This window comes from Neophocaena asiaeorientalis, unplaced genomic scaffold, assembly GCF_003031525.2.
Source record: "Neophocaena asiaeorientalis asiaeorientalis breed wild unplaced genomic scaffold, Neophocaena_asiaeorientalis_V1.1 scaffold192, whole genome shotgun sequence".
In the NCBI taxonomy this organism is placed as follows: domain Eukaryota; kingdom Metazoa; phylum Chordata; class Mammalia; order Artiodactyla; family Phocoenidae; genus Neophocaena; species Neophocaena asiaeorientalis.
Window position 1 is genome coordinate 5,286,350 of NW_020185326.1, and position 66,358 is coordinate 5,352,707.

The window sequence follows — 66,358 nt, forward strand, 5'->3', positions numbered from 1 at the left end:
TACTCATGTTTCTCTTGCAATGCTTTCACACCCTCTGGACTCTACTGTCCCTATATGTCTGTGTCTGTTGGCTCCAGTCCACCGTGAGCACATCACAGGCAGATTGTGTGGGGTATCTCTTTATCCTCAGTGCCCGTGTTGCTTCCTCCATGAGTGAACAGCTTTGAATGAATGAACTAGAAAGGATTACCCATGGGACAGGCACTATTGTTCTAAGTTCATATTTTAATACATTTCAGCCTCAGAACACCTCTCTGATGTATGCACAATTATTTGTAAAATGAGGAAGTGGAGGTTCATAGATGTTTAGTAAGGGCACACAAGGTCACAGAGCTCATAAGGGGCAGAGCCAAGATTTGGCCTCAGGCAATTAGGCCCCAGTTCTGAACCACTGCCCCTCACCCTCTCAGAGAGTGTAGAGTCCACCCAGGAACCTGCCAAGGGTGAAGAGGAAGGAACGAGACTGCTGAGGCCAAAGCCCTACAATGCCCCGCTCCCTTCTCTGCCCTCACCTGTTGTTGAGAGCCAAGGGCTTCTGCTTGTCAGCTGTTCCCATCTTTGGTTGCAGGAAGAAGCTGGCGGCAATCCATACCTGCAGGACCATGAGGCCCAGGACGATGGATATGGTGAGGCTGAAACACAAGGTGAGACCATCCTGAGGTGGCCTTGTCCACTCTTCCCAAGCCCATCTCGAATGCCCCTTGATAGAGAGAAGAGAGATGCTGACTGCCTGCCAGACCAACAGTAGCTTGAGCTCTGCCCTTTATGCCTACAGAGCCTTCTCCTGCCCACTGTGCAGAGGAGAAAACTGAGGCTCACAAAGGGCAGATGACTTTCTTAAAGCTGCATCATCAGGTCTTCTGGCTCCAGACCAGAACTCCAGGATTTAATTATGTCTTTTTGTTGAGGGGTGGCAGCTGGGCTGAGTGGTTTAACAGCATAGGAATCAAAGAAAGGATGGGGTTTTTAGAAGAGCTCATGAAGGCCACGGGAGAGTGGACAGGGCAGGTTCTGCCCCAGACTCACAGGAGGCTCTAGGTGAGTTTGGAACAAAGGAGCTCAGAGCACGGAGGTCCCCAGAGGGCATTACGCCCTGTGTTTGCATTCTCTGAGTGGCAATGTGGGGTGGTAGTATAAAGAGGCTTTGGTTTCAGATTGCCCAGCTCCCAGTCCTGCCTCCTCCCCTGGGACAAACTGCTCAGCCTCTCTGTGCCTCTGTTTCCTCATCTGAAAAAAGGGAGCTAATGTAAGTCCCAACCTCAAAGAGTTCTTAAGAGAAAAGATGGGTAGTGAATTCTCAATAATGTCAGCATTCACTTTTACTTTCCATATGGGTAAACTGAGGCTCAGAGAGGCACTTACAAGCCACACATCTGATCTAAAACCCAAGCTCAGGTTTCCTCTCTCCTTCCACTATACTGTCCTTTCTCTCACTTCACCTCCCTGAACCTCAATCTTTCCACCTATAAAATGGACACATATATATCTCCCACAGACACAATTGTGAGGGCACCACTGAACGGTGAGAGTGGAAACATTTTGTAAACTGTGAGGTTCCCATCACAATGAGTTGGTATTTTAGCCCATCCTTGGGTCAGAGCTGGGAGCATGGGTCCAGGGATTGGTGAGAGCCCAGCAGGGAAGGGGTATTTCAAACAGCAGCTGTGAGGGCCCACCAGCTCCCAGGCCCTGGGCAGTGACAGGAAGCCCACCCAGCACTTACATCCCGATGCCCAGTCCTTGGAGCATCTCCAGGGCCTGATTGTGGATGACAGGTAGCACCAGGCTGTACATGATCACTAGGCCACACAGGCTCTGCATCACATGGATGATGAGGTAGCCTGTGGGTCAAGGGAGCCGGTGGTCACTCAAGGCCCTTCAGGATCCAGTCACACAGGTCCCTCCCTGCAGTCTCCCCTCTAGCCTCCTCCCAAGCGAAGGTCCTGGCACTCTTACTTGCACTGTGTCTTCTGCCTGGCATGACCGCTGACCTTCTGCTCACCCTGCCAGGTACAGTTCAAACATCAACTCCACTAGAAAGGCTTCTTGCCCTGTCCTGGGTGTGGACAGTCACTTCCTCCTCTGGGTCACCACCACCCTTAGCATATACACCCCGTGGGCACAGGACAGGTGGTGATGATGACCTACACGAATGTGTGCTTCTCACTCCTTCCGGAAGGTCCCTCAAGGAAGAGCTGGGGCCACTTCTGCCCTACGTCTCTCCTCCCTACCCACAGCCAGGACTCTGCAGGTGCCCAGGGAATGTGTATTGAATTGAATGGGTCATGTGAGGGCACTTACCCCACAGAATATAAGCTATCTGCCAGCCAGAGTACCTTGCAATGGCCACCTGAGATTTAGAAAGAAAAAAGGGTCTGAGAGGGGAGACATGCTGATTACCTCTAACACGTGGGCAGCATCCTTGTCTCATGTGAGGGTCACCCACCAACCCACCAAGGCAGGTGTCACGATTGTCCTCATTTTACAGATGAGGAAACTGAGGGCTGGATGGGGACAGTGGCTGTCCCGAGTCACCCAGCAGCAGAACATACTAGAATTGAGGACTCTGGACCCCCAGCCCAGAGCTCTTCCTCCCCCTTCTCCCTCCGTCTGAGGTGCAGGAGAGCAGGTTTTGGCCTCGGAGCAGAGAGAGGCCTCTGTAGACTTACCACACTCTCTGACGAGGAAGGATTATGGAACTTCAAAGGGAGAAAGTGTTTATCTCCTGCCCACAACCTCTTCATTTGCTTTCTAAAGAAAAAGTGGGCGTTAGTAATGCTCATGACCAGGGCTTAAAAATCATTTTTTAATACTTTTTTTGAAAATTGAGATATAATTGACATATAACATGATATTATTTCAGGTGTACAATATAGTAATTCGATATTTGTATATATTGTGAAATGATCACAGTAAGTCTTGTTAATATCTGTCACTGCACACGGTTACAAAATTTTTTTTCTTGTGATGAGAACTTTTAATCTACTCTCTTAGAAACTTTCAAATATTCACTATTTTTTAACTATAGTCGCCATGCTGTACATTACATCCCTATGACTTATTTATTTTATAACTGAAAGTTTGTGCTTTTTGATGCCATTCACCCATTTCACTCCCCCCACCCCACCTCTGGTAACCACCAATCTGTTCTATGAGTTTAGTTTTTGTTTTGTTTTGTTTAGAGTCCATATATGAGTGAAATCATATGGTATTTGTCTTTCTCCATCTGACTTATTTCACTTAGCATAATGTCCTCAGGGTCATAAATGCTGTCACAAATGACAAGATTTCATTCTTTTTTATGGCTGAGTAGTATATCTTCTTTACCCATTCACCCATCCGTGGACACTTAGGTTGCTTCCATATCTTGGCTATTGTAAATAATGCTGCAAAGAACACTGGGGTGCATGTATCTTTTTAAATCACTGTTTCCACTTTTTTGGATATATGCCCAGGAGTGAGATTGCTGGATCATATGGTAGCTCTATTTTTAATTTTTTGAGGAGCCCCCATACTATTTTCATAGTGGCTGTACCAATTTACCTTCCCACCAATAGTGTAGGAGGGGTCCCTTTTCTCCACATCTTTGTCAACACTTATCTCTTGTCTTTCTGGTAATAGCCATTCTGAAAGATGTGAGGTGACATCTCATTGTGGTTTTGATTTGCATTTTCCTGATGACTTAGAAATCTTAAACTTAATATATTTCGTAAAAATAGCATATAGCTACCTAATCTCAATGGTGACTGAATGTGAGAGTTGAGACTGTGTGTGTGTCTTTTAGTTTCTTTAGCTTGCTCTATTTTCTTACTTTCTCTACAATGAATATACATTACCTATATAATATTATTTCAAAACAGGTAAAAAAATTTTAACGATAGCCCCCCACTTATAACAACATAAAATGAAATGAAAAAGAAGCCACAATTCCTCACAATCCCAGCACCCAAAGAAATCACTGTGTGCTTTCCCCATGTGCCCGTCTCAGCCTGGCCTTTTGCCTAAAGATTAGGTTGGCATAGTTTTGTTCACAGTCCACATTCACATCTATATCCTCCTTTTTTCTTAACATCCCATTCCAGCAATTTCCAGGTTATTTTGCAATTTCATCACCACTGAATTGGGAAAACTTAGTATGAAATAAAGAATGTAAGTATCTCATTAATAGTCTGCATATTTATTACATAATGAAATGATGATATTTCAGTTATGCTGGGTTAAATAACATATTATTAAATTATTTTCACCTCTCCTTTAACTTTTTTAAATAGTGTCTATTAGAAAATGTAAAATTGTATCTGTGGCTTTCATTGTGTTTCTGTTTGGCAGTACCAGAGGTGTGTAACCAGGAATACAAACATGCACAGATATATTTGCAGAGAAAATTTCTGGAAGGATGCACAGAAAATGAATAATAGTGCTTAGCTCTTGGGCAACAATCTGGGCCCTGATGGGAAGAAGACTTACTTTACACTAAATATTTTTGTAACTTTGTTTTTAAAACACAAGCCTGTAGATAGGTTGGCATAACTATAAGAAAAATAACAATACTGGCACAGTGCTAGTGCTGTCCAAAGGGTGCTTTCTCATCCATTATTTCCTCTGCCCCATGGTCCTGTAAAGGAGGCAGGGCAAGGATTGTCACTCCTGGGTGACAGGTGTGGGAGGGAAGGGCCAGCCTGGACGGGAAGGAGGCCTCCCCACCACAGGGGCCTTCTTGTCCCTGTGCCCTCAGCTACCCTCCACCCACATCCATGCAGCCAGCTCTGCATTGTGGTTGTTCCTGGTTGCGGTCAAATGCCTCAGTGAATATCTCCCAGCCACTTGTAGGCTAGTGAAGGAAGGAGCAGACATATCCCTACAACAGGCAGGGAAAGGGTAAGCAGCAGTGTCCAGTCCACCCACAGAGCCCAGGGAGAAGAAAGCAGAGACAGGGAGCAAGCCAGGGCTGGGATGGAGAACTGGGGCTCTTTGTGCCAGGAGAGTCTTCACTTAGATGTCATCTGCAAGAGACCCAACCTTTGAGTAGCCAGATGGGGAGGATACAAAAGCAGGATGCTCTGCAGGGGTGGGAATTGGCCCTGGGCTTCCTGTGAGTGAGTGGGTGACTGTGAACTAGAGACTGAGACAGAGGCAGAGACAAAGGCAGAGAAATGGAGAGAAAAGGGAGCAATAGATACCTAAATTCAACTTCCGTCTGCATGCAAATGCCAGCTACATACTGAAGGCCATCCCCTCCTCCTGTGCTGCTGTTCTAGAGACGGATGCCCCTGGTTCCCTTGTCCCAACCTCCTGTGAGGTCCCCTTGAGCCATATTCACCTGCTGGGAGCGCAGTGTGATTAGTCCTGGAGAGCAGGGCGGGTCTAACACCTAGTAGCAATGCAGAAGTGTACAAGAAATGACAAGGTCAGAAGGCGCCAGAAGACGAGATCAGCCGCTAACAGCCTGTGGCTAAAGTTATTGTGTTGAGTCTCGCCTGCCCAGCAGGTGAACATGGAGATGAAAGTACCGCTTGGGGTTTTGCTGAAAACCAAAAGAAGACTCTAATCACAATGTCAAGCTTATAGTGGGAGCTCAAATCAATAGTTTTTTGTCTGTTTGTTTTTGTCTTTTACTACCAATAGGTATGGTTGTCCCTAGACCCTATATATACTGCTGTTCCCAGTTTGGGCACTGCTGGCACTGCCTGGGAATTCTGAGAAGTCTGTCAGCTGCTTTCCCGGCTGAAGACACACAAATGACTCCTAGAACCCTCTTACCTGTAACAAGCCAAGATGTGAAACAGGTAGCTCACACACGTGAGGGAGGCAGGCAAGATGGTCACCACCCAGACTCCTGAAACAGAAAAGGTGATGAGAGGCCTCGGAAGATGAACCAGAAACTATTTTTAAAATGCAGAGGGAATTCCCTGATGGTCCAGTGGTTAGGACTCTGCACTTTCACTGCTGAGGGCCTGGGTTCAATCCCTGGTCGGAGAACTAAAATGCAGAAACTCACAACAGAAAGGTTTGGGCAAAATATACTGCACTTCCTTTAACACACCTCTTGTGCAAATAACGTTTTGCTTATTTTCTGTTTCATTTTAGCCATACACCCTCGATATCTTTTATTTCCTGTGTATTTATAATCTTTGCCTTTGGTATTAATATTTTCAATCTACAGTGAGTAATAGAAAAAGAAAATTATGGAGCGTACACATTGTAGGTAGCCTCCAGCCTAGTAAAACATCATTAATTCTTGAACTTCCAATCTCCGCTTTTGGGGGGGTGGTTACCCAATAAACAGTCACCTTGTGCAACGGTAACTGGAATCAGGGTCTTGACTATTCATTCATCCATCTTTCAGTATGTTTTTACTATTTTGTACCTAATTTGCTTTCAGAATGATTCTGTGTGCTTGTGAGAGAGGGACGGAGACAGAGGGAAGGAAGTAAAAGCTTCTGTATAAGCCAACTCTCAATAGGTACAGAAAAGGCATTCGAAAGAATCCAACACCTCTTTATAACTCAAATCACTCCATAAACTAGAAATAGAAGGGAATTTCCTCAATTGGATAAAAAGCATCTGCAAAAAACCCACAGCTAACATCATACTTAATTGGTGAAAAACAGACTGCTTTCCCCATCAGTTCAAGAATAAGAAAATCTGGGCTTCCCTGGTGGCGCAGTGGTTGAGAATCTGCCTGCCAATGCAGGGGACACGGGTTCGAGCCCTGGTCTGGGAAGATCCCACATGCCGCCGAGCAACTGGGCCCGTGAGCCACAACTACTGAGACTGCACGTCTGGAGCTTGTGCTCCACAACAAGAGAGGCCGCGACAGTGAGAGGCCCGCGCACTGCGATGAGGAGTGGGCCCCCGCTTGACGCAACTAGAGAAAGCCCACGCACAGAAACGAAGACCCAACACAGTCAAAATAAATAAATAATTAAAAAAAAAAAAAAAAGAATAAGAAAATCAATGTCTGCTCTTGCCAATTCTATCCAACATTGTACTGGAGGGTCTAGCCAGGGCAGTTAGGCAAGAAAATGCATCCAGACTGCAAGGGAAGAAATAAAACTATCTCTATTCACCAACAACATGTTCCTATATATAGAAAATCCTAAGGAATAAATAAACAAAGTAAAATGAATTAATAAATGAGTTCAGCAAGGTTGTAAGACACAAGACCAATATATAAAAGTCAATTGTATTGCTATACACTACCAACAAGTAATATGAAAGTGAAGTAAGAAACAACTGCATTTGCAACAGTATCATAAAGAATAAAATACTTAAGGATAGGGCTTCTCTGGTGGCGCAGTGGTTGAGAGTCCGCCTGCTGATGCAGGGGACGCAGGTTCGTGCCCCGGTCCGGGAAGATCCCACATGCCGCAGAGGGGCTGGGCCCGTAAGCCATGGCCGTTTGGCCGGCGGGTCTGGAGCCTGGGCCCCCCAACGGGAGAGGCCACAACAGTGAGAGGCCCGCGTACCGAAAAAAAAAAAAAAAAAACTACAAAAGCTTGTTTTAAGAAATTAAAGAAGACCTAAATTAATGGAAAAACGTATCACTTTTACGTATTGGTTGTTCTTTGTGAACATGGCAATACTCCCTAAATTGATCTACAGATTCAAATCCCTGTCAAAATTCCAATGTCATTTTTGGATAAATTGACAAGCTAATCCTAAAATTCATATAAAAATGAAGCGACCCTGAATAGGCTATACAACCTTGAAAAAGAAGAACAAAATTACAGGACTCACATTTCTTGAGCTACAGTAATAAGACAGTGTGATATTGCCATAAAGATAGACAAATAGACCAATGGAATAAATTGAGAATCCGGAAGTAAACCCCCATTGTCAATGTATTTTCAACAAGGATGACAAGACAATTCAATGGGGAAGAAATATGCCTATTAACAAATAGTGCAGGGGAAACTGATATTCCCATGTAAAACAATGAAGTTAGAACCTTACCTCATACCGTATACAAAAATTAAATCAAAATGGATCATACACTCAATGTAACAGCTAAAATGATAAAAGTCTCAGAAGAAAATATGAGAGTAAATCTTTGTGACCTTGGGTTAGACAATGGTTTCTTAGACATGCACAAGTGATAAAAGAAAACAAGATATATTAGACCGCATTAGAATTAAAAGCATTTGTGTTTCAAAGGACACCATCAAAAAAGTGAAAAAGCAACCCACAGAATGGAAGAAATTATGTGTAAATTATATATCTCTTGTAAGGGATGTGTATATAGAATATACAAAGAACTCTTACAGCTCAATAACAGACAAATAATCCAATTTTAAAGTGGGCAAAGAATCTCAGTAGTCATTACTCAAAGAAGATGTACAAATGGTCAATAAGTACATGAAAAGATGCTCAACATCATCAGCCATCAGGGAAATGAAAATCAAAACCGCAACGCACCCCCGATGTTCATAGCAGCACTATTTACAATAGCCAAGACATGGAAGCAACCTAAGTGTCCAATAACAGATGAATGGATAAAGATGTGGTATATACATACAATGGAATATTACTTAGCCATAAAAAATAATGCCATTTGCAGCAACATGGATGGACCTAGAGATTATCATACTAAGTGAAGTAAGTCAGAGAAAAACAAATATAACATGATATCACTTATATGTGGAATCTAAAAAAATGATACAAATGAACTTATTTACAAAACAGGAACAGAATCATAGACATAGAAAACAAACTTACGATTACCAAAGGTGGGGGGGAGGAAGAGGGATAAATTATGAATTTGGGATTAACAGATACACACTACTATATATAAGATAGATTAAAAAAAACAAGAGCCTACAGTATAGCACAGGGAACCATAGTCAATATCTTGTAATAACTTATAATGGAAAAGAATCTGGAAAATAATATATATGTGTGTGTATATATATATATATATATATATATATCTGAATCACTTTGCTGTATACCTGAAACATTATAAATAAATTATACTTCAATTTAAAAAAAATACAGTGCGATACCACTTCATACTTACTAGATGGCTATAATAAAAAATAAAGATATTAACAAATGTTGATGAAGATATAGAAGCTGGACCCCTCATACATTGGTGATGGCAATACATAATGAGGAAGCTGCTTTTGAAAACGGTCTGGCAATTCCCCCAAAAGCTTAAACATAATTACCACATGATCCAGAATTCCACTCCTAAGTATATACCCAAGATATATAAAAATATATGAAGAACTTGTAGATGAATGTTCACAGCAGTATTATTCATAAAAACCAAAAGTTGAAACAACCCAAATTTGCATCAACAGACAAATACATAAATACAATATTGTATATTCATACAACAGAATAAAATTCAGCAATAAAAAAGAATGAAGCTGAGACACATGCTATGATATAGATGAACCTTATAAATATCTTGCTATGTGAAAGAAGCCAATCAAAAAAGACCACATATTGTATGATTCTATTTATATAAGATGTCCAGAATAGGCAAATCTATAGAGCCAGAAAATAGTGGCCTGGGAGAGTTGAGAAATGGGGAGTGACTGAAAGTGGTCATGATTTCTTTTAGGGTGATGAAAATGTTCTAAATTTGACTGTGGTGATGGGTGCGTAAATTTCAAAATACTAAAAGCCACTGAATGGTACACGTTAAATGAGTGAATTGTATGGTATATGAGTTATATCTTCATAAAGCTGTTTTTAAAAAGAAGGAAAAAGAAAGCTGATTTCCATTCCTTTCAAGTTTCAGATGTGTCCTTATCAGCATCACCAGGACTAGGCAATTGCTCTATCCCAAACCTCCACCAACACAAAGGATGTGGGTACATCACCATAAATCTCACCCCAGGGGATGCAGGGGACACATCCTTGGAAGGAGAGGATGGAAGGAGTCTGGCCACAAGAAGAGTGAGTGCAGACTTTTTCCAGCCAGCAGCAAGAACATGACCACACACCTTTAATTTAATGCCTTTATCATCCCAAAGATGAAGCATGTTCAGCCTAAGAGTCTCTCTTGGAAAGAGGGTAGCTGTTTAAAGCTGGAAGAGATTGAGACAGAGTGAAAATGTTATATACTGATTCTTAAAGTGTCTAAACGTGAGAAATATATCAAAGAGGAGATAAAACATGAGTGAATATGGTGATATACTCACTACAATTCACCCAGACCAAGTAACTGAGGTTAGCATTAAGAAGTTGCCCAAAACAGGGGTAGAAATGTGAATTATCTGAAGTATGACTTAAAACAAGTATTATTAAATCAAACATTAGAATATGCTCGCTGAGTGTATAGGAAGGGACTCATCAGGCAGAACACTAAAGATGAATAGAAGTGTTCAAGAAGGGCAACAGAAAAGTATGGTAATATGGAAGAAGTAGTACCCACCTTAGTGTAACCTTCTATGTCATGTATGTATAAGAGAATTTTCCTCAAATAATTCACAGTAGATCTATTCCCCTCTGGTTTTGATATTCTGCTAGCTTGTGAGTCTTAAGTGAAAATATTATTTGCATCACCTGTTTCATGGCTTAAGGAATATATGGTAATTTACAGCCATTAAATGTAACAGAGCTACAAAGGCTTTTGGAAACCATTTGGTATCCTCATCCCAGTCCCATTTTAAAGATGAGGAAACTGAGGCCAAGAGAAGGGACCTGACTTGTCCAATGACGGAGTTTATCCTGACATCTTGTCCAGGTCCTTTCTCAACAAGGAATAGTGAAGAACTTTCCTTCCTTCATGGGCAATGGACATATAATTAGAGTATGTCATTTTCAAAGAAAGCTACTATTTTAAGGTAAAGTGACTGTTATGGACAGAATGTGTGTGTCTCCCACCCCCCACAAAATTCATGTGTTGAAACCCCAATCCCCAATGTGATGGTATTTGGATATGGAGCCTTTGGGAGGTGATTAGATCATGAGGGTGGAGCCCTCATGATGGAATTAGTGCCCTATAAGAAGATACATGAGCGAGTTTGCTTCCTCTCCCTGTTCTCCATGCAGTATGTGAGGACACAAAGAGAGGGTGGCCTTCTGCAAGTCAGGAAACAGACCCTCCCCAGACACCAGGTCTGCTAGCACCTTCAACTTCCCAGTCTCCAGAACTGTGAGAAATAAATGTCTGTTTTTATACCACACAGTCTATGGTAATTTGTTATAGCAACCTGAACTAAACAGAAATTAAATTTGAATGATATAAGTAAACTTTCCATATAATAATAAAGTCATGGACCACTATTTTATCTTTTCCAAAGTGAAAAAAATATGATGATTTTAGTTGTTTCCACTGGCATCAAACAAAAGAGGCTATTTGAGATTAGAAAATTATCAGGGCATGTTCAATTCAGCCCCAAATAGGTTCTAACAAAATGGCCTGTGTCCTGACCCCTTTTTCCTTTGAGTCAACCGAGGGAGGCATAGAGCAATTGTAACACAGGTAATATCAAGACCAGCAGCAATAATCATTATAGGTGTGCACCTGCCACAGGTCACAAGTCCCTCTCTGTTTCCTACACAGGCAGCAGGAACAAAGGTGGAGGATGGTTTTACCTTTGGTGACGTTAATCAGCTCTTTCACCTGCAGGAGGACTGGGGTCAGGGTACCCGTCTGGTTCATGGAGGCGACGTAGCTCTCCAATTCGCCTTCAAACACATCTAGCTCATCTCTCACATACACGAACATGCAGAACTCAATGACAATGAACTGGGGACACAGAGCAAATGTTTCAAGGTCTCACCTGAGTCCAGCTCAGTATATGAATAACATATGGGTCTCTCTTTGGTTTTGAGGTCAAAACTCTCTGAAGCTCAAAACTCATCTGCAATAGACTCTAGACACTTGCTCTACTGAGATGAATGGGACTGTGACTTCTTTGGAGACAGGAGTCACCCCAAACTCTGTTCTTCACACAACAGCATGTAAGAGTAGGCACCACAAGGGCTCAAAGAACTCTTCAAACATTAATTAAATCAGAGTGAAATAATTAAAACAGAGTGGACTTTGAATAAGGGGTGACCCTGGGGACAATTCCAAACACTTCTCACTGTTCCCCTTCCTGTATCTTGGCAATGACCAAATTGGAGGAGGTGTTGCTTCCTGTATGCATGTCATGCTTGCTCCCCTCCTATCATCCTGTCATCCTGCCCTCATGCCCCCATCATCATGCCATTGCTTCTAGAGTCCCTGACGCCATTTTACTTCATCAACCGAACTGAATGTGGAGCTCAAATGCTACTATTTTCAGGCAGGTTCTCAATCCAGAGTAATTCACTAAATTTCCAAAGCACTTTTACCTTTTCTTTTTCTCTAGTTAGACGGCAGTACTTCATACCGTATTTTATCTTCTTGTCTTAAACCATGGGCTACTCCCAGGCCAAGACTCTGCTGAATCAGCTCTCTTCTCTCTTCCAGGTCTTAGTATAGTGTTTGGCATAGAGTAGACAACCAATAATGATTTAATAAACACAATAACCCCTAGTGATTTACCCACTGCTGCAGAGAACTCTAGCTAGTTGTCCATTAAAATCTCTTCTCCCCTTTTTTGGGCACAGGCTGGACTACATTTGCCAGCCTCCCTTGAGTTAGATGTGGGTAAATAACAAGGTTCTTGTCAATGGAAGAAGAGTGGAAGGAATGTGTGCTGGGTCCACATAGCCTTTGAAAAACTCTCACAGGCATTTCACCGCCTGCTTTCTCCTTCTGCTGACTGGATGCAGGTGGTGAGGGTGCTCAGGGATGATGAAGGCACACGATGGAGAAACCAGTTATGGAACAAACACGTGGAAGACTGCTACCTCCCAAACCTCAACACTCACTCAACACTGTTAGGTGGGCAAAAATATATTCAGTGTTGTCACTGAAATTTGTGGGTTTATGTGGTACTTCATCATAACCTAATACATCCACTTAAAACTTAATCATAGGATTAGTTTATATAGGTAGTACATTTAAAATGAGCGGAAGACAATTTTTATCCCGCCATTTGACCCTGCTTTTGACTCAGACATTTTATCTCAGATAACAATGACCACGTGAAATGCTTTGATTCTGTACTTTATTGACTTCCTGTTTTCAATTTCATAGGTTTCTGCTCTAATTTTTATTACATCTATTCTTCTGCTTACTTTGCATTTTAATTTGCTCTTTTTTGTTTGTTTGTTTCCTAAGGTGAAAGTTTAGACGATTGATTTAAGATCTTTCTTCAGGTCTAATATGTACATTCAATGCTATAAATTTCCCTCTAAGCACTGCTTTTGCTGCCTCCCACAAATTTTGATAAGTTGTGTTTTCATTTTCATCTGTTCAAAATATTTTTAATTTCCCTTGATGTTTTTCTTTGGCTCATATGTTACTTTAAAGTGTGTTGTTTTCATACTTACTACTTGCAGGTTCTCCGTTATCTTTCTGTTACTGATTTTTAGTTTAATTCCACTTTGATCTGAAAGCAGACATTGTATGATTTCTGTTCTTTTAAATTTATTAAGACGTGTTTTATGGTCCAGGATATGGTCTATCTTGTTGAATTTTCCATTTACTCTTGAGAAGAATGTGTATTCTGCTGTTGTTGATGAAGTAGTCTTTGGATTTCCAAAATATCCAATTGATTGATGGCATCAATTACAGTTCAGATTTTCCTACCTTGGCACTGGTTGCCATGGGGTTTCTGCTCCGTTCTGTGATGATCGTGTCTCTTCAGTTTCAGGGGTAAAGGTTTGCTCCATGACCTCACTGCTCTTAGGGATCTAAGAAGAGTTGTTGATTCTTCAATTCGTTCAGATTTGTATTTGTTGTTAAGATGGATTGGCATCTTGCAAGCTCTTTACATGTGGAATTGTTAACTGGAAGTCTCTGTAAATAACTCGATTATATTTATTAGTAATATTCACCACATGAGTATAAGTGTCCTTGGAGTCAAAATGGTGGGGTCAAAGAATTGTACTTCTTTGATTTACAGATACTCAGTTTTGACCCAGCTTTTGAAGAACAACCCCTACCCTAGACCCACCCCATTTATAAAATAATAAAGGATTTGCTTAGATCTACTTACAAGGTACAGGCAGATGAAAGCCAACACAGTGGTTCCAATCATCCTGCTTGGGAACTGAAAGTAAGGGTCCCACTCATATATCCTGGTTTGGAACCAAGACTTTTCTCTCTCTCTGTGAATGAATAAACATCAAGAGAAGACAGGTTGTGGCTGGTAAACAAATGCCTGATTCTTCTGAAAATAATATCATCTCCTCTTCTTCACCTTAGAGTATAGTGAAGACAAAGAGCACTGGTAGATTCCACAGTTTTCATTCTCCCCTTATTCTTAAGAACAAAGACTCAGTTTTATTCAGTACAGCAATCTACCAAATTAAAGGCTATAGTTCCCGACCTCTCTTACAGCTAAGAGTGACCAAGACTAAACAAGCCAATTAGACGTGACCAGAGATGTGGTGTGGGACTTTGGGGAGGCTGGTCAGGTGGAACTGACACAGCTGGGAGGATTCTCTTTGACTTCATTCTTTTCTCCTGCCTGCCATCTGAAGGGCAGACATGGTAGCTGGCCCAGGCTGGAGCCCCAGCATCTATCTTGGGCCACAGACAGCCTTCATGATGGAAACCACTACATTACTGGAACAGAAAGACAGACACTGGGTAAACTGCATGGTGGGCAGTCCAGGGTTAGTACGGACTGCCTGCCTCCAGAATTCTTTTACATGAGAAAGAAAGAAATCTTTTATTTGTGCCATGATTATTTTGCATTTTCTGCTATATGTAGCCAAATGTAACTCTAACCAAAGAACTAGTTTTGCCACTATGACCTTGGATTAGACATATCCCTTCTCTGGGAATATACCCTTGTGCACAGTGGCAGGGGTAGGGTGACTTGAATGGTCACTGAAGACCAGGTGTTCTTGCCTGGCCAAGAGTTATGTCCTCTTTTATTGGTAACAACATCTCAGTTTTTGTCTGGGAATCTACTCTTCCCCACCATCAGTCCTGGTGGTTAAGTGAAGCTGAACCACTTCCTAGTTCCCATGGTGAACATGTGACCCTGGTTTAACAATCAGTTTGCTCCAATCACCTACTCACAGTAATTGGTTCTGGGATGCCAAGTGGTCCAACTTGATCCAATGAAACACATTCATGGGAATTTTGTTTGAATTATTTGAAAGAAAACATTCTCTTCTCTATGAGCTTAAGACAGGAGGGTATAAGCTTAGAGATTCTGGGGGCCACCACAGGGAGGAAGCCTACCTAAGAGTTTAACATAGGTAAAAGCAGAGCTGAGAGATGAGGGAAAGAGACCTAGTTCTGATTATATCAATCAAACCCCTGGATCCATCTGTGTCTGAAAACTGGCGACCTCTAGGCTTTTTAATTATGTAAGGCCATAACTTTCCTGTTTCTCTTCAATCCCATTTGAGTCGAGCTGCTGTTATTAGCAAACAAGTGTCCTAAAACAGCGCTCTTCCAGTCATCTCCAGGGCTCTGACACGGTCAGGGCTCATCAATATTGGTGCAAACACCAAGGGGCATGAACAAATATAACTGTGCTTACTGCAGGGGGCACTTCCTCAGGAGCTGTTTGACGTGCTCTGCCTGGTGAACTTCCAGGAAAGGCTTTTCTTCCTGTGAGAAAAGAGAGAGGTTGATGTTTTGGCTCACAAAGTCTTGTTAGGGCTTTGGTCTCTTTGAGGGGCTATTCCCATAGAGGCCAGGATTTTCGGTAAAACTTGCCATTCCCAGACACCCGTCATTTATTGAAGAGACTGTAGGGTGCCGTCTCCTGTTTCCCAAGCACTTCTTTCATGAAATGCCAGAGGCCTGACCTTCCTTGACTCTTCTGCTTACTGCTTTACACCAGCCTTTGTTTTGTGAAGTCGATCTTTCCCTTTGAGATTTGGTGATTTCTCATCATAGTTCAAAACACTGTTCCAGAAATGAAACACCCAAAATCCCAGTGTTTTTATTTTTTATGAAAAGGAATTTCTCTTGCTCATTTCTTATTTTGAAATGAACTTTAATAGTATGTTTGGAAATGTTTTCTCCAAGTGTAATGAGCTTTCCACAACAGTCATCTGTTTTGCCAATATATTGAACATGTAACTTTTACACACTGTGAGATGAAATCTTATATATTGCAGATGTTGTGCAGAGTAAAAAAGACCTGGTTATAATTCTGACTTGTAAGTGACATCAGCAGGCTGGAGGAACAGGAGGTTCCAGTTCCCATATGCCCTCAGATACACCAACTTTGACAATCCCCCACAGGTGAGAGTACCTTGGTGGGGGCCCAAGTATCTACCTTGGAGGTTATAGCACTCTAGTTAAGCAAAAACTCCAAGAATAGATGCATGAAAGAGAACAAGGAGAACAGTTTCATTTTATCAACATCACTCCTCCTCCAAAGTAGTATAGCTCAGGGCATAGAGAGAAGGCCCTCTTAGCTTGTAATTTCTCCTATGAGGGGAAAATAAAAGTGAAGTGAGAGCCCAGCTTCCCCAGCCTTGGGGGACACTGCCCAACAGATCCATTCCTGTCTCACACCACCCAGAACACTGAGGGGATCAGCATGGTGGAATAGTCTGGGGAAAGCTAAGAGCAGGGAAATGGGGCAGGGGGTCAATGGGGTGGGGGAGTCCTTCCGGAGTCCTCGAAGGAACAGAGAAAGAGAAAAGGGCAGAGAGCTATATAAAGAAATAATGGGGGGACTTCCCTGGTAGTCCAGTGGTAAAGAATCCACCTTCCAATGCAGGGAATGTGGGTTCGATCCCTGGTCGGGGAACTAAGATCCCACATGCTGCGGCACAACTAAGCCCACATGCCACAACTATTGAGCTTGCGTGCCTCAATGAGAGAGCCCACATGCCACAAACTACAGAGCCCACATGCTCTGGAGCCCACACACTACAACTACTGAGCCCATGTGTCCTGGAGCCTGCACACCACAACTAGAGAGAGAAAACCTGCACGTCACAACTAGAGAGATGCCTGCATGCCGCAACTAGAGAGAAACCCGAGCAGACCACACGCCATAATGAAAAGATCCTGCATGCCTCAACAGAGATCCCATGTGCTGCAACTAAGACCTGACACAGCAAAAAAAATAAATAAGGAAAACAAATAAATAAATATTTTTTAAAAAAAGAAATAGTGGGGACTTTCCTGGTGGTCCAGTGGCTAAGGCTCTGCGCTCCCAATGCAAGGGGTCTGGGTTCCATCCCTGGTCAGGGAACTAGATCCCATATGCCGCAACTAAGAGTTCACATGCCACAACTAAAGATTCTGCATGCTGCAACTAAAAGATCCCACACGCCACAACTAAAGACCCCGTAGGCTGCAACAGAGATCTCACATGCCACAACTAAGATCCGGTGCAGCCAAAGAATAAATAAATAAATAAATTTGGGGGGGGAAAGAAATAATGGCAGAAAGTTTCCCTAATCTGGGGAGGAAAATGAACATCCAGATCCACAAAGCCTCAAACAGACTAAATATATAGAGGTCTTCACCAAGACACATTGTAATCAAAATGTCAAAAGTCAATGACAAAGAGAGAATTTTGAAAGTACACATACAAGGGAACCCGTTTAAAGATATCACGGGATTTCTTGGCAGAATTCTTGCAGGCCAGGAGAAAGTGGGATGATATATTCAAAATGCAGAAAGAAAAAACCTGCCAGTCAAGAATACGACTCTTGCCAAAACTGTCCTTTTCCAGGCAAACAAAAACTGAGGGAATTTATTACCACTAGGCCTGCCTACAAAAAATGTTAAAGTGAGCTCTTCAAGTTGAAATAACATGATGCTAATTAGCAACACAAAAACATATGGAAGTATAAAAATCACTAGTAATGGTAAATATGTAGTCAAACTCAGAATACTCTAATACTGTAATGGTGCTGCATAAATCACTTTCAATCCTAGTATAAAAGTTAAAAGACAAAAGTATTAAAAATAACTATAGCTACAATAATTTGTTAATGGTTGAACAGTATAAAAAGTAGTAAACTGTGACACAAATCACATAAAATGTTGAGGAGGAGAAGTAAAAGTATAGAGTTCTATGCAATTGAAGTTTAACTGTTATCAACTTAAAATAGACTATTATAACTATAAAATGTTTTATTTAAGCCTCATGGTAATCACAAAGAAAAACACCTGTATTCTACACACAAAAGGTAAAGGAATCAAAGCGTACCTCTACAAAAAAATCATCACATCACAAAGGAAGAAAGGAAGAAGGAATTACAAAACAGAAAACAATTAACAAAATGGCAATTTTAAGTCATTATCTATCAATAATCACTTTAAATGTAAATATATTAAATTCTCCAATCAAAAGACACTGAGTGGCTAAGTGAATTAAAAAAAAAATTCCACATATAGATTATCTGCAAGGGACTCACTTTAGCCTTAAGGACACACATGGGCTGAAAGCAAAAGGATGGAAAAAGATATTTCATAAAAATGGTAACCAAAATAGAGCAGGGGCGGGGAGTGATACTTATGAGACAAAGTGGACTTTAAGTCAAAAACTATCACAAGAGACAAAGAACGTCATTATATAATGATAAAGAGGTCAGTTCGTCAAAATGATATAAAAATTGTAAACACATATACATACCTAATATCAGAGCACCTAAATATATAAAATAAATTTTAACAGAACTGAAGGAAGAAATAAACAGCAACATGGTAATAGTAGAGGACTTCAACACCACACTTTCAACAATGGATAGATAATCCAGTCAGAAAATCAATAAGGAAACAGCTGACTAGAACAACACTATAATCCAAATGGACCAAACAGACATTTATAGAACATTCCATATAACAGCAGCAGAATACATATTCTTCTCAAGAACATTTTCCAGGATAGAGCATATGTTTGGCCACAAAACAAGTCTTAAACATAAGAAGATTGAAATCATATCAGACATAATTTCTGACCACAAAAAGCTAGACGTTGATAACAGGAGGAAAATTGGAAAATTCACAAACAATACACTCCTGAACAACCAATGGGTCAAAGAAAAAATCAAAAGGGAAATCAGCAATATCTTGAAGCAGATGAAAATAGAAATACAACATACAGAAATTTATGGGATACAGGAAAAGCAGTTCAGTTCTAAGAGGGCAGTGTATAGCAGTAAATGCCTATATTAAGAAAAAAAGAAAGATCTCATGCAGACAACCTAACTCTTTACTTTGAGGAACTAGAAAAAGAAGCACAATGGGTAAGAGAGAGCCTCAACAACCAAATTCTCTGGGTTCCAGGTCTGGCTCTGCTATAGACTAGCTATGTGAGCTTGGGCGATGCAACTGACACCTCTGGGTCCAAGTTTCCTAATACAGAGTGGGAGAAGTAATAATAGTACCTACCTCACAAGGCTGTTGGGAAAACTTAACCTGTCAGGACACACACGGTGTTTTTACTTAGTACTCACCGTCTGGAGCTCCCAGCCCAGGTGGACCCTCAGAGACTTGACAAACATGTACAGGAAGCGGCCCAGAAGGAAGGCCAGGCAGAGCAGTGAGGGCCAGTAGAACACGACAGTCTCATACTTCCCCACAAACTGCAACAGAAGCAGACCATGGGGCGTGGGCTCTAGGTAGGGAAGGGCTAGGCCACTGGTGAGGCTGTGCACAGGAACCTGCCTGCCCCAGCCTGCTCCCACCAGGGCCCACCCTCTCAGAGCTTGGAGGTCAGCAGCCAATCCCCGCTCCCCCAGCCCCACATCATCAGAACAAGCAGTGGACTTGGAGTCCAGCAGCCCTGGACTTGAGTCTTAGCACCCCTATTTAATTTTATACAAAGGGCTTTCATGGCTTTTTTCTCATTAGGTATTAAATATTACTTTTGGAAAATACTCACAAGAGAGAGGAGGGTGAAAGAGAGAGAGAAGAGGGGAGAGAGAGAAGAGGAAGGGGGAGGGGGTGGGCGAGAGGGAGAAGGAGAAGAAGAAAAGGAAGGAAGGAAGGAAGGAAGTTAGGAGGGAGGGAGGGAGGGAGCGGGGGAAGGAGGAAGGAGGGAGGGAGAGCCCATAAGTGTCATTTTGGGAGCAACACAAGCTCCCAAGAGTAACAGGTCTCTCAAGATGGTGCTCATAGTTTTTCTATTTTTAGCTTCATTTTGATAAACAATGTTTTTCACTGTTTTAAGACAAATCATATTGTTATGTATCTTTCACAATTTACTGGTTAGTTTCATTTTTTTTTATGTTTCCAGAGTATTTCTCCCTAAGGAGAAATCAGAGTTTTGATGCAGTGATGTTAGGCTGGGGGACGGACACATTCTGAGACGTGCGGGCCCGTGTCTTCATCCTCCTCTCCAGCATATGCTTATATGTGAGACATAACCACCGTCAGTATTTCAGTGTCTTTCATCTTTATCTATACCCATATAGCTATATATATTATAAGTAGAGATAGTACCAAATATGTAGGTCTGTGTCTAGCATAATCACTTCTCCACATGGTTACAAATTATTTGTGAACATTATTTTTAATGCTGCATAATAGGGCATTATTTAGATGAACCAAACTTTATCTAAACTTTCCCCTAATATTTGACATTTGAGACCCTTTCTAATGTCTCATTTTTATAAATAAAGTTTTCATAAATACATTTGAAAACATGAGGACAAATTTTCATTAATTCCTTAGTCTGGATTTCAGTCCCATGATCTTTAATTAGTAAGTCATGTTAGCCCCTGAACCTTGCTTTCCTACCAGTGAACTGGGAATGGCACTAACACACTGTCTGCAAAGTGTCCTGAGGGTTCTCCGGTTAGTGATTGGAACTGAGCCTAGAACAACGCCTGGCACATAGCAGTTCTTGGTGTTAGTGATTCTGCGCATAGAAGTGAGACCCTGCCAATTAACCACGAATATTTCAAATTTCCAAAGAACCTCTGGAAGACTGAAAGCTCTCCAAGACTCCAAAGAAAATACCTGTGATCCTGAACCTCAGGTACTGTGAGCAGTGGGAAGGAGGGCTTCTTTTGGGGCAGAGTTGTGCCAGAATGCCCTCAATCCCAGTGCAGAGATGCAGAGGGAAGGCCCAGACTACCAGCCTCATTTTCTAGTCCAGCTCCCCCCAGACACTCTTTATCACACCCTTTAATCCTCCATAGTTACTGAAGCCCAGGAAAGGCTTTGGCAAGGCTCCTGTGGGCTCCTGGCCCAGATGGCTTCTTCGTACTCCCCTCACACACCTGGTAACCCTTCTAGGTACAGTGTGACACCCCTCTTTCATCTTGCTCCTTTTCCTGGGGTACAGGGCTAAACAGATGAACCAGCTTCCTCTAATTCTGAGAAAGACGATGCATGGCAAAGTGATAAGGGATTCATCTAGTTCGAGTCTCCCATTTTATAGACAGAGAAACTGAGGCTACATGAAGGAATGGAAAGAAATGAGCTTGAGAGTCAGCCAGACCTCGTCTCAACTCCCAAATCTGCTGCTTCTCAAGAGTTACATAATATACTTGTGCCTCAGTTTCCTCACCTGTAAACAGGTTTGCTAAGAGCTTCCCTCCCTTGAGGGGCCGCTATGAGCATCAACTGAGAGAACATCTCCTGTGAATGACACCTGATGAACACAAGATGCTCTACAAATGGAAGCATCATGAATGGCTCCAACTCCCCTTTTGTCCACACGAGGAAGCTGAGGCCCAGAGTGGCAAAGGCTTGTCCCAGGTCACACAGCGAGCTGGCCATGGTGATAGGACTGAATACCCTAAACATAGCTCAGCAGGGACTCACCTGCCCATGGGGACACTGTGTGATGTGAAGGGTGGTGACAGCAAACCTGCAGGACAGAAACCAGGGTTGGGGTCCTGGGGTCCTTCCCAGCACAGCCCCTGTGAAAACAGCTCAGATACCACCTGCCTGGAGTTACCTCCCCTCCGAATCCTTCTTGGGAGGACTGGTTCCCAGTACATCCCACCCAGATCAGGCATACAGCTTGTGCCTAGGTACATGCACACTGAATTCATTTAACACATCTTCACTGAGGACATAATCCTGGGATCCACAACGGCAGAGCAGGAAGACACTGAGAGGTCTCCTACTTCCTCCCCTCATCACTCAGGTGGGGAAACTGAAGCCCAGAGAGGGGAAGGGATTTCTCCAGAGTCATACCCAGAGCCAGGACCAAGACCCAGGTGTCCTGACTCTGGGACCGAGGCTCTTTCTGACGGGACATGCCCTGTCTGTAAACACTGCCCTGAGCAATAAGCCTCAACGTTTTCTCCCGGCTGGACACACATTCCTGGTCATACTCCCAAGGTGCCCAAGGTGCCCAAGCTGCTAAGTGGTTCTGACCACCCTCTCCTCTCCTGCTCAGAAAGTCTGGCAGAGGCTGTTAAGATGATATTATTCCACGTCTAACCCTGAATACCCTCTCTTCTAATTTTTAAAAAGCAAGTCACAAACTCTGTAATTGTAGCCATTGGGGTATCATTTGCTTGTGAGCCCCCTGCACTGGTTCACACACTGGGCCTGGGACCCCTGCCCCACAGAAAATGCTGTAGTGGGGAAGCCGACCCAGTAAGGGGGATGCAGGCAATGAGATGAGTTTCAGGGCTGGAGAGTAGAAGTGTTCATGGGATTATTCAGCCAGAAAACATTCCCCAGGGCCAGCTCTGTGCCAGTCCGGTGTCAGCGCTGAGGACACAGCGCTCAAGAGGAGGGTCAGAAAGGTCCCACATCTGAGGGCTCTGATCCACGAAGGATGAGCATGTATCTGTCACTGGGCCAAGTCGGGGAAGACGATCCACACAGGGAATAGCAATATGTAGACAAAGAGGCCAGAACACATGTTCCATGAGGGTCTGTCCTGTCCTCCAGTGTTCTCCCTGGCTCACAGCGGGATGTCTGCTGAATGAATAAGTGGACGGAGAAAGGAGTATAGGAGTCTTGCGTGACCGGAGGTGTGTGCTAGAGACTGTCAGGCATGGAGAGATGGGGAGAGGCCAGACTGCGACAGCACTGAACGCCCAGCTGAGGCACCTGCACTTTCTCCTGGGCTCCCAGGGAAGCAGCGACAGCAAGGAGAAGCAGAACCCAAACGGGACTCCTGCTTCTAACCACGGGACTGATGGCACTTGACAGAAACGAATTTTTCTACAACCCTGACTTCTGGGAATATTCTAATCGTGGGCGGCCTCCTGTGGAGCAGACGGAATGCAGGCCTGACCTTCTGAAGCCTCAAGTGCAGTTTCCAAGGAAGGGCTTCGGTGGGCCTTGGACCAGTCACTCCGCCCACCCGCCCTGGGGCTCGGTTCTGGGCAAGGTGCCCTCCAAAGAGAGCTCTCAGGTCACCTCCAGCTCCTTGTCCAGAGTCCAGCCATGGCCAAAGGAACTGCAGGAGGCCAGGCAGGCAGAGTCCATCTTACCAGATCAGAGAGTAGCTGAACCCCAGGATGGAGCTGACCAGCCGGAACTCCGACGAGAGGCAAGCAAAGAAGGGGAAGTGGGACAGGCCGACTTCGATGCCTCCGATCAGAAGCACAAAGGCTGGGAGAGACAGGGCCAGAGATGACGTGAGTTCCTCTTTTCACAGGCTCAGGGGAGACCCAGGGCAGTTATGGGGTTTCGTGTGACTTGCAGTCACAGACCTCAGGACTTAAGGAGGTGAGTGGACAAGCCCCAGATTAGTACAAGGAGGAATGCAGGGATGTCTTTCATGCATTCATGCAACGGGCCCTTCCTGGTACCTCTTCCATGCCAGGCACTGGGCTAACTATTGAGATGAAGAAGACTTTGTCCCTGCCCTTGATTAGCTCACAGCATGATGGGCAGAAACATACCACAAAAATGAACAAACAAAAATCACTGAGAGTAAAGCACCATAAAGGGTACCATAGCAACACAGACAGCAGTGACGTACTGTGTTCTAAAACCCCTTGTGCACTTCATCCATAAGGCAATAATAATATTAATGCTGCCACTGACTAGCTCTGAGATGGTCTAACAGGATCCAGTAAAATGTAATTGGGCAAGGTGACCTTTCCTAAGTGTCTACTTTGAACTGGGTTGTGGGTCAGGCACCAAGGACATAGGGGGAATGAACAAAGTTCTTGCTCTGAGATGCTTACAGTCCAAAAGGGAAGACAGGAAGGAAAGTAAACGATGTGATATGTACGGTAATAGAGGCATATTCAACCTGCTGTGTGGACAAGAAGAGGAAGTCATGGACCTCACCTGGGGTCTGGGTATCAGAGAAGGCATCCTGGAGGTGGTGACATTTAGCAAGGCCATGAAATATAAGTGGGAGTTTGTAGGATGGAGAGAAGGAGGGAAAGAAGGACATTTCTCACTCAAAGGAGGGGAGATGGTTGGTGGAGGTGGTCAGTATTTGTGTAAATGTGAATAGTGGGGGACTGGCAGCTAAGGACCATATAAAAGGAATAATTGCTGTGAGGTTAGAAGCTGCAAGAGCATAATTTTTTAATTTATCTGAATTTCCCCAACCATGAAAGCAGACAGAGCAGTGAAGATGGCAAAACCAAAATCAAACATCTACAATAAATCTAAGTGACAGGACTCATTTGATATCAACATCTGATTAAGGGGAAGCAGAGGAAAGACAATAGGATCTTTGAAATCCCAAGCACAGAAGAACCCAAAATTGCCAGCAGATATTCGCAGGACATTGAAGCTGAAATAACAGCTGAAACTGGGCACAGGGCTGAAGGCCTTGATTCACAGGTGAGAATCAGCAGACCTTAGTAAGGTGTTAGTAGGTCTGAGGATGCTGGAGCCATCAGGGCCCATGAGCTCATTATACTAAATATCCAAGTCCCCTCCCAGCACAAGCCCCACGTGAAAGAGAAACTGCTGGCAGCGAGAATCCAAAATGAGAAGGTAAGAACATTAGGAACTGGGTAGTAGTGGGTCCAGACAAAAGTGGAAGGAAGAAGCCAACTCAGAAAATATGAGGTTGTCATGAGGGTACATATATATAATCATTCTGTAAAAACAGAAGAGGAGGGGCTTCCCTGGTGGCGCAGTGGTTCAGAGTCCGCCTGCCGACGCAGGGGACACGGGTTCGTGACCCGGTCTGGGAAGATCCCACGTGCCACGGAGCGGCTGGGCCCGTGAGCCATGGCCGCTGAGCCTGCGCGTCCGGAGCCTGTGCTCCACGACGGGAGAGGCCACAACAGTGAGAGGCCCACGTACCGCAAAAAACAAAACAAAACAAAACAAAACAAAACAAAAAAAACAGAAGAGGAACCCTTGAGCCATGAAGCAAGAAACAATATTCTGGTCCAGCCAGATGCTCAACATCAATTAGTCTTCACGGAAACGCAAATCAAGACAACAATCAGGTACTACTTCACACCTACTAAGATGGCTATAATTTTTTTTAAAAAAAATGAAAATAACAAGTGTTGGCTAGGATGTGGAGAAATTGGAACGTTCACATATTGCAGGTCAATGGAACACAATGGACAGTCCAGAAATAGACCCATACATACACATGTGTAGACAACTGATTTTCAACAAAGGTGCAAGGGCAATGCAGTGGGTAAAGGACAGGTGTTTGTAATGACAACAGTGCTGGAACAAATGGATAGCCAAAGGCAAAAAAAAAAAAGAGGAATTCAATCCACACCTCACACTATATATTCAAAAAAATTAACTCAGAATGTACCATAGACCTAAATGCGAAACACTGTGAGACTCTAAAACTTTTAGAAAACACAAAGAAGAAAATCTAAGTGACCTTAGCTTAGGCAAATATTTCTTATATGGCATCATATGCATGATCCATAAAAGAAAATATGAAAAAATTAGATTTCATCAAAATTTAAAATGTCAGCGCTTCAAAAGAAACTGTTGGTAGAATAAAAATACAAGCAACAGACTGGGGAAAAGTATTTGCAATTTATACATCTGATAAAGGACTTATATACAGAGTATATAAAGAACTCTCAAAACTCAATAAGAAGAAAACGAAAAATCCCCAATATTTTAAAATAGGCAAATAATTTGAACAAACGCTTTACCAAAGAAGGTACAGTGATAGCAGATAAGCACATGAAAATATGCTCAACAACAACAGTCATTACAAAACTGCAAACTGAAACCACAGTGAGATACCACAACATGCCTCTTAGAATGGCTAAAATTAAAAAGACTGACCATGTGTTGTCAAGGACACAGAGAAACTTAACTCTCATACACTGAAGGTGGTAATCTACAATCAAACGGAACCATCATTTTGGAAAACAGTCTGACAGTTTCTTTAAAAGTATAATCTACTACATGATCTTAATAATCCAGACATTCCATTCAAAGGTGTTTACTCAAGAAAAATGGAAACATACAAAGACTTATAATGCTTACAGCAGCCTTATCTGTAACAGCCAAAAACTGAAAATAAATCAAATGTCTATCAGTAGGTGAATGGATAAACAAACTGTGGTCTCTCCATACGGAAGAACACTATTCAGAAATGAAAAAGGAATGATTTCTGATACAGTCTAAACATATATGAATCTTAAAACAACTATGCTGTGTGAAAGAAAACAGACCCCCTCCCCCCCAAAAAAAACCCCGATTGCATTCTGTATGATTCCATTTGCATAACTGCCTGGGGATGGGGGTGGTGACTGGATGGGGTGGGAAGGAGAGAGTACAAAGGGGAAAAAGTTAACTTCTGGGGTTCATTATCATGATTGTGGTGATGATTTCATAGATGTAAACATTTGCCAAAGCTTAACTTGTACACTTCTAAGAGATGTATCATTTTGGTTTCAATTTGCATTAAAAACTCCTAAAAACTAAGGAGATGTTGTAGGCATTTGCTCATATAGGCTTGGAACCCAGGAGAGAGAACCAACCTGGACCGGAGATGTTTGGGGGTCATTGGATTAGGGATGGTTGAACCTGCAGGGAGAGCACAGGGCACAGGGAACAAAGAGGCCTCAGATCAATGGCCAGAGAAGTAAACACTGTTCCCTGAGGAAGCGTCTGAGGGCTTACTGGTATCAAGAAGGCAGTCACGGCTATGACTCAGGAGAGATTTCTAGGGTTGGTGACAGTGAACCTATTTTCTGAGACTTTGTTCTACTATGTCTAAAACACCTTTGAATCTAACTGGGAGAAAACTGCCACAAAAACGCTTGAGACTTTGTGGGCTTGGCATTGACCTTGGGCAAGTAACAAGCTAAGAAGAACACTGACAGTTCAACAAAGTTTATCCCCTGATCCCAGAGAACCCCTGCCATGCAGTCTCCAAGAGCAAGAATTTCCACGGCAAAACTCCCAGCAGGTATGAGGCAGCGCACGTACCTTGGGCCCATTGTGGGACTTGCAGGGGCTGGTAGCCTTCCGAGAATAAGAACATGACCTTATTGGCTGTAGCCCCAAAGGCTACTCCATAGGACCATCGGTTACGAAAAGTGCCCACGAAGTCCAGAGGTCTGTGAATAAGAGAAACAGCTCGTGAGGCCAGAAGTGGCTCCTTCCCACAGTTCATTTCTAAAGTATCAACCCCACTCTGGGGAGGGACTATTGAGTAGTAAACTATTTATTTCAACTGACATATCCTGAGGCCCTCTGTGCCAATGTGGGGACTACGCATAGATTCAGGGTACCAAAGTGAGGAAGACAAAATCCTTGCCCTGGAGAAGCTCCAAGTCTGGGGAACATAAGCAAGGACACCAGCAGTCGTGACAACAAGCAAAATGGGATGAATTTCATCTATGAGAGACACAAGCAGTATGACTTGAGAAACCAAAACAAAGAGTATGTGCCAGACAGGTCGGGGGAACCTGCCCTGCACCTGGCCATGGTCTACGAGAGTCCTCCTTTCCAATATCCCTGGGAAGGTTTGGGTATCACTGGCTATGCTAGTTGCATGTGATCACATCTCCTGGCCACAGCTGATTGGACTATGGGTGGTCAGATGGTCACGGGACTTTGGATGGGCCAATCACCGTGCCTGGCCTTGTATTTTGGATTTGTGATTCTGAGGACAGGAGCCAGTCAGCTGTTAAAATTCTGTTCTGGAAAGTCATGCCAAACTGAGTCTTGCCGACGTTTGGGGGAAGCAGAGATCGTTAAGTCCGATGATAAAGTCAGATGGCAGAGAGGAAAATGGCAAAATGGTGCTGAAGGGACCCCAGTGACACAAAGAGGCAAAAGTAGAATCCGTCTCCCAGAGACGCCCATCTCAAGAGCTCTAGTTCCCATGAGGCCAACCTTGCCAGTTTCTGTGAGATCTCTGTAACTTTATAAAAAGTCCTTTCTTTTCCTTTTATGCAAACAAGCTTGAGTGGATATCTGTTTCCTCTAACCAAAAGAGCTTTGTCTACATGAGAGAAAGCAATTGCATTTGAGACAAAGAGAAAAGGCTTTCCCCACTGGAGTGCCGTTTGAAGCGGGCTTAATGAAAACTCAAGGTGGCAGGAAGGGAAGGGTACTGCAGGTACCTGCAGGTGGGGACTTGGGAGTCAGGATCTGGACCCCACCTTCCTGTTCCATTCGGCTGGCTCGTCTTCATCTTCAAGGCACAACTCAGGGAGCACCCCTCTCAGAAACCTCCCTGACAACCCACTCCCAATCAGGCACACCTACTTGCTGCCTTGCTTGGGTCCCCTCAGCGCTAAGTTCATGTCCATGCTTTTCTTATCACTTGTTTAGTGAACCATAAACTCCTCTGGAGTGGGACCTAGCACAGGGCTTTGAAAAGAGTAGCTGCTCACTGCACGTTCGTGGACACGCACTTTGTTGAACTGATTTGAATTCTAGTCAATCCCACCTGTAGTAAGTAAGCGCTATGTGGGACTCAGTCTCCCTATCTTTAAAACAGAGATGATACCCCTGCTCTGCTCATATCACAGAGACACTGGGGATGGCAAATGAAGACCTGCTTTATAAACTGTGGAGTGTCATGCACATGCGAAGGATTATTAATGGGTGAAGACGGTGAGCTAAAACTACTCAGGAAAGCAGGGCTTTTCATAAGAAAGTGGCCAGAGAGCAAGAAAACTGTGCCATTATTAACTGAATTCAAAGCAGTTTAACATGATCCATATAGCAGTCTTACTTAAAAAGTCCTACACCAGGCCCTACATGCCAAATGCCCAGGGCAAAGTCTGAAGATCTTCTTTATCCACCAGCCTCAGTCTCTCTCTGTGCCTCAGCCAATGTGGCTTAGACCTGGCAGTTTGGGAGCGGCTGACTGCTCTAATGGGTGGTAACCAGAATGTTTGCTACTCTGGGCTGGTATATGGTACATGGACATCGTTGTTGGATTTCTCTCACCACAATGGTCAGATCACCCTTAGACTCCATCCTGACATCCTGGCTTCCTCTCCCTTCTCCAGAGCCCAAGGCTGAGACCTGAGTGTGTTCACATCCTTGAGTCTTCTCAGGTTATGACACTGGGAGAATCAGAGCCAAAAGCGACCAGAGCTGGGTTAAAGCTCTTGTCACTCGGTAGCTCTGTGGCCTTGGGCAAGTGACTCAACTTCTCTGAGCCTGAGCTAGCTCATCCATTACATGAGGATAACAACCTCCACCACGCTGGGGTCCATCCTAGTAGCGTAGGCAAAGCAGATGGTTCAGTGCCTGGGCCAGAGTCAGTATGCAAGAAATGCTAATTGCATCATCATCATTAGTAGTAATTAGAGGGTGATGAGGCAGAGAGATGAACAATTAGAACTCAAGGAAAAATGTGAGGAGGGGAGCAGAGATTCAGAATGGCAGAGTCGGAAAGGCCCTGAAAGCTCCCTGGTCCAGCGGGCTCTCCTGGGACATGTCTCATGCCTCCATCCCAACAAGGAGGCTTGCTGCCACTGGTGACAGGGAACTCTCTCCCCCCTGCTTCTTGGGGTAGCCATGGTGCTGAGTGTGGGAAAGCCTTTCCCATACTGAGCTGAGCCTCTTCGAGTTGTTTGAACCACTTCTGGGCAGCCCTGGGTGCTGACGGTGCAGTAGCTTGGAAGCCAATTCTGAACTCTCTGGGCCTTGGGTGGATTGGGGCAGGGAGGGGCAGGGCTGTCCACGGCGGGGTAGAGGTGGGTGGGGAGGTAACTGGTGGTTAGCCTAGTCTTACAAGTGGTGTTGGTCCCAAACACAGAGTACCCCAGGCTGTAGTGATGGACCTTGGCTCGACTCACATGATCATTCTGAAGCGGTTCCCCAGGAGGTAAGAGGCATCATCTCTCTGTCTATGGTGCTCTCGTCTTTGGAGAAGGGACAAGACCAAAATGATGAAAAGCTACAGAAAGAGAAGATGAGTCTGTCAGAGGGAACATTCATCCTCAACCCCTCGGTGCCCTTGCTGAAGGAGAGTGTGTGGGTGAGCAAAGCACTCAGAATGTCTAGGACTCAAACTCCACACTTGGAGAGCTGGCTGCATGCACCGTTGAGCTTCCAGAATGTTTTGTACTGAGCTTTCCTTTGTGTTGCTCTGAACAGACATGGGTTCAAATACAGTCTCTCCCACATACTGGCTGGGAGGGAGACTTAACTTCTCTGAACCTCAGTGGCCTCACCCATAAAAAATGGGTAATAACTTTCAGGTTGCAAATCCTTCTTTGCTTTTTATTCCTGTGGATTCAGTCATATTCTCCTATACTTGATGCCCCTTTTCTCCCTTTACTAGAAAATTCCTGAGAATTATCTACACTTGCTGTCTCCATTTCCTCACCTCTCACTTGCTCTTCGACCCCCTAACATGGCTTCTACTCCCATACTCCACGGAAGCAGTTCTGGCCAAAGTCACTCATTACCACCTTGTTGCTCAATCCAAATGTAAACATTAAGCCCAAATCTGCCTGACCTCACAGCAGCATTCAGTGTTGACCTCTTCCTCCTCTTAGAAATACTCTCTTCCCTATGCTTCTATCAGCCACACTTTTCTGGTTTTCTTCCAGCAATTCTGAGTCTCCTTTGCTGGATCATTCTTTACCCAACCACCAGACGTGAAGCTCCTCATGGTTCAGTCCAAGGACCACTCATCTTACTCCCCCAGCCTCTCTTCTTCGGTGATCCCATCCATGTCCACACTTTCAATGGCCACCAAATACACAGAAGACTCACAAACTTGAATCTCCAGCCCAGCTGTGGTCCAGAATCATATGTTCAACTACATAGTTGGCATTTCTTTTTGATGTGTTGAACGCTTCTCAAATTCAGTATGTCTTAAATGGAACTCTTGGTTTTCCTCCCTGCCCTGTTCCTTCATCCACAACAAACTTGGATGCCCTCTAATTTTCTTTAACAAGTGAATGGCAGATACCACCATGCTTCCAGCTGTGCAAATTACAAACCCAAGAGTCATCCTCAACCTCTCCCTCTCCCTCATCTCTCTATCCAACCCATTACCAGGTTCTACTGCTTTTACCCCTTGAACATCTGGAGGTGACCACCGTCATCTAGGATGATGTAAAATCACCTCACCTGGACCCCTGCAACCATCTCCTAACTGGCCTTCCTGCCTCCTCTCTTAACTGCCTCCAACCTGATCCCCACTTGCAAACAGAGTGATCATTTCAACACATGAATCTGATCACACCATCCTTGGGCCAGAAACACTCCACTACTTCCCATTGTATTTAGAACAAAGACATAACTCCTTCATACACGGCCTGGCCCTGCCCACCTCCCCAGACACCTCCACCTCCAATTCCCCACTCCAGCCACACCAGCCTTCTCAGCTCCTCACACTCTCCATGCTCCCGCCCGCCACGGAGCCTTTGCACGTGCTCTCCCCTCTGCCTGAAACGTTCTTCATTACGTCTTCCAACAGACCTCAGCTCCAGCACTGCTTCCTCAGAAAAGCCTTTTTTGACTCCCCTAAAAGTCAGTGCCCCTGACTCTTGGGACCTTCGAAGCCTTCTTCTGCCTGTGTTTTTAGCGCATAATGTAAGAGAGCAAGTCTCTGCTGACCTATTCAGATCCCTTTGGGAGACTGTGTATGGGAGCACCCCAGCTCCCCTTCTCTTCCCTCATCCACCCTCCCCTGCCTTCACTTACTGATGGGATGAGGGAGTAATGGAGGAAGAGCTCCATGTCCACCGAGCTGGCACAAGTGCCATTTAGCTGCCTGGTCCTGAAAAACAACCGAAACACACGTTCACATCGTCAGTCACTGCTGCAGTCATTGACCCTTCAGGCTTGAGCATCACTGTCAGGAATTTGGCTTGTAGCCCACTGAGATCATCTGATCTTTTTTAACTTCCGTTTCTGAGTCAGTGCCACTCACCTGTGATGTGTCTTCCCTAAGTGGATTATCTTCTTTCATATCTCTTTCTCCAGCTTAATTATCTATACAACTGCCCTACTAACTGGATCTAACTCCTTCTTTTCTTGATGACATAGTCATGGACAGATTCAGGTTCCTTGGCACCCAAAGCTTATATTATTTGGATGTCCTTTTCAAATAAAAATATCTTACCTTTTCATATTTTAAGGAAAACATATCACCATGTAAACACTTAACCAAGGTGCCTCCCACCCTCCTAGAGCCTTGGTAGGGTCCTGTGCAAGTGAGGGCCCCTGAGACTTAAGCTTCAGTAACTTCACAGGAAACCAGCCTTTGGACGTGGTTTTTCGTAGCCAGAGGTCAAGAAGCATCTGCTCACTCTGATTCACTGCTGGGCTATTGGGGCAGGGCAGTGGTCATCTGGATGACAGACTGTGGACTCTGTCCTCTCCAGACCTCAGAGTCTGCAGGACAAGGCTGCTGGGGTCTCGTGTGTGAAACACATGAGAGCAGTTTCCTGGTCTCTCTTTGAAAGGGACCTGCTCCCTTCTGGGCTCCCGCCACACTTCGCTATCGCTGCTCTGACTTGCACTGCACCACCTCAGCAAACGCTCACCCTCCAGATCCTTGCTCACTCTGTGCCTCACTCCTGCAGCATCCATCTGGCCATCCCTCGGGCTTCCTTCCCGGTCAGCTCCCACTTTTCCCAGAAGTCTCAGGGAAGAGCATTCCTCTGGGAATCCATGAGCATGGCATACTTCCCTGAAAGTTTTTAAAATTCCAGTACTCCACGGTGATGTCTAAACATAGGAATAAGACAACTTAGAAGTGGTGGGGGGAGATGAGGGTGACTCATGCTGTCGGAAATGTGATAGAACTATAAAATTTAGAATTCTGTTTTCAGGAAAGTAAACTGAGCACATACATCAGTCTCCTCGTTCTACAAAAACCCTCAAAATAGCAGAAAAGTTCTTTTTTAAGAAAGAAAAAAAATAGCCATATTTGAAAACAAGGAGGGAATCTATCAGGGACACAGAATCTACTAGAAGATGCTGAATGATGGAGAGCAGTTAGGACTAGATCAAAGAGAAAAAGCATCAGCCAGAACGGCTACAGGCTGTGACCACAGGAAAGTGCTCTACACTCATATGCAAGAGGCTGATGCAGGCAGGGGTTGCTGACAGACCACAGAATGATGAGTTGGGGTCTCACAGAGACCCAAGAGTCCTCCCACCCTGCTGACCGACCAGAGGCAATGGGGTTAACCTCTCTGGGAGTAGTATACATGGGTCACAGAGAGAAAGGCAGTGCTCCAGATCACAGGTGGCACCTGGGAAGGACCGGGTGCTTTGGATGCAGATCAGCTGCTGAGGTACCCCACCGAGGGGTACATCCTACCTCCATCCTGCTGCGCTGAAAGCACGCCTTAGTACTAGCTGTGGCAGCAGCTGCCACCCACCCCCAAACAAATATCCCAGTGGAAGCTCCAGCACAAAGACAAGCACCCAACCCGGAAACACCAAACGTGAGGAAAGATTACACCACCAAAGGGAGCCAAACATTCAACAGATAGAGGAGCCCTAAGGAAATGAAGTTAATACAGAACCTCTCTGAGATAAGGAGTAGAGGAAATTCTCTACAAGAAGAATGAACCTAGGAGGAAGGAGAAGGGTGCAAAAAGCCACAGAAAGTAATTAGCAAAACTTCCCATTACTCCTGAGCACAGAACTTTAAATATAGACACATATATACATACATTTTTAGAAATACAAAGCCTCAGAAAGACCTTCATTGAAAGAAATATTGGAGGAAATTCTCAAGTAAATCTAGGAGGAAGGGGAAGAATTTAAGAGGAATAACAAACAGAGAAATTAGGAAAATGTATTGTTAAATATCTAGGTAATTATTGTGAAATAAAATGTTTGAAATGCCAATTTGGAGTTGAAATATCAGATGATACCCCACATGGAAGAAGGGAGAGGTGGGTAGGAATAGGTGTAGATACCAAGGGAAGTGAAATGATGACCAAGTTCTTGTCATGTTTAGAAACATGACGTAGAAACATGCTTTCTCTTTCTGGGCTTTATAAGTAAAATATAATTCTAAGTAGGTATGTTAAAAATCCACAGTTAGCTACTAGAAGGATATAAACAGAAAGTAAATCAATGTATTAAGAAGTGTATATGAAGGAATGAAAATTCAATCACTCCAGCAAACACAGGAAGAGAAAAAAATGAAATAAAGACTAGAAACACCACAAGAACAAAACTGTCCAAAGAATAGTAAGCCACCAACAAAGAAGAAATAAAAATATTCAATACATTTTTAGAACTTCAACTAGTAATAAAAGGAGAAATTAAGATGAAATGCTGTCTTATCTATTAAAGTGGGAGTTATTAACAATACCACCCAGCAGGGGTCCCCAAGCCCCAGGCATGGACCCGTGCTGGTCCACAGCCTGTTACAAACCGGGGCCGCACAGCAGGTGAGCAGCGGGTGAGCGGGCAAAGCTTCATCTGCCGCTCCACATCGCTCCCCATTGCTCGCATTACCGCCTGAACCATCCCCCGCCTACTGCTACCCAGCATTAGCGAAGGTTAAGACAAGTTGGTATTCATTTGCTGGTAATCAGAAGTGTAAGGAGGTATAACCATTCTGAGGATTAACTTTGCAATATACACTAAGAACCTTTAAATACAGCAATTCCATTTCTAGGAATTCTACTTCTAAAAAATATACACTACGGAAATAATCAGAGAGGTGCCTGAATTCAGGTACTAGAATGCTAAGATTCTCAACTCTTCCTGCCTCCCTCCCTCCCTCATATGTGTGTATAACATTTTAAATGCAATATATGTTCATCGTAAAACATTCAAAATACTTACAAATGTATAAAGTAGTAACTAAAAGCCCTTTCTCCTTCCATAATTATGTGTGTTTATAACCTGTAGTTTCAAGCAAAAATGGGATCGGACTAAACTTGATTTCTTCATTTAATCAATAAAGGAAATGGAATTCATTTAATAACGAAAGGCAATTTCTAATGTTAGGATATACAGACCCACAGAACTCTTTCATCAGGGTGACCCTGCCTACACAGATTCACTGCTGAGCCGGTCTTTTGCTTTGAGGGCAGAGCTGAGAGTTAGTCTGGCAGCAGCTAGAAACAGGTGAGCTCAGGGACAGTAGAGAGTGTAGCTCTCTAAATAAGGGGTCCATAGCTATGCTTTCACTCCAGCAGTGAATAGATGAAGCAGGCACTGGAGTCAATCCAAGTTAGAAGGCCACTGAGAGCCCCTTCTTGGTCTCTGAGACTCATACTGCTTTCTAGTGGGTCCAGGGCTTGAGGGGCAGATCTGTCGAGGGGTAAACAGCTTTTGCAGGGCAGCAGCCAAACAGCACCCCCAAGTGTAGAAAATCTGATTTCCACTGATGATAGCTTGGAACTGTGTTTATGATACACTGTTAAGTGAAAAAGAAAAATTATAAAACAATATGATCCCAAGTTGTGAAGAGTGGTCATCTCTGGGTTGTAAGATTTGCATTCATTCTACTTTTTTTAATGATTTTCTTGAATTTCCCAAGGGTAGTACACAGATGCATTGCTTGATAGCTGCTTAGAACAGTGCTTGACACAAAATAGACAGTAATAAACACATGTTGAATGAATGAATGGCTTGCTTTTGTAAACAGGGAAAAGACTGGACTTTATGCCAAAGCAATAAAACACCATCTGAAGGGAAGTTGCCCAGGAATCAGCATAAAGTGAAAACATGCAAGATTTGTTCTGTGATAGGGTATAAATTACAAATCTTTCATTATTTAAAAAATATTGAAAATAAAAAGCTATGAGGGTAAAACAAGCAAGGACACACAGCTGGTGCATCTAGAGCAAGGGTCGTCTGCGTTCCCAACTCCTTTCTCCAACACCCCACGCTGATTGCCTGATGGCCTTGGTGGGGTGTCTCTGTGCTCCCGCCGTCCTGATTCCTTTGGTCCTAACATTATCACTCTATAGTCACAAGTTAGGGCTTCCCTGGTGGCGCAGTGGTTAAGAATTCACCTGCCAATGCAGGGGACACGGGTTTGAGCCCTGGTCCGGGAAGATCCCACATGCCGTGGAGCAACTAAGCCCGTGCGCCACAACTACTGAGCCTGCGCTCCAGAGCCCGCGTGCCACAGCTCCTGAAACCCAGGCTCCTAGAACCCGTGCTCTGCAACAAGAGAAACCACCGCAATGAAGAGTAGCCCCCGTTCACTGCAACTAGAGAAAGCCTGCGCACAGCAACGAAGACCCAACTCAGCCAAAAATAAATAAAATAAATAAATTATAGTCATAAGTTAAACATATGATAATAGCTTTATTGATTAATGTCACTTTATTGTGTGTCACTATGTCCTAGGAATCCTGCTATTTTATATTACCTTATTTAATCTTTACAAGAATCTTGTGAGGTAGATTGTATTACCTCCTTTTCATAATGAGGAACTGAAGCCAGGAGAGGTTACCTAACTTGCCCAGGGGGAGGTGAGGCTGGGAGCCAGGCACCCCTGCATGTCACCATCCTCCCAGCCCCCGCTGCTGGCTCACGTGGCCCCTTGGAGCTCCCAGCATTCGCTGACCTTCCAGGCTATGGCTGACTCATCTCTGATCCCAAGTCCAGCCCAGCACCTGGCACAGACAGGATAAGGGCATGTCTGTTAAATTCCATGGGAACTTCCCTCAGGAAGCTGAGGCCCAGAGAGGGCCAGTGGCAGAAAACATCACGAAGCCCAGGACTACTTCAGGTCCAGCTCAAGGGGCTCAGTGAGCGGGACCCTGACCTGGCTCCCACTTCTGAGTGCAGAGAAGGGTTGGGAAGGAGGGAGAGGTATGTGCAGTGTGTGTGTGTGTGTGTGTGTGTGTGTGTGTGTGTGTGTGTGTGTGTGTGTGTGTGCGTGCGCACGTGCCCGCCCATGTGATGCCTCCAGCAATGCAGTAGCCTGTGTGCTGGGGTGTCTGACTCTGGGCCAGCCCTGGCCCGCCTTTATGAATCCCATCAATCCTCTAACACACAGCCTCCCCACGGTCTTACCTTGGGGTCGGAGGTAGATGTAACAGTGTGCTCAGGCTGGCTTATACCAGCTTGGGACTGTCACATTATCAGGAATTTTGCAAGCCAGTTGTTAAACAACCACCATTGGTAAAAATTAAATTATATAAATGTATAATTAAATAAGTTATTTAAAAGGAAGGTAGTAAAGCCTCAAAACCCATCACTTCCTAATTATTTTGCTACGTTTTGCTATGATTTATTCTCTAGAGGTTATTTACATCTGTTACATCTGCACCATGAAAACTCTGTGTTATGGTCTGTGCCACTACCGTGCCTCTCTTCACATCTCCATGTCAGCAACATCATGTTGTTAGCTTGAAATTGGCCATGCTGGGAGAATTTATACCAGGGAAATGGGTGGACACTACAAATCAGGCTTTGATTTACTGTTCTGCAGACTGTCTAGAAAGTGACAGAGAAAATGTTAACAGGGCAGATTAAATTTAAACATATGTTGTAGGCATTACATTGTGAATGGCAAAAGAAAAAAGAAAAAAAAGAGGAAATATTCTTCTAGAATTTAAAACTCTTATCCCATTCATCCAAAAAATAGTTTCTGGCAACTGACATTGACAAATGAGTGAAGTTCTGACTTATATATACCTTGTCTCCATTGTTTCACATTTGTGTTACTCATTAATGTCAATAAAAATATCAACCAACATTCATGTCGAAAATAACCTCACGTGTCAATGGCAGGTTGGCTACAGACACAAGAATTTGGCAAAAATCAATGAAAGCATTCTTTGAGATTTAATTGGCTCTGTGCAATCTGCAAGAAAGATCATTGTATATTTTATTATTTGTAAATTTTGTGTGATAATCTATTCTAACAGTACAATTTATATTAAACTTATGTACGTATATGCATACTTTTTTCAGGGAGCCAGTTTCTACGCATTTCCTGGCACACCACTGGGCAGATGGGACACTGGTTCTGAGAGTGGTCAGGAATAATGAGGATGGCTGAGTTTGGAGACCTATGTCAATATAAACTATGCTTTAGGAGAAAGACAAGTTTAGTAGAGAGAACACAGGAGCGGGCCAGTGCCCCACCCTACCCTCTTCTCCCAAAGCTCTGCAAAATGAGGGGGTTGGACCAGATCAGTGTTTTTAAGTGTTTTGACTACAAGTCAAATATACATTATAGCCATGACCCAGTTCGGACACATGTGTGCAAAACAAATGTTCATAAAACAATACCATTAATATGATCTCTGGTAACTTTAATTCAATTCAATTCTATTCATTTTGTTCTTTTCCATCCCATTTTGTAAAATGCTGGCCGTAAACACGAAATTAGTTGTACAACCCGCTAATGGGTGTCAACCAGCTGTTTGAAAAAAAAGACTTGACTATGAGGTGACTGCTAGGGTAGGGGCTGTGCACCCCTGAAGGCCTCTGACTCCTGACACCTTCAGCAAGTATTGGTCTTTGCACTGCAGGGTTCCCGAATACCAGGCCTTGTTCTGATGGATAGACAGCAGGTAAGGTCATTTGCAAACTCTTTAGCTCAGGCCCTATCACTTGTCTGGAACTGTTGCACCAGCCTCTTTGTTCATCCCCCTGAGCTGGAGTCACCTGGAAAGGACACTCCACCCTCCCCCAGACTTAGACTGCGGTGCTCTCTGGTGCTCATCAAGTCTGCTTCCTGATACAGGTGCATTTTTCATGCTTAATCTCTCACTTTCAGACTGGGCTCTTCATAAGCAAGAAACATGCTTCATTCCACTTGGAACTCCTACCATCCCCCACCCCACCCCATCCCCAGCTTCTGACTAGGGACAAGGTACATAACAAATCCAAGCAACTGCTGAATGAATGAGTGAAGAGGGGAGAAGGAAGGGGAGGAAGGTGGGCGGGAGAGAGGGAAACATCTGTGTACTCTGCGTGCTGGGCAAGCACACGGCTGAGAGGCACCCTGTCCACACCCGTGATGTGAGACACTCCGGTCCACCCTTGGCCACGGACTCACAGACTCCTTCCTGGTCACTCAAAGGCTCTGGAACCCAAGGCCATGGGTGGTTTGAATGCCCCAAGGACCTGCCTCCAGCCCCCCACACACGGGCAGTCACGAAGCCTCATCTGGGCACCTCCAGCGGTGGGAATCCTCCAAGTCGCCCCTTCCATCTCACTGAGTAAGGGGGCCCAGAGGGAAAAGTGCTGGACCTGGGAGTGAGCCCCACTCCAGCAATCATTAGCTGTGTGCCCGTAGAGGGGCCCTGCCCCTCTCTGGGCCTTACTCTTCTCATCCTGAAAATGGATCTAATACTCCTTTACAGGCTGCTGTGAGGATTAGATACAATGAGAGTCCAGTGCTCAGTCAGTATTGAACTTTCCCATCCATTCCCTGCTTTTGGACCAAAGAAAAGGATTTTCTTTCATTGGGTTGAAAGGGGACTCTCACTGGCTGCTTCTACCTCCTCAGATGCCAGACCCCATCTGCTCCTCTGTCCCTGGAGCATCTGGGGTCAGCCGTCTCCAGACTGAGCACCTTCCCAGCCCCAATCCAGTGCATGTCATGGGTAGCTGGCCTGGCATCCCTGGCCTCCTGTTAGGTGAGGGGGTATCCGGGACTCCCCTGCCCTGGGCCCCTGACCACACAGTGGACTGAAGTCCTTCACCTGGTTAACCAGTAGCCAGAGCGCTGCACATACCTGGCCCTGTGACCAGTGTCCTGCTCCACACTGCAGGCAGGGGGGCCCAGAGCACCCTTGCCCAGATTGGCCCTGCTGTCCTCCAGAGCCACCAGCTTCCTCTGAGGCTCTCACATGAAGGTGACTGGCCACGAAAAACCATTTCGAGGCCACCCAGCTCTGCTGCTAAGTGCTGTGGCTCCTTAGGCTCAGGGGGGCCCATGGTCTCAGTTTGGTCACTTGCAAATTGAGAAGGTTGGACTGCTTGGGACTCAGCCCACAGTCACAGCAGCCAGCCCACTGTATGGAAAAGTCTTTTCATGCGTCTGTGTCCCCCACTGGATGGGGAGATACTAGGGGGCAGGGACCTTCCTCATTCTTCTCATGTGCACAGCTCCTGGCCCAACATGTGGCAACAGCAGGTGCCCACTAACGTTTCCTAAATGGATGGATGGAAAGCTAATGATTCTCAAGGGCCTACTGTGCACCAAGCTATACCTTAAGGGTTATGCTTTTATTAACTAATTTCAGCTTCACAACAGGCCTGTGAGAGGTACTATCATCACCCCATTTCACAGATGAGAAAACTGAGGCTCCAGAAGATGAGGAAACTCATCCAAGCTCACCCAGCCAGTGAGCAGTGGAGCCAGGACTTGAACCCTGGCAACGTAGATGACCACGTAAGTAACTGATAGCTGTCATCCTCCATGACTCTTCAGTGAATTTTTCTGTTCCTACGGCCAGGGAAGTGTGAGTTTTTTCAGCACAAAGACATGAGAATTGCAGGGGCTTGTGAAGATTTGAGAGTGGATGTGTGTGCAGGTCATTGGTGTACGCACAGCTTTAAGAATGGTGTGGGGGAAAGCAAACTCCCTCTCAAGATGAAATCCATGAGGAAATGATAGGCTGTCTGAGGAGGGGGAGTGGGCAGGGGTGTCCAGGGGACTGCCCACGTGTTGACAATTGTTGGAGCTGGGTGATGGGAATAGGGCGTTCTTTATATTATTCTCTCTCCTCTTGTATAAATATGTACACATCCATAATAAAAAGTTTAAATTTTTAAAATAAAGTCCACGACTATCACAAAACCCACACAGGCTGCCACCTTGCTGACGGTCCCTTCTGTTTTCCTCCCAGCTCCTCCATCCCCCTAGGCTTGCCTCTGACAGCCTTCCCAGAAAGTTCCATGTGTCTTTCTGTGCTTCTCTCTCTTATTGCCTATTGGTTTGTCCCTGTCTGTCACTTTCAGTGACTCTCTGAGAATCAGGGGAAGTTCCATAATGAAACACACATTGATACCCTTTTTTGATTCCATTTTATCCCCAGGGCCTCTGTCTTCTCTGTGTGTCCAAATCTGTTTTCTGCTTCTTTGCCTTGACTACTCCCATCCATTTGGACCTTGCTTTACAGGTAGGAATTCTCGGCTCTGGTTGGTAACCTCCACCAGACAGTGTGTATAGGTGGGTTTTCATGCCCATGTGGGTCCTCAGATCTGCCCAGAGGAAAAGCCTGGGATTTGGAGTCAGAGACCTTGCGACCTGGGGTGCATCATTTCTCCTCCTGAAGCCTTGGTTGCTTCATCTGTAGAATGGGTGTGATCTACTTCCCTAGATCATTAGAGAATGGGTATGAATGGTGCTTTGTTAACTGGGAAGCACCATGCTTGCTGGTTCTCAGGCCTGCTTCCACCTTCCCTACAACTCCCTCCCACAGACGCTATTCCACGAGGTGGGAGTGGAGGATTCCAAGCAGCACCTCAGCCCCCAGCAGACCCTGGGGCCCCTCCCGGGGGAGGGGGGGGCAGACACTCGCGTCACCGAGAGACACAGGAGCCACAGTACCAAAGAGCTGGACACCCTGGCTGGGTGCCTTGGCTCCACCACCACCTGGTTAACTGACTCAGAGAGACAGAATCAGCTCAGTCAAGTTGGGAACAGAGCTCTCCCCCAGGGCAGAGGGGCTGCGAGATCTCCCCCTGTTCTGAGCAGGGCACTGTGGGAAATAACAGTGCTTTACAGTTTATAAAGCACTCTCATCCCACAGTCTCACTGGATCATCAGAGAGCACAGGTCAGAGGGAGCCTGTCACTTGTCCACAGTGGGACTCAAATACAAGTGCTAATTTTTTTTTTTTTTTGCACCACTCGGCATGTGGGATCTCAGTTCCCGGACCAGGGATCCAACCCGCACCCCCTGCATTGGAAGGGTGGAGTCTTAATCACTGGACCACCAGGGAAGTTCCCACGGGTGCTAATTTTAAGATGAGATATTGATTGACCTTTTGTGTCTGGCCTGTCTTTATTCCATCTTCTCCCAGGGCCTCTCTGTTTTCTTTTCTGTGTGTCCAGATCTCTATTTATTTTCCTTTGCCTTGACCTTGCCCATTCATTTTGAGCTTACTGTACTGAGAGGAATGGTCTGCACCTGGTAGGTACCCTCCTTTCTGAGGGAGTGTATGGGAATGTTTTCAAGCCTATCTGACAACTTCAGACAGAGTTACCATGCAAAAAATTGGTGACTGAAGAAGACAAAAGCTCATTTTCTGCTCCCTACCATTCTTAACTGGCCAGTAAAGCAACATTCATTTTCATTTATTTTCACTTAGTAAAATAATAATAGCTATTGTTCATTGAAGGTTTATCACATGCTGGACATTGGGCTATGTATGGTCTTTACAGTTATTATCTCAGTCTTTTTACAACCTATGCCACATGGACTATTATTCCAACTTCAAGGATAAAGCTTTAGAGAGGTGAAGTAAACACAGATCTTCTCAATTACAAAGCCCTTTTACCTCTACTTTCAGAAGATCCTACCAAACTAAGAGAGGAGTTGGAAAGATCAGTGACCATTCACAACCCCACTCACAGAGACCTAGATTGGCTGTTAAGGGGTATTCTTCCCACGCATGATTATACCGTAGTTAGCAGACAAGCCAGGCGGGCCCCTGGGAAAAAAAAACCCTCACAGAGGAATCAGACAGCCAGAATCTCTCCCAGGCCCTCCTGCAAATGACTTGGAAATGGTTCAATAGAGGCTGATATTCAGAGGCTGACAGAGCAATTGTAGAGGCTTTCGCCCCTAAGGTGAATTGGTCCAAGGTTGAATATGCACTCAGAAATAAGGCCTTTGTTTAAAACACCTTAGACAGGCTTTTTCAGTCTATTAAACCCTGAAGCTCTCTAATGTAGAAATCTTTTGATCTCCATCTCAGTAGGAAATCACCCTTATACAAAGCAGCAAGTTTAGTTGGATGGGTGGGTCAGTCTCTTGATATTCAGGTTACAACCCAATTCTCTGAAATAGAAAACAATTGTCTTTGTCTTGCAAATCTCTACAAAACCAGAAATGTGGCTCTAGAAACAATTCAAAGTCCACCCAGCCTTATCAATCCCCAAATCTCCCCTTTTCATCTTAAAATGCTTGTAGATATTGGGATTTCAGAAACAGAGTTGTACTGCACTTAAGAAAAAGGACAATTTTAAATAGTAATTACTCTAGACCTCTAATAATAGGCAAATATACCCCAAAACTCCTTGGAGAAAACTTGAGTACTTTCTCTGTGCCTTCTTGATGTAGATTTTCTACATTCATCTTCTCTGGGACCTAAGAACCATTCTTTGAAAAGCAAACTTTAGGGAGAAGTTTCTCTTCAGAAGCAAAAGAGAAGGAACTATGTGGAAATCAGACTAATGAAAAACCTTAAATGTCCTCCCACAAATCTTAGTAAAAAGCTTTAGCCATCTGAGCAGGTGACAACTGCCAAAACAAAGTTTGAATCCAACTGTTCTTTTATAAGCTAGTGAGTTTTGTATTATTGTATGTGTCTCATGGCTAAAATTTTAGAACAATAGTTATAAGGTCTTGTTTGCATCTGTCTGTATGTTTATACATGTATGTTGTAGAGATGTGATATCCCTCTACCTCCACATGGTATTGTCGAAATTAATGTATAAGGAGCTCTATTTACGTGGGTTGAAGGACATGTGTTTGTAAGGATTGGGTATTCTAAAACTCTCATAAATACATAGATAACGTTATCTCTGTTGTAAAACTGGTCAGCAAGGAAAATAGCTTGGGATGATGGCTGACTTTGTCTAATGTCTCATTAGGTTTTTGTGAATAGTCTAAACATAATTGTTGGGAAGAAGTGATGTAGATAGATGTAAGTGGGATAAGAGTTTTCAGGTGAACTTTTCAGCAATAAATATGTGTATGGTATTCTAATTAAAAATAGCTACCAAGGGCTTCCCTGGTGGCACAGTGGTTGGGAGTCTGCCTGCCAGTGTGGGGGACACAGGTTCGTGCCCCGGCCTGGGAGGATCCCACGTGCCGCGGGGCGGCTGGGCCCGTGGCCCACGGCCGCTGAGCCTGCGCGTCCGGAGCCTGTGCTCCGCGGCGGGAGAGGCCACATCAGTGAGAGGCCCGCGTACTGCAAAAAAAAAAAAAAAAAATAGCTACCAAAATCTTTTTGGTAACTTGAAACCTTAAAGTTTTGCTAAGTTAAATAATGGAATCTCATTGAATATCTAGATCATTTCCAAATAAGATGAAACAGTGAAACATTAATTACTGAACACAGGTTTACTGACTCTTCTTATTACAGAGAAACTAAAGATATTTTGGTTTATTAGTAAATGTGTTTTGTGCCACATTGAAAGATTGTACTATGAAAAAGTGTATGCTTCAAAATTATGAAATGTATTCATAAATTTGCCAGTCTACAGAATTCTGGTGTAACAGTTCACAACTGCTCACTTCTTAGTTTTCACTAGAAGTTAAGGTTGCTAAGGGTTAAGAATTCTAATTAATATATGTAATTAAAGCTACAAGAAATAATATGGGAAACAACTCTATATGCAAGAAAAGTAAGATATATTTTTACCTAAGAAAAGATATGATGTATGGAGACGCATTTCTGTTGAAGGAAATGAAAGTGATTTTGTCCTAAAGTAAAGCTGGTTATTTCAGAATGGGAAGGTGGAAAATAAAGGATAAACTAAATGTATATAGAAAGTTGAAGGGGGAGAGAAAGAGAATTTTACGTTGTATAATCAAGCTGGCTGAAATTGAATTGTTATTATAAGGGTATTTAAAATAAGCCTTAATATCGATAGTGTACTTATATAAAACTGGAACTTGATTTTCTTTCATCTGTTAAAAGGACAAAGTTCTACTGGACTATTGGTCTTCTCCTGATAAGAAGCTGTGAAAGGTTTTTCTTTACCTCTTAAGTAATCTGCCTAGAAAGCAAAGATTTGGTGTTTTATCAAAATAATTTCCTGTGCTTCATGTTGTCTTAATCGGGTCTTTGATTATTTAAGAGAACTGAATCATCTCAGTATTAAAAGAGATAAGTTTTGCTCACAACTGTGTAACAATCTCTATTTGCCTTTCAAATCTTTAATTGTCACTTTGGTTAAATAGACAACTATGTATTATTTCAGTGTGATTCTTAGTTAGTCAAGTGTCCAAACTTTTTGATATTTTTGACAAACTTTGCCAAATCAAACTCTAACTAAAGTCTTTTTGACATGGAAGTAATTTGGGGATTTTCCAGAGGGCCCCTGGAACATCCCAAAAGATTTCTTCTCCTTAAAGACAGAGAGATAGAGGCTTATTGATATGTTAAATTATATGGGAAGCACTGTCAAGTAAGACATAATACTAAGCCTCCTTTAAGTTGTATTTGTATAGGTATATAAGCATTCCAGAAATTGTATGAAATTCCTAAAATTCTGATATGTCTGGTATAATGTTAATCAGTCATAATTCTAGTAATTACCTTAATAATAACTAGAATGTTGCCTGTTACAGAGATAACCAAATTTCTTTGTCAATCGCATTGTAATGAACTCTAATCAGATCTTTAACCATGGCCACTTTTAAGTCTTTGCCATTTACAGAAGTTACTGTTTTACTCTGATGCTTTTGCAGAAGTGTTTGCAAGTGCGCTTCATCTTCAAGGAGATTCATGGAAAGGACTCTGGCAAGCACAGATTTCTGATAACTTAAAGATCATAAAACTGAACTGAGTAAGAATCTCCAGAGCTGACGAAAAAACTGGATTTAAGCAGAACAAGAATTAATAACAGACTGAACGGACTGATGATGATGATTATAATTTTATGACTTTTTGTCTGAAACATTGTTGGTTCCTTAATGTTTTGTTTTTCCAGATTAAGTCCTTTAATATTAAGGAAACTTTTTCTCTTAAGCTACCTATGACTTAGAGCAATTTGATAAAGTGTACCTTTGTGAATAAGGATGAAACAATTACTTTTTCTCCCTACCTGATCCCTTCAGAATTTGGAAGCTTAGTGAATGTTCTTTATGAAAAGATATTTATTTGCATAAGTTAATAAGAATCTATTCTTCTTGTAACAGGGCACAACTGGAAACATTTGTTATATTATCAAAGCTTTGGTTGGAATGTCAGATTTGAGAAGATTCATAGAATCAGATATGACAAGACAGTTTTAAATAATTAAGGCTGAGTTTATAGAGTCAATAAATCCCCTTGGAAAAACAGCCTGGTACCTTGCTTTCAGGGTTCCTGACAGTCTTACCAGGTTAGCAAGGGAAGTCCCTTCCTGGCAGGTACAGGATACTTGGGGGACCTCAAGAAGAGAGGAATCAACTCAAATCTATAAGCATTAAGGCAAAGTCTGATGGAAAGTCTTTGGCTTGGCTTCCTGACCTCTAGATGCTTTTTTTTTTTTTTTTTTTTTCCCTCTAGATGCTTTTAAAAGTTCAATCTGGGGCTTCCCTGGTGGCACAGTGGTTGAGAGTCCGCCTGCCAATGCAGGGGACACGGGTTCGTGCCCTGGTCCGGGAAGATCCCACATGCCGCGGAGCGGCTGGGCCCATGAGCCATGGCCGCTGGGCCTGCGCATCCGGAGCCTGTGCTCCGCAATGGGAGAGGCCACAACAGTGAGAGGCCCTCGTACCACAAAAACAAACAAACAAACAAAAAGTTCAATCTGATATTCCTTATGAAAAGCCAGCAAAGAATATTTAAAAGACCCTACATGGTCAATTGCTATTCTTGCTGCGGTTGCACAAATAATCGGGACAAGGTTATTGAAACTAGACCTATTTTGTGAACAAATTAGTCTTCATTTGGCTATCTTTGATAGAAATAAGGGTGATTTTAGAAAAATTATGTTTCAGTAGAAACTATAATACACACTTGTAGATAAGATTCTAGTTCTGTTAATTGTCTCTGAGGTTTTGTTCTCTACCTGTAAACTGGACTGGATCCTGAATTCTAGTTTCCTCAAATATCCGGCTACAAATCTCCAAACTAACGTTTCCAATTTTCTCCCACCTTTTTGACTTGGAACCACTAAAAACAAAAGCTGCCCTTTTCCCTGAAACCCTGCAAACTGAATGTGAATGGCTTGATATACACTTCAGAGAAATCACCATAACAGCTCATATTTAGACATCGCTTGTGCCTGTTGCTTTGTGGGCCACTCAGAAAGTGTAACTGAACACCTGATGACATCATCAGAGACACTCAAACTGCAAAAGATGGTTCAACCCTAACACAGAGAAAATCTTCTTGACTGGCTGCCTCCTGGGCTCAGAAAGTGGTTTAGAGTCTTCTCCAACCATTAAGCTTTGGTTTTCTTCCGTTTCCATAGAAATGCCTCTTAATAAATACCTGACCACTGGCACTATCTAGGCCTAACTCTGGGAGCACACCTGCAAGACCACCTCCTGAAATGAGACACAACTGTTTAACTAAGCTGACCTATTCTCACCACTGAGACAGGTTCAATGAGATATGGAGCAATTTGTCAACTCAGCTTCTGGACTGTGAAACTTGTTTGAAGTTTCAAAGGTGGGATGAAGGGGGGAAGAATTTGTCACCCCAAGATATGCCTCTTCAGCATAAGGATTATTTTAACATGGTTATTTTTAAGAAACTGCAGACATAGGGGAAGCTCTAAAAATGGAGCTTTTGTAGGAGACATTTACATGTATGGGGGAATCTCTTGTTTGTAAGGCTGTCTTCCTCACTGTACCAGGAATGGTAGATAAGGTAGACAAGGTAAGATGACCTTATCTCTAGAAACTCTTATCAATGTAGAAAACAATTATTTAAATCTGCATAATGACCTTACCCTTGTTTACTGTGCTTTTCCTGATAACCTCCTATAACTAACTCCTCAACCCCAACATTTTCTTTTGCCTTTAGCTGAAGATGGTATTTAGGGTGACAGCTTCAGCCATTTGGGGGAGTTACTCTATTTTCCTGGGTATCTCCCATGTATACAGGAGGCATACGTATTATTAAATTTGTTTGTTTTTCTCCTGTTAATCTTTTTATTACAGGGGTGTCTCAGTCAAGAACCTAGAAGGGTTCTTTCCCTAGAAGGGAAAATTATTTTTCCATCCCCACAATAACATCCTTTGACAATCTAAACAGAGAACACTATGACACCAGAAAGTGATGGCTCTAATTTTTGTTCTATTTTTGAGCAGCCTTTTTAGTTCTGGGATCATTTAAAATGAAGTGTTTAAGTTTATATGTTTGAGTGAGAACGCTTCTAGATGGGACTGTACAGCTCTCAAAGTCCTTTCACACTCTTTTCTCAGATGATCTTCACAAAGCTGTGGGTTAGGTAGGACAGGGGTTATTACACCTGATTAATAGATGAGGAAACCAAGGCTTTAAGATCTGCTAGAAACTACAGAGCCAGGACTCAAGCCCAGGTCTGCTAACACCGTATCTGCGCTCTTCGCTCTCCACTCTGTGGCTCTAAACTGAAGATGAACAGAAATCTATCCACCGACCCATCGTGCCAGCTGCCTACAAATTAGGTAAACCATGCCCTCCTCCCGGTTCCATGAATCACCATAGCAAAGAAGACAGTTGCCAGGTTTCGTAAAAAACTAAAAATAGAACTGCCATGTGACCCCGCAATTCCACTCCTGGGTATATATCAGAAAATAACAAAAACACTTATTTGAAAAGATACATGCACCCTAATGTTCATAGCAGCACTATTCATAATAGCTAAGATACGGAAGCAACCTAAGTGCCCGTCAACAGATGAATGGATAAAGAAGATGTGGAACATATGTACAATAGAATACTATTCAGCCATAAAAAGAACAACATTTTGCCATTTGCAACAACATGGATGGATTTGGAGGGTATTCATTTAAAAACTGTGAATCATTGCACACCTGTAACTAATACTGTACCTCAACTATACATCAATTAAAAGGGGGAACTCCCTGGCGGTACAGTGGTTAGGACTCGGTGCTCTCACTGGCAGGGGCCCAGGTTCAATCCCTGGTCAGGGCATGGCCAAAAAAAAAAAGAATACAGTTGCCAGGAACATACAGTTGTCCAGCATGACTTGTCTCAAGCCTGACCCTGATAACTCACCTTGCGTTTGAGGAAAGCATCTTGGTAGAAAAGCACTGCCTGCAGCTCTGGTGAGCAATCTGCTTCTCTGGACTGTTCTTTGGGCTTCTCTTGCCTCTTGGTGATGACTGCTTCTGATATTCTGACGTTCTGCCCAGAACCCAAAAATAAAACCTCAGCGAAAGGCAAACATCCAGTCAAATATTTACCAGAGAAATGACAGCAAGTGGGTGGCCTCCTTCCTTGTTTGGGAACACTACTGGCTATTCTTCTGCTCTACCGCCCTTCCCATGCTTTCTCCTGCAAAAGCAGGAACTGCCCTCCTAGTTCCTCTCTCCAAGACTCTTGCTGCCTCTCACTGGCTGTGGGCACTGGCTCCTTGAGCTACTGGAGCTTTGCCCAGGAGTTGAGGCCTCTTCGGCTAGCTGTAAGAATTATTACAGGCAATAAAGTAGGACTCTGCCTCAAGGCAATAAACTAGGAAACTAGCACCACTGGCTTCAAGATCTCCTTGGAAAAAAGACAATTTGCTGGGAGAAGTGGCTGGAGACAAGTTCAAAACTGAACCCCACCCATGTGGCAGAACCGGGGCTAGCTGTCCACAAGGAATTCCTGCTCCCTTGCCATAAAGTGAAGCTGTTGCTGGCAAGGACCTGCCCGGCCAGGGGGCATACTCCCCAGCCCACCCAGGAGTCTAGGAATAAACACGGGATCAAGGCTACCAATGGGATGTGAGCAGAAGTGATGTGTGGTGTTTCTGGGCTAAGACAGTTAAGAAGCAAGTGTGTTTTTTCTACCCTCTCCTTCCCGCACCTGCTGGTTTAGGACTCAAAGGCCCTAAAGGAATGGGATGGGAAGGAGCCTGAGTCCCTGAATCACCATGTAGAGGAAGTTGTCCTCTACACCAACTGTCCATAAGCAAGAAATAAAGGTCTGTTGTAATAAGCCAGTGAGGTGCCAGCTTATTTGTTACAGCAGCTGGTGTTGCCCTAGCTAACACAGCACAGAATGTGGAGGACTTGTGAGTATCATATGGTCCAAGTTCTTGATTTTAAGGATGAGAAGACGGAGGCTTAAGGAAGGGAAGTACACTCAGAGGACTCGCCTGAGAAAGCCTGCCGTGTCCACAGAGCTGTGCCAAGGGTGTGAGCATCCATGCTGGTGCCATGCAGTTCTGTGCCCCAGAGCGCTGCTCATTGGGCCAAAGCTGAGTGCCTGACCCAAGGGCAGCCAGTCATAAACCATATCAATCCGCCATCTGTGATGGACATTCTGTCCAACAGGTCATCTCTTTCAGGAGTCTGACCTTGAGACACAGAACAAGAACTAAACACTCATCAGTGGGACCGAGAACCAAATAACACCCAGAGAGATGCAGGAAGCTAAGGAACGGTCAAGTCCTGATCAGGGCAGAGCATGACCCTTGCTGCTGAGAAGTGTGTTAAGGTTTCCCAGTTACTAGAATGGCCCATGGATTCTAAATGGCCAGCCTGCTCCCAAATGATCATCCCAAGCCGAATGGGAACTAGACCCCAGGTGTTCTCGTCTGTTGATTCACCGCATCCATCAGCTGCCAGGCCAGTTAGTGGCAAAATCACACTCCTATCACCCATGAGTTGTCTGTGGCTCCTCCCCTTCTCTCGCCTCATTCGTTCTGCCTCCTGGTGGCTCTTATCCATCCCTTGGATGTCAGAGGGCTCATTCCTCTTTTCCCTTCTGCCAGTCTGGAGGTGGTGCTCAGAATGGTGGAGCCACAACATGGAAAGAGCCTGGGTCCCTGAATCAACACTTGAGGAGACTAGGAATAGCCATATGAGAGTTTACACAAATAAGGAATAATCTTCTATTATGTAAGAGCCACTATATGCTTTGGAGTTTGTTTGTTAGAGCAGCTGGTCCTTATCCGAATCAATACAACTTCCTTTCCATTCACACTGCTACTGCCGCAGTTGCAGCCCTCACCACCTCCTGCCTGGACCAACACAAGTGCTCTCTAACAGGCCTGCAGCCCCCAGTCTCCATGCTTAGTGCAGACATGCATCTCCCTAAAGCACAGCTCAGACTTGCCAAACGTCCTCCATGGCCTGCTCTCCCAACCCTGGCTTTCCAAACCCTCCAAGAAGTTGCTTCAACTCTCTTTTCCAGCCTCATCTCCACTGGTTTCCATCTATATTTTTTTCAAAGTTGCTTATCCATCCCTAAACATGGCCTTTCATGTTACTCTGGCTCTTTAGGGAACAAGGAATAGAGATCCACTCGAGTTGCCTGGAGTTAGAGGGGTTTCCAATTCCTCCCCTGCAAGGGCTGGGGCCCAACCAGGGAAGGTGTTGGAGACTGAAGCCACTCTTGGGAAAGGTTCCTCCCCTCTGTGGCCAAGTGGTCTTTCTCTTGTCTCTCTCCTTTTTTGGCCTTTTTCTTCAATCTTTCCTCTCTCTGACTCAGACCCTTTGCTTCCTTAGGGTTTCTGCTCTCTTGGGGTTTTAACTCACCACCATCCTGACTTTAGTTCATAGTATCCTTTCAACCTCTACCCCCAAAGTCCACTGGCTCCTTCCCAGGGTTCCCCAGTTCTAACTGCTAAGAGAAAAGATCTGCCCCAGTTCTTCTTTTTCCCGGGTGGTCACAGCCAGTCTATGCCTTCCTGTCTCTGGCTCAGTCCTACACCCCTCGTATAAGTTTGCTAGGACCCCCATAACAAAATACCATGTACTGGGTGGTTTAAACCAGAACTTTATTTTCTCACAGTTCCAGAAGCTGGAAGTCCAAAATCAAGGTGTCTGCAAGTGTGGTTTCTCCTGAGGCCTCTCCTTGGCTTACAGACGGCTGCCCTCTCGCTGTGTCCTCACGTGGTCTCTCCTCTGTGCACCTGCACCCTAGCATCTCTATGTCCTAATCTCTTCTTATAAGGACACCCGTCAGATTGCATCAGGCTGCCCCAATGGCCTTGTTGTAACTTAATTACCTCTTAAAGGCCCCGTCTCCCAATAAAGTCACATTCTAAGCTACTGGAGGTTAGGGCTTCAACATATGAATTTGGGAGGGGACACAATTCAGTCCATAACACCCCTGGTCTAATCAGCTCTGATGGAGTGGGAGGGGGTCCTGGAGGCAGAGAATAGGCAGCATAACCGACAATTCAGGCCATGTGTGTTTGCTCACCTTGGTCCCTTTACTCCTGCCTAGAAGGTGCCTCCCACCTGCTTATCACCATGGTTTTTCGTTCATTAAGTCCCACCTCAAGCATAATATCCTGATCGCCATGGTGTAATCTTACTTCTCTTGGCTTGGCCTACATCTCTTTTACGGCATATATTGAGGCCTTCTTTATTCGTCCATTTAGCACATATTTGTGGAGAAGCAGCCTGGGGCAGTGGTACAGAGTGTGGACTTTGGGGCCAACTCCACCACTTACCAGCTGTAATTTTGGCCACGTTATGTTGTTAACCCCTCTGATCTGAGACAAGCTACACTTCCTTCGTGACAGATGAGGTTGAAATGAGCTAATATAAAATGCTCAGGAGGGTGCCTGACACACAGCAAGCCCTCAACAAGCAGGAGCAATTAGAGGGCGCCTGCTCTCCACCGAGTGCCAACTGGAAAGTGGAGCAGACAGTCACATCCCAGTTAACTGTGCCCAGGTCCCAGTCCCCCTATTAGATCACGGTAGCCTGGAAGCCAGGACTAGGCCTGATTCGCCATGACGCCTGGGAGACAGGGGAGGCCCCACAAATGCTTGTTTTCAAAATTGAAAATGATGAAAGAAAAACGAAAAAGACAGAGAAATATGAGGATCAGTACAACATAACTCTCTTACTGGACACCTGCAAACAAAGAAACACGGTCAGTGTGTCTCCTCTGAAACCAGGCCCTCTCCTTCCCAGAAGAAGCAGTTCTCGGTACACCCATGCCGCATCATTCAGAGAAAAGAAGTGTAAAGCTCTCCTCCTTCAGGCACATGGAGATGCCATCTCTTCTGTGACTGCTCATCTGCCAGGTGCTTCCTGGCTCCACTGCCCAGGCTTCAAATGGATATTTTAAATTCTTGGATTCTCCTGGTTACTTCCGTCACAATTCTACAACTGCTCTCTTCACACCATTAACGATGAGTCACTATTGAATTGCCACTGACTGCCCAGGGGAGTTAGGAAGACGGCCATGTTAAAGTGGGAGAAAAGCCAAGACTCTTGTTCTAAAATGCTTCAGTTCAGCACAGTTTCATTCACAGTAATAAGGAACCATTTCTAAGTGGCTACCATGCTCCAGACATGGCCTCTTTGAACCTGGAGACAACCCTGTGTAATCCATTTCAATTTCCCCCTCATGCTTTCTCATTTTACTGTCGAGTCTAAATGCAGAACTTGACATGTGTCTGTAGGACAGTTCAATATTTGATTTCTCTCTGCCATTCTAACCTCTGCAAGCCTTTTTGAATACCGCTTCTTCTATCCAATGTACATTAATTCCTTTTTGAAGTACTCGGGCATTTGAACACTTTCGCTGAGTTCATCCAGGTTATTGATAAAAACATTTAATAGAACAGAGCCCTAAGCACTCCGCTAGAGACCTCTTTCCGGGAGCCATGTAATGGTGCTGCAGTTGGCAGAACGTGAGGAAAGAGATGACTACACGAGAACCCAGGTTAGGAAGCCTTACTCTATTTAAGCCCTGTGTTTATCAGGGTCCAGGGTTCTGGAGACATGACACAAGGAAATTCAGCAGTGCATCACAAAGGCCATGCTTGTTTCCCGAGTGTTGGGAGCTTATCACAGGACAGCCTCTATTTATTCTATAGACATATGGCTTAATTATTTAATTTAGAAAAAAAGAACCAAAATATCTGGAAGATCTAGGGCAGGGCAATTTCTTCCTTAAGTAATATCAATGGGTATGACCCTTGACTAGGGACAATATTTCTCACTTTGAAAAAGAATGAAGCTATCCTATATTCCCATCCTGTCCCTCCTCTGTCACAAACAGGCCTGGCTCCCTCTGCTGGCAGAAGAAAGACAAATGCAAGACAAACTCCTCTGGGAGAATGTTCAGTGGCCTTTGTGACCTGGCCCCAATTTATCTTCCCAGACTAGACTCAGCTCTGGAGAAGTCCACAAGACATCTGACTGACCTCTCAGGTGCCACCCACCTCCCCTTCCCTGACCTCACCCATTCATTCAGGTCACAAAATTTACAAAGTACCTGTGTACTGAGAAGTATGGTAGTCCCTGAGGGTAGATGCCCTGGAGACACCGCCGCCGTCTTCCCAGGTCAGCCAAGACCCTGGCTTAAGTACAGTGTCCTCCCTGGGGAGGGTTTCAGTGCTTTGCAGTTCATCACAGGCGGAGTGCAGAGAACGAGGGAAGCGATTACTGCAGCAATAGGCAGGCTGGACAAACTGCTGGGATGGGGCTGCCCGGGGACAGGGAGGCGCAGCAGATCAGATTCTGCAAAGGCCATTTCTGGCACTGGGAGGGGGACCCATTTTAACTGGAGGCCAACCATGCACAAGAAAAGGGGCCCTGGCCTGGGACACCCACCTGAAGGACTCTGATTTTGAGCGAGTCCCTTCCTACCCTGGGCTGCAGTCTCCCTCTCTGTAAAGTGAGGATGTCAGAGGTGGTCTCTAAAGACCCTTGCTCCCTACCTGACCCAGCTCAGATGTCACCTCTGTGAAGCCTACCCACATCTTCTCACCGACCCCACTGCTTCAGGTAGACTCACACCTCTGAGCATTCGGTGATTGTCTGTATGCATTTTTGTCCTCCCCCCAAACAAAGGGCACCTTATCCCAGCACTTTGGCTCATCTGAATTATTAAGAAATACTACAGTATATTGAACTAAGGAATGAGGAAGTCATATCTAGATCTGTAATCCCTGTATTGTCCACAAGGTGGCAGTCTGCACAGGGGGCTGCTATACCTACCTTGCATTTTGGTGGAAGCCCTGGGAAAAGATGCTGAAGGGAAGAACGGAGAAGTTGGAAGGACTCTCCTCAAAGACTTATCCTCTGGCTCCTCGAAGGGTATGTGCTGCCCCTCTCCCCTCCACCTTTAAAGTGTCAGTCTCAGACAACAATGCAGGCCCTGAGCTACAGGAGCCAAGCCTGGATATTCCACATTTCCAAGCTTCTCAAGCTGGCTGGGCAAGGCTTGTGATCTGGCCCTCACTGCCCTCTCCGGTCTTCTGTGCCTCTGCACCTCCCACCCCCATCCCCACGAGCTCTCTCCTCCCTGCTGACTATGCCTTGTTCTCTCTGGTCTTCATGCCTTCGGACATTCTGTGCTCTCTCTCCACTGTCCTTCCAGGCAGCACCTACTGGCTCTTCAAGACCCAGCTGAGTGTTGGAAGGATGTGGAGAACAGGGAACCCTCATACACTGTTAGTGGGCATGTAAATTGGTGGCAGCCACTTTGGAATACAGTATGGAGTTTTCTCAAAAAAACTAAACATAGAAGTACCGTATGACCCAGCAATTCCACTCCTGTGTATATATATATCTAAAAAAAACAAAAACACTAATTCAAAAAGATACGTGCCACCCAGTGTTCACAGCAGCATTATTTACAATTGCCAAGATATGGAAGCAACCTAAGTGTCCATCAACAGATGAATGGATAAAGAAGATGTGGTATATATACATACAATGGAATACTACTCAGCCATAAAAAAGAATGAAATCTTTGCAGCAACATGGATGGACTTGGAGGGTACTATGCTAAGGGAAATAAGTCGGGCAGAGAAAGACAAATACTGTATGATATCACTTATACGCACTTTTAAAAATACAATAAACTAGTGAATATAACAAAAAAGAGGTAGACACACAGATGTAGAGAACAAACTAGTGGTTACCAGTGGGGAGAGGGGAGGGGGCAGGGACAATACAGAGGTGGGAGAGTAAGAGGTACAAACTATTAGGTTTAAAATACACTACAAGAATATATTGTACAGGGATTTCCCTGGTGGTCCAGTGGTAAAGAATCCACCTTCCAATGCAGGGGATGTTGGTTTGATCCCTGGCCGGGGAACTAAGATCCCACGTGCTGCAGGGCAACTAAGCCCGCATGCCACAACTACTGAGCTCACACGCCTCAAAGAGAGAGCCTGTGCACCACAAATACAGAACCCACGTGCCCTGGAGCCGGTGCACCACAACTAGAGAGAGAAAACCTGCACGCCACAACTAGAGAGAAGCCCACGCCACAGTGAAAGATCCCACACGCCTCAGTGAAGACCCCTAGTGCCACAACTAAAACCCGACACAGCCAAAAAAGTAAAGAAAAGTAAATAAATAATGAAATTTTAAAAGAAGTCTATCTAAAAAAAGAAAAGAAAAAATAATATAGTGTACAGCACAGGGAATATCGCAAACATTTTGTAAAAATTGTAAATGGAGTGTAACCTTTAAAAATTGTATTGGGTTGGCCAAAAATTCGTTTGGGTTTTTCCGTAAGATATTATTAATATTAAATATTAACATTTTAAAAAAGACCCAGTTGAAGAAGCGTCTTTTCCAGAAAACCTCCTTGACTCCCTTTTCCCCCGAGCACTGTTCTGTAGTAGCGTTTATTGCACTGAAATTGCTTCCTATCTGCCTTGCCTTCTTTTAAGAGCCTGGCTTGCTCTTCTATCCCCGCCCCCTCTGTGCCCTGCACAGGCCTGGCGGGCAGGGGTTAGGCCCTCTGAGAGCTTGCTGAATGAAGAAGGAAGCAATGAATCTACGAATTAGGGATGAGCGGCAGTAAGATCAAGGGAGAAATTCCCCCTCCCCCACAGGGGAGTCATTTGAGAATAAGAAAAAAACTTTATTTTTCTGTTGACCCGGGTTCAGGGAGGGACAAAATGCTCCGTAGCACAATAAAGGCACATTATTACTTTGAAAGGAGCCGGGCCAAATGTTCATTAAAAGAGGCCAGCGCTTCCCTCACATGAGACTAGGCTGTGCTGCTTTCTAAGAATGAATGCTCCCTTTGGCAAGGTGACTCCTCTTTCAATTATTTATACAGAAACTGATGGCAGCTGTTTTACTCTCCTGGCAGAAAAGGTAAGTTCCAGGGGCTTCCTGCCTCTAACGGGAGACCTTACTCCATGTGTCACAGAACTGATGTTGGGATTCTGCCAGTTGCCAGGCGTGTCTAGTCGATTCAGGACCTGGAGAAGCAAGCACAGGTGGGTTCACTGTGATTGGAATATGGGCCCTGACTGCTGTAAGCCCCCACGTTAACTGTGGGCTACAGTGGCCCACTCTAGTAAATGATCACAGGTCCCTCTGGAGGGGGCTTAGATGAAGATTTCTAGAATCTCTACAGAGTTCTTCAAGGGGGCGTGGCCTCCTCTTCCAACAAGGGGCTCTGTGTCTAGATGAAGTCTGAACCTGGTTAAGAGACCATGGCTTGAGATTGGTTCAAGATGGCAGAGTAGAAGGACATGCGCTCACTCCCTCTTTCGAGAACACCGGAATCACAACTAACTGCTGAACAATCATTGACAGGAAGACACTGGAACTCACCAAGAAAGACACACCACATCCAAAGACAAAGGAGAAGCCGCAATGAGCTGGTAGGAGGGGCGCTATCACGATAAAATCAAACCCCATAACTGCTGGGTGGGTGACTCACAGACTGGAGAACACTTATACCACAGAAGTCCTCCCACTGGAGTGAAGGTTCTGAGCCCCACGTCAGGCTTCCGAACCTGGGGGCCCAGCAACGGGAGGAGGAATTCCTAGAGAATCAGACTTTGAAGGCTAGCGGGATTTGATTGCAGGACTTGGACAGGACTGGGGGAAACAGAGACTCCACTCTTGGAGGGCACACACAAAGTAGTGTGTGCATCGGGACACAGGGGAAGGAGCAGCAACCCCATAGGAGACTGAACCAGACCTACCTGCTAGTGTTGGGGGGTCTCCTGCAGAGGCGGGGGGTGGCTGTGCCTCACCGTGAGGACAAGGACACTGGCAGCAGAAGTTCTGGGAAGTACTCCTTGGCATGAACCCTCCCAGAGTCTGCCATTAGCTGCACCAAAGAGCCCAGGTAGGCTCCAGTGTTGGGTCGCCTCAGGCCAAACAACCAACAGGGAGGGAACCCAGCCCCACCCGTCAGCAGACAAGCGGATTAAAGTTTTACTGAGCTCTGCCCACCAGAGCAACAGCCAGCTCTACCCACCACCAGTCCCTCCCATCAGGAAACTTGCACAAGCCTCTTAGATAGCCTCATCCACCAGAGGGCACACAGCAGAAGAAAGAAGAACTACAATCTTGCAGCCAGTGGAACAAAAACCACATTCAGAGAAAGACAGACAAGATGAAAATGCAGAGGGCTATGTACCAGATGAAGGAACAAGATAAAACCCCAGAAAAACATCTAAATGAAATGGAGATAGGCAACCTTCCAGAAAAAGAATTCAGTATAATGATAGTGAAGATGATCCAGGACCTCGGAAAAAGAATGGAGGCAAAGATCGAGAAGATGCAAGAAATGTTTAACAAAGATCTAGAAGAATTAAAGAACAAACAAACAGAGATGAATACAATAACAGAAATGAAAACTACACTAGAAGGAGTCAATAGTAGAATAACTGAGGCAGAAGAACGGATAAATGAACTGGAAGACAGAATGGTGGAATTCACTGCTGTGGAACAGAATAAAGAAAAAAGAATGAAAAGAAATGAAGACAGCCTAAGAGACCTCTGGGACAACATTAAATGCAACAACCCTCGCGTTATAGGGGTCCCAGAAGGAGAGGAGAGAGAGAAAGGACCCAAGAAAATATTTGAAGAGATTATAGTTGAAAACTTCCCTAACATGGGAAACGAAATAGCCACCCAAGTCCAGGAAGCACAGAGAGTCTCATACAGGATAAACCCAAGGAGACACAGGTCAAGACACATAGTAATCAAACTGGCAAAAATTAAAGACAAAGAAAAATTATTGAAAGCAGCAAGGGAAAAATGACAAATAACATACAAGGGAACTCCCATAAGGTTAACAGCTGATTTCTCAGCAGAAACTCTACAAGCCAGAAGGGAGTGGCATGATATACTTAAAGTGATGAAAGGGAAGAACCTACAACCAAGATTACTCTACCCATAGGACATTCCATCCAAAAACAGCAGATTACACTTTCTTCTCAAGTGCGCATGGAACATTCTCCAGGATAGATCACATCTTGGGGCACAAATCAAGCCTCAGTAAATTTAAGAAAATTGAAATCATATCAAGCCATCTTTTCTGACTACAATGCTATGAGATTAGAAATCAATTACAGGGAAAAAAACGTAAAAAACACAAACACATGGAGGCTAAATAATATGTTACTAAATAACCAAGAGATCACTGAAGAAATCAAAGAGGAAATCAAAAAATACCTAGAGACAAATGACAATGAAAACACGATGATCCAAAACCTATGAGATGCAGCAAAAGCAGTTCTAAGAGGGAAGTTTATAGCTATACAAGCCTACCTAAAGAAACAAGAAAACTCTCAAATAAACAATTTAATCTTACACCTAAAGGAACTAGAGAAAGAAGAACAAACAAAACCCAAAGTTTTCCCAGAAGGAAAGAAATCATAAAGATCAGAGCAGAAACAAATAAAATAGAAACAAAGAAAACAACAGCAGAGATCAATACAACTAAAAGCTGGTTCTTTGAGAAGATAAACAAAATTGATAAACCATCAGCCAGACTCATCAAGATAAAGGAGGGAGAGGACTCAAATCAATAAAGTTAGAAATGAAAAAGGAGAATTTACAACAGACACCGCAGAAATACAAAGCATCCTAAGAGATTACTATAAGCAACTCTATTGCAATAAAATGGGCAATCTAGAAGAAATGGAAAAATTCTTAGAAAGGTATAACCTTCCAAGACTGAACCAGCAAGAAATAGAAAATATTTCTTGTAATGAATCACAAGTAATGAAATTGAAACTGATTTAAATCACAAGTAATGAAATTGAAACTGTGATTTAAAATCTTCCAACACACAAAAGTCCAGGACCAGATGGCTTCAAAGGTGAATTCTATCAAACATTTAGAGAAGATGGCCGGGGGTTGGGGTGCGATGAATTGGGAGATTGGGATTGACATGTATAAACTGATGTGTATAAAATGGATGACTAATAAGAACCTGCTGTATAGAAATATACATTAAATTAAATTTAAAAAAAAAAAGAGAGACCATGGCTTTCTTCTACAGTGATTCAGATTGGTTTTTGGACATGAGACCAAGAGTTTTTCCTATTGTAATAGAGCAAGTAACCTTTTAGTAGGAAGCCATCTATTTCATTCCTAGGGACACTGTGACAATTAGCCAAGGCCAAAGATCCCTGTGGGTCAAATACTGTGATATCCAATTCACCCTGCCATCCATTATGATACCTGCACCCAGCTAAGTCTTTGGCAGTTGGCCTCTGTTCTTCTGGGATCCCATCATCCCCAGTGGATTCAAGGAGCCAATCTCAATGGTGGAATCTCCCATCCTCATATGTAACCGACAGAGGAGAGCCACCACAGGGCTTTTCAAGGATACTACTGCTCCCCCAACTAATGAATTCCCCAATGTTGTAGGGAAAGGAAAGTCCTCTGGGCCCCTCCTTGGGGAATGTAGTGGGTGGGTGGGCATGCAGGTTGTCAATAATAACTCTCTTCCAACATCTCCCATAAGCCTTTTGATTCCTTCCTTCATAACACAATAGGGAAGATGCTCATCGAGTCTCAATTTCACTCAAACAGCTAAGTCATAACCAGCTGTACAAACCAACACATTAAGCCCCTAATCTCAGGTAAGGCACTTGTATCAATAAATTCAACTTTTATTGAATGTATTCAACTGTCCTCCTTGGTCTAACACCCTTAGAATCCATTCCTGCACATAATCCCCAGGATGCTGCAATGTAGTTTAGCAAAATCTTGCCATTCTTTCAGTGGAGAAGCTGTATCTTCCCAGATCACACTCTGTACTTGCCCCATTTGAACATGTGCAGCTCTGATGCCAGTTGTGAGTCATAAGAGGGGGCGGGTTAAGTCTTGAGGAGAAAAGGTAACCCCTGCAAGATAACTGCTCTGGGTGACCTTATCAAAGTGTCCTTAAGCAAGGGAAAGTGAGTATTCCCACACATAACTTGCAAGCTGCTTCCACTGGCAGGAGAGGCTCAGAATAACTCAGAGGCTCTAAACTTTCAGCTTCATCTGAGCCCACCAGATATCCCCATTTTAACTCTCTTTTTTTGGAGGCACAAATATGACAAATTTTTTATTTCAAAGTCTCAAATTTTGACCAGCAGAGCACCACTGACATGGGCACCCTGATAGAACTTTATGATTTGGTTACCAGAAATGATTATGCCACATAAAATTAAGGCTAACCAGTCAAAATCCAAGTTCCCACTCCTTCCTAATCAATGGCCTAACTTTCACACAAGAGATTGGCAAGGCTGTAAATTCAACTCACTTTGTAATTATGCAAACCACACAATTAAATTTTATGTCATTTTCAGCAATATTTACCCTAATTCACCTTATTTATTTATAAGAAATAAATTTACTATTTTAGTAAATAACTTATATTATTATTGGTGCTTATTTCTAGTTAAGCTCTCTGGTTCTCTGATTGTGACCCATCTTTTAAGGGTTGTTTCTTGAGACCACTCCATTTAGGGTCTAATCAGGTGGAAAAAAAGGAAGTTAACATAAAGAATTGTTAACTAGGTAATTTGGAGGTAGCAACTGCAGGAAGCAGCTACCACTATCAGGACTAGAAAAACAAAGGGAGGGACTTCACTGGTGGTCCAATGGCTAAGACTGCACTCCCAATGCAGGGGGCCCAGGTTCGACCCCTGATCAGGGAACTAGATCTCACGTGCCATAACCAAAAGATCCCACGTGCCGCAACGAAGATCCCATGTACCACAACTAAGACCTGGAGCTGCCAAATAAATAAATAAATATTTTTTTAAAAAAACGGGAAAGGTTGGAATTATTTAAACTTAGTAGTATATGGCATGAGCTCTTAGAGCTGAAACTCACACCTCTGCAGTGGGTAGCTGCTTGCCTGGTGTCTCTGAGCTAGGAGAAAGGGTTCCTGGTGGGCTGGGGCACTCCATTCTGGATGGGCCTGTGTGAGCCCCAGCATCTCCACCCAGCCCTCAGCCCCCCAGCAGCTGCTCTCTGCGGAGCCTCCGGGTCTCACCCTGCACCTGTGTGGTTCAGGATCAGCCAAATGTTGAGGGGGAATTTCTACACCGACTTCCAGGGTTCCCTCTCTGTGGTTCCTCCCTCTTTTGTGGCTGCCTCCCCACAAAACCCAGCTACCTGAGCCCTGAACTCTGATCTCTGCCTCATCTGTCCAGGAGACCTTCTGCCATCTGCTTGGGCTCTACCTCCCCATACTGTGGCCTGGGAAACCTATCTAGGAGGAAGGTCTGGGTAGATGTGGGGCTCACGTTATGTGTGTTCCCTCTCAAGGATCACAGCCCCACGATGGAAAATACTATGCAGTGCCTGCACACAGCTGTTTTCTTTATCTGTCCAGGTTTTATAGTTGTGTATGGCAGGAGAGCAAAGCCCTCTTCCATTTTACTTGGCTGCTCAGCATCTGAGGCCCCATCTTTGCAGAGCTCTACATCTTGTTCCCGCTTACAAACAGCACTGGATTGAAATCTGTGCCCCTAGAACTGCCACCCCTCATTCATGGGCTTCTCTCCGTAAACCCACCTCTCCTTCTACTCTGGAATGGTCCAGCAGAGTCCTGGAGACAGGGCTTTCATATTCCCTCAGCCTGGATGGGGACCTTCTATGCCTGGCCTGTCATACTTGAGATTCAAGGGTATGGCCTGTGGATGGAGGGTCCTCTGCTCACGTGAGCCCCTCTCCACTCCAGGAGGGCAAGTTAGATATGAATGGAGCCGTTCATATCTACATTCACAGGAGGAGTGAATCGGTTGGGACGTTCACACCCATGTTAGCAGCTGCTGGGTGTGTGTGCATCCACCCTGAGTGGGGCATTAGCCAGCTTTCCCTGTGTGCTCGCTGGGAGCAGAGGAGGTAGACATTCACGCCATGGGAGCTCATACCTGCCACGTGGCAGAGGTGCCTCAACCCCCTTTCCCGCCGGGAGAATTCATCTCCATTTTTCCCATAATCCTATGGGCCCACAGGTGTTGCCCACAGTGCTAACTGGTGCTCTGGGAACCAGAGTTCGCTGGGCTATGGGCTTGCCGGCAACTTTTAAAAGGAAGTGGATGCCTATCACCTTCAAAGCTTTGGAATGTTTTCTCCGACCAGATACCACAGGCTCAGTGTTGGAAAATGAGTCTTCTGCTTTAATTCTAAGTCATGCTTACAGAATGCTCTTCCTACTACTTAAAAGGCATGTAGATCATTGTAAATGTGCCTCTGTGACTGTGTATCCCAACCGGCAGTAAGCACACATTAACTTCATCATTATAACACCATTCAATTACTGCACTCTCAATGTTTGCATTAAAAGCTGGTAAATCATTCCTGTGTACGTTTATTTGCCAATCACGACCAGCTTTTGTCCAGTCCAGGTCTCAGGGCACTGTACCATGGGAATCGTGGCTCAGTTTGAAGGACTTAGAGATCCTCTCACCCAATCCCTGATGCTTTGATTCCCCTCCACACTCCTTGCCATCCTTGAACTCCTCCACTGACAGGGAGCTCACTACCTCTGGAGCAGTCCATTCTCACTTTGGACACCCATGACCATTTGAAAGTTTGAACCCATTAGGAAGGATGTTTCTGAAAACCAGCATGGAGCTTATCTCTTTTGTTTCCAAGCCCTGCTTTGTTCCGTTTAACATTATAAGTGTTTCCTTTACATCATTAAACTATCTTGAATTTCTGCACGTATACAAAACCACATATTTACAAATATGCCTTCATACTAGACATGCAATTTATCATTGCTATTTCACTAAACAATATATTACAAACATCTTTTCATTGCAATTAAGCTACCTCTCCTTCCTCATTTTCAATGCCCAGATAATCCTTTATTGTTGGATATACCATAATTTATTCAATCATTGCCTATCAGTGGGCCTTTAGGTTTTTTCCAAATTTTTGCTGTAGTGACCAACTCCAGAATGAAATCTTCACACATAGTGATATTTCCTTAGGAGAGGCTTATAGAAGGGTGTAGAAGGTCAAGGGGTGTGAGCACTTTTAAAGACCATTCCAGGTAAAGACAGCAGCCTCCTGGTTGCAATCAATTGCTAATAAGTACTGAGAGCCATGTCGAGTGCTATACTGACATTATTATATTTAGTCCTTATCACCATCTACCACCACTCCCATGGTGCTTGCCTGTACCTGTTCTATGTATCTACTTGCAAGGGAAGAGCTGCAGCAGGCCAGGCAGCTGGCCCTGCTCTGACCACTACATAAAGTGGCCTCTGCAGGGGCTCCTTTGGGGAATAAGGACATCTCCTGAAAGCTGCAAACTGGAAAGGACCTTGAAAAGCAAAATGGACATCACACAAGAGTACTGTAGCTGGTCTTCCCAGACTGCAAGAGGCTTCCTCCATCTCTTCTCTAGAAATTCAGAAAATAAAGAAAACAGCACAGGGCAAATGAGGGCTAGGGGGTGAAGGCATGAAAAGTCACTCGTAAAGTCTGGTCAACAAGTCTTTCTTTCCATCCAGTGTCTTCATTTGGCCACACATTAAACTCCAGCAATCAAGACTCCCTTGGGTTTCTCATCTGGGACTCCTGCCAGGACTGGGCCATGGACGGGGTGCAGAGTCTGACTCTGCGCAAGCACAGGGGCCACAGGAATAAAAATCTGACTGAAAGAACCTGTTCCACTGTGTCTTCCCAACACGCACACCCCACTATGGCAGAGATACGCTGCCGCTTGTGCTCCAGGACATCAGAGCATTATTTGCAGTAGCAAAAGTACTGAAAACAACTAGTTAAATAACTACGTTTTTGTGCAGTTAAACACTTTGCAAAGTTAAAATGTCCAAGGACAATCCAAAATGTATCACCATCTCATCACAGCCAAAGTCACGGCTGACTTTGAGATGCACCATGACTTTATGTAGCATTATGGCGGAAAAAAGCCAGTTAAATTCCACTCCATTGATTGTATTTACAGACGGTCAGTTTCACAGATGGTAAGAGGTGGGGAAACTATGGGAAATACCGTGGGTAGAAAAACCAAGTGCAGAGTAATGTGTAGAGCATGCGTAGAGCATGCGTGTGTGTGTGTGTGTGTGTTTAAAGGGAGGGGCCATGCAATCATACGTGGTTTTATAAACATACAAAATTCCTGGAAAGATACCCAAGAACCTGATAAAAGGTGTAGCCTCCTGAAGCTGGGGGGTGGGATACTGGGTCATAGGGTGGAAGGGAAGCCCTCATTTCAGTTACATCCATTTGTAAACTTTGAAATTTTAAACTATATATTCCCTTTTTAAAATAAAACTTAGAAAACTACTAAATGCAAAATAAAATAAAAGAGCGCATCCTTCTGGATTAAGTGGAATAGTACCTGGAGCTAACCTCGGATCCGGAGACCGTACACCCAATCATTGCTCTACCAGAGCGACCTCGGGCAAGTTCCCGCCCCGACTGGGTCTCCAAGAGCCCATTGGCTGTCGGAGAGCAGGTCTCAGAACACCCCTCCAGCTCGGAACCCGGGCCGGGCCAGGAGCCTACCGGGCCGCGCTAGTCCGGGGCCGAGCAGCCGAGTGTGGGAGCCCCGCGGTGCAAGCCCGGCCAATCAGCGACTGCGAGGCGGGCGGGGTGGAGGCGCCGCGCTCGCTGAACGGAGCTCCAGGCAGAGGCGCCACTGCAGTCCCAGAGCAGACCATGCCACGCTCACCCGTGCTCTTCCTGCTGCTCCTTCTGCTGCAGCCGCAGCCGGCACCCGGCCTCGGGCTCCGCGCCGCGGGCGGCCAGAGCCCCGAGTGCGATCCGTGCCGGCCGGAGCGCTGTCCCGAGCCCGCACGCTGCCCCGCGCCCAGCATCGCGGCGCGCGACGAGTGCGGCTGCTG

At 44.4% G+C, this 66,358-nt stretch overlaps 3 protein-coding genes across 3 annotated transcripts in view; 1 reads left to right on the plus strand and 2 right to left on the minus strand.

The window, feature by feature from the left end:
- The window catches only part of CCDC180 (coiled-coil domain containing 180), an 81,346-nt gene extending 69,013 nt beyond the window's left edge, over nt 1-12,333 (minus strand). Inside the window, 5 exon segments of the mRNA XM_024734429.1 lie at nt 1,724-1,764; nt 1,766-1,841; nt 2,302-2,350; nt 11,554-11,707; nt 12,298-12,333. Coding sequence (XP_024590197.1) covers nt 1,724-1,764; nt 1,766-1,841; nt 2,302-2,350; nt 11,554-11,707; nt 12,298-12,333 — 356 coding nt within the window.
- A 3,217-nt stretch (nt 12,334-15,550) lies between these two features.
- On the minus strand, nt 15,551-58,279 carry LOC112392651 (stimulated by retinoic acid gene 6 protein-like). Its single transcript, XM_024734430.1, has 9 exons — nt 58,223-58,279; nt 49,363-49,491; nt 31,997-32,072; nt 30,136-30,236; nt 27,302-27,432; nt 23,398-23,518; nt 21,764-21,809; nt 19,447-19,575; nt 15,551-15,625 (listed from the first exon to the last, which is right to left on the minus strand). The coding sequence occupies exons 2-9, from the start codon at nt 49,380-49,382 to the stop codon at nt 15,551-15,553; spliced, it is 699 nt and encodes a 232-aa protein (XP_024590198.1). The 5' UTR covers nt 49,383-49,491; nt 58,223-58,279.
- Nucleotides 58,280-66,173: 7,894 nt separating this feature from the next.
- The window catches only part of IGFBPL1 (insulin like growth factor binding protein like 1), an 11,554-nt gene continuing 11,369 nt past the window's right edge, over nt 66,174-66,358 (plus strand). The window contains 2 exon segments of the mRNA XM_024734381.1: nt 66,174-66,354; nt 66,357-66,358. The exon segment at nt 66,357-66,358 is cut by the window's right edge and continues 145 nt beyond it. Of these exon segments, the coding sequence (XP_024590149.1) occupies nt 66,174-66,354; nt 66,357-66,358 (183 nt within the window).

Bases quoted from the DNA above. Each gene is read 5' to 3' on its own strand.
- LOC112392651 (XM_024734430.1), bottom strand. From the start codon at position 49,382: ATGCTTTCCTCAAACGCAAG. The intron at 30,237-31,996 runs GTAAGTGAAGGC...CTCTTTCTGTAG, and splicing joins ATTACTCCCTCATCCCATCA to CTTTTCATCATTTTGGTCTT. The intron at 15,626-19,446 runs GTGAGTACTAAG...CTTTTCTCACAG, and splicing joins TGGGCTGGGAGCTCCAGACG to GAAGAAAAGCCTTTCCTGGA.